The following is a 66,060-nucleotide window of genomic DNA, read 5'->3' as shown; positions in this document are numbered from 1 at the left end:
ATAGATAGATAGATAGATAGATAGATAGATAGATAGATAGATAGATAGATAGATAGATAGAACATTTATTAAGAGCTTACTATGTGCCAGGCACTGTGCTATCTTAAAATAGAATCTCATGGGAGAGGACAAGGCTTAACTCCAAAGGAATTAATCAGGGATGATGGAACTTAGAATGTCAGTAGGGAATATGGGGAAAGGTTCCCCTCAATTCATGCCAAGTATATCTAGGTAGGCTGAGCAATGGCATATAGTGGAAGAAGATTTTACTGCCTCTCTCTCTCTCTTTCTCTCTCTCTCTCTTTCTCTGTCTCTCTGTCTCTCTGTCTCTCCCTCCCTCTCTCTCTCTCTCTCTCTCTCTCTCTCTCTCACACACACACACACACACACTTCTTCCAGACATCTGCCAATGTTTGTTCACATCCACCACACCCAACTACATTATACAAGTATGAATATATAAATGCCATCCTCCCTCCTTTATCTAACATGGTCATTACCCCCTTTTCAAAGCCCCTGTTCTGCCCTACATTTCTGTCCCATCTCAGACTCTTCCAGCCCCCAGAGGAACTCCTGGGGCATGGGTATGAAATCAAGGCAGAGTTAGTAGTTGGTAGCCTCATCCTCCCACATCCCATTCCTACTATAATAAATCACCAAAACACCATGTACACAGACTGAGGTGCTCATCTGTTATTTAGAAAAAGCACACTCACAAAAATACCATGTGCATGCACTGAGGTGCTCTGACAGGTGGAAAAACACACTCACCACAGGACGAAAAGCTATGCACACACATATATACTCAAGTATGCTTTGGCTGGAGGAATTCTGAGATATATCTGGCTCTGGCTGGAGGCAGCTTCTGATTTTATTTATACACAGCTTAGGGATAACTAGCAACAAGAAAAGGGGGGGGAGGGAGTGTAAATGCTTCCTTCATGGGACTAGGGGCTGGAAATTGGTGGTGGAGGAGGGGAGAAGGTTGAGCAGGTGAGGTGATGTAAGGTTAGGGACTATGAATCAAGGCGCTGGGGTTGGAGGTGCTGAGTTTGGGTCAGAGACCAAGTTCTAGAAAGTATTGGCAGGCCTCTTGGACAACCTTATACATTAGGTTAAGGTATTGCTTGGTTTTCTGGAAGTATGAGGAATCCATTAAGATACTAGCCCATACCATTTACCATAATTTGAGGCACAGGTATCTCTGACACTAATTCCTATGAAAGGTGTGACCTTAGGAAGGAGCCTGCCTACACAGTTCCTCCTAAAGCATGAGCCTTAGTTTAGAACTTGAAATCAGGTCTTCTTAACTTCAAGACCAGCATTCTATCTACTGTGCTATCACAGTGGCCTACTTGGGATGTAAAGGATGGGAGGGTGTTCAACAAATGGAGAGCAGGGGTGAAGACATTCAGGTTGGGAACAGTGTGAGCAAAGGCGGAAGTGGGAAATGTGGGTGTGCATATATGTACACATACACGCATATATGTATGTGCATGCATGTGTTTTATATATATATGTATATATTAAACCATTAATCTATCACTAAACATTTATTAAGCACCTACTGTGTGCCAAGTACTATGCTAAACACTAGGGATACAAAAAGAGGCAAAAGACATTTTCTGCCCTCAATCTACAATCTACAATCTAATGGGGAAAATAATGTGCGACAAATATATACAAAGCAAGTTATATGCCAGATAAATAGGAAATAATTAACAGAAGAAGGCAATGGAATTAAAAGAGATTAGGGGAAGGCTTCCTGTAGAAGGTGGGATTTTGGTTGGGACTTAAAGGAAGCCAGGGAGGTCAGTAGTTGGAGCAGAGGAGGAAGAACACTCTAGGCATGGTGGAATGGCCAGAGAAAATACCTGGAGCCAAAAGATGGAGTGTTTTGTTCATCTTGTTCAGGGAACAACCTGCAGGCCAATGTCACCAGATCAAAGCATACTATTGGGGAATAAGGTGTAAGAAGACGGGAAATGTAGGAGGGGGCTAGGTTATAAAGGACTTTAAATGCCAAAGAGAGCATTTTGTATTGAATTCTGGAGGCAATAGGAAACCATTGGAGTTTACTGACTAGGGGGTGGTGGTGACATATTGGACCTTCATTTTAGGAAAAACACTTTAGTGGCTGAGTGGACAATAGATTGGAGTGGGGAGAAACTTGAGGCGGGCAGATTCCCAAGGAGGCTATTGCAATAATCCAGGTCTAAGGGGATGAGGTCCTGCACTAGAGTGGTGGCCAAATCAGAGGAGAGGAGATGTATTGAAGACATGTTGCATAGGTGAAATCTGCAGGCACTAGCAACAACTTGGATATGGAGTGTGAGATATAGTGAGAAATCTAGGATGATTCATAGGTTTCAAGTCTAGGGGACTGGGAAGATGGTGTTGCCCTCTACAGTAATAAGCAAGGTAGGAGTAGAAGAGGGTTTAGGGGAAAATACATAGAGTTTAAAATGTCTACTGGACATCTAGTTCAAGATCTCTGAAAGAACATTGGAGATGTGAGATTGGAGGTCAGTAGAAAGATTAGGGCAGAAAAGGTAGATTTGAGAATCATCAGCATAGAGATGGTAATTAAATCCATTGGAACTGAAGAGATCACCAAGTGAAGTAGTATAGAGAGAAAAGAGAAAAGGGCCTAAGACAGAGCCCTGGAGAAGGACCTAGCAAAGGAGACAGAGAAGGACTGGTCAGATAAGTAGGAGAAAAACTAGGAGAGAGTGGTGTCCTGGACACCTAGAGAGAAGAGAGTATCAAGGAGGAAAGAGTGATCAAGTGTCAAAGGCTGCAGAGAGGTCAAAGGAGAATGAAGATTGAGAAAAGGCCATTGGATCTGGCAATTTAGAGATCAATCTGTTGTAAAAGATGGGATTGAATGGGATTACTTTAACAAGTAAAAAGGTTAGCCTTGGTAAGGAGTAAGGCCACTTCATCATGTGAGACAGGGGTGAAGGAGGAGATAGTGGTAGTAGCCATCTGAGTGACAGGAGAATGAGGAAGAGGGGAAGAAGGGGATCCATGGTGAATGGCCTCAATTTTTTCTGTAAAATAGGAGGCAAAGTTCTCAGCCAAGAGGATGGGGAGCCATGGGAGGTGTGAGGAGGGATGAAAAAGGTTTGGAAGAGATGCTGTGAGGAGTGGGATAGTGAATAAATAAGGCAGGTATAGTGGGATTACCTAGCAGCAATGAGTGTCTAGTTGAGGTTGTATGACACAAATTTGTAGTGGACCCAGATGGAATTGGTTGTGTGATTTTCTCCACCTTCGTTCAGCAGCCTGTGTATAGGCACAAAGGTGACAAATGGTAGGAATGATCCAAGGCTGAGGCTTAGCTGGGTGTAACTGGGTATAATTGGATAAGGGAGCGAGGGATTTAAGAGAGGAAGACAGTGTAGAGTTGAATTGGTTCATCAAGAAGTCAGGGTGGTGGTGGGTGGGGAAGAGGAGAGAATGACTAGTGCAAGGGAGATAGCCTGGCAGAGAATTGAGGGGTCAAAGATTTGGAGGGCACTGTGAGGATGAAGAGTGGGGTATATAAGGGAAGGAAGAGAGAGAGGTGAATTGGCTTTTATGGTCAATATATAGTCAGATAAAGGAATTTCAGAATTCCTGAACATGGAGGTGGTACATTTGTGGCAAGATGGCAACATCTTTGTGTGTAGCTGAGGTGGGTTGGAGGAGTAGCTCATGGGAGGGTGAGTAGGTTGAAGAACTGAGTGGTTAGGGCATTTGAGGGAGAATCAATATGTATTCTGAAGTCCCCTAGTATGAGAGCAGGAGTTGGGGAGGAGAGAAAAATTGTAAGCCAAGTATTGAACTCATTGAGGAAGGAAGGGGAGTGATGAAGGGTAGGTGGTTTTCTGTAGACAATAGCTACCAGGATTTTGATTGGGTGGTAGATATGAATCACATGAATCTCAAAGGAAGAGAGGTGATAGAGGAAGGGAGAGAACCTGGAAGTGGCAATGGGAAGCAAGGGATATTTCAACTTTTCCAACTCAACCAGTGAGCCCAAGAGAATGAATGAAGGTCCAGCCAGTACTAGTATATAGAATTCAGACCTAACCTCAGGGTTGGAGGAACTCAAACAACTTCTTGACGACTAAATTTGAATAGAGTATAAGGAGGAAAAAAGAGCAGAATGATGAGGCAGACATTCACAGATCATAGGATTGCAGATTTAAAGCTGAGAAAGAACTTGGAAATCATTTAGTTCAAACACTTTGTTTCATAAATGAGAAAACCAAACAAAGGTCACGTATAGGCAGAGCCTGAATTCATACCCAGGTCCTCTGATTTCCAAAGCCCTCCTCTTGTCTTCAAACCAGGAAGAGTAAAAGGGAGACCAGCCTGAGGGAGAGCCTTGGGGGCAGGCACCGAAGTTGTCAACCTTAATACTTTATGGGAGGAGGCATAGGACCTGGGATTCCACAGATCTACCTAGAATAGAAAGGTGATTGGTCTTGGAGTCAAAAGACCTTGAGCAACTTATATTAGTCTCTAAGATTCTTCCCAGCTTTTGTGATAATGTTGAGTCAAACCACCACACCTACTACCTCAGTCTAGGATGGAGACAGTCTGAGACCTTGAGCTCAAGAGTCCTGGGAATAAGAACATCCTGCTTCTCCTAGACTAGTGACCCCACTGCCAAGGCTTGGGAGCAGCCATGAGGAGCTGAAACCTAGCAATTGCTTCTTCTGGCACCTTAGTTCCACCTCTCTGCCAAACACACACACACACACACACACACACACACACACGCCATAGCCGTATTCCTTGGCAGTCAGAGATACTGAAAAGCCGTAGAAGAAAATTCTTGCCACTGAAGTCTTTGGCTTTGGGGTTGTTCGATATCAGAAATAGATTGGTTTTTTTTTTTTTTGTATTAGTGGAAATTACCTTAAAGAAAATTTGCTTTGATAAGGACCATTGGCTCCATCTGACTCATTAAAACCACCTGTATTTGTTGTCTCTCCCTTTAGAATTCTAGTTCCTTAAGAACAAGGACTGTCTTTTCTTTTTGTATCCCCAATGCTTAGCTCAGTACCTAATAAAATGCATTTGTTCATTCATTCATTTATTCTTGAACATACCAGCAATCTAGATTCCGGTCTTAAATCTCCCACTTAATGTGTGTCTATATGAACAAGTCACTTTTTCTGAACCTCAGTTTTCCTTATCTGAAAAAATGGATTTAATAATCCCTGCTTAAGTGCAAAAGTGTTTCGAAAATGGCAAACCTTTCCACTGTAAAGGTTTTGTTTTGATAATTTCATCCCCATAGGGTACTCCTAGGAAGAGTTGCCTGGGGCACTAAGAAGTTAAGTGGCCTACCTAAGGTAACTTGCTGTTGTTCATTTTTTTTTTTTGAAGAGGACCAATGACATCACAGGATGATGTCTTGACTTGATCATGAATTGGATTTAAGTGAAGAAGAGTTGCACAAAATCCTCAGCCTCACTCTCTCTCGATGACTGGCAATGGCCTGGGATGCAGTGGATGACCTTGGAGTCTTTGATATCTGACCAAGATCTAAGTGCTCCACAGCACCTGCTCCAGCCACTTTCATGGCCGTTGGGACAAATAGCTCTTATCCATCCATTCTGCTGGGGACAGTCTTCACATGCTTGGGGTGGACATCCTCCTAACTCACTGATGGGTTTGAGACCTGTCTGATAACTTTCAATCTGGTTTAGCCCATCTGCTATGTGACCACTGTACATGCCACATAGCTTCTTGGAGCCATGGGTGAGTGTTGAGTGCTAGGTGGACATCAAAGGTGAATGAACAGCCCTGAAAAAGTCTCAGCGAGCCCTCACCTCAGAGGTGCTAGTCCTCCTTGAACACCCCATATACCACAAAGTCACATAGCTAGATGATATAAGAAACCAGGACTTGGCCAGGTCTTCCCGACTTTGAGGCCAGGTCTCCACCCACAAGCCCCAGTGTCTCTCACTATTGCTATTGCTATTATTTTATTTATATATATTTATACTTGTGCATTCATATACATTAATACCAAGGCTTTCAAACAGAAACATTTACATACAAAATTAATCACATACACAGAACCAATAGAATTTTATTGTTATTTGTAAATATGCTTCTTTTAAACAGATATAAAGTCCTCTACAAAGAAGAAATGGAGTAGCTTGGAATTAGAGAGGAGGTTCAAGATCAGGACAGCTTATTAGGAAGGGTATGGGAATGTTGATCAGAGGCTGCATTTGGGGATTCCTTATCCCTGCCCTCCCTCATTCCTCAATCCCTTCCCTTAGCTTTCTCAACCCCCAACTCTTGACATCTTTCCCCCTTTTGACCCTCCTCAGATTCTCCTTTCTGCAGTTTTCCTGTTTCAGTCTATCTTCTTTCCCATGGATTGAAGCCCAAATTGGGAAGAGAGCTGTGGCTCTGAACTGGAATTGTCCATCCATAGACGATAGGCCAATGAAGTGGTCAGTGTGAGCCAGGCCAGGTAGGGCAGCAGGAGCAGGACAGCTAGGCCACTGATGGATTGCCAGCTCAATGCCATGCCCAGCACCAGTCCATAGAGCAGGAACAGGTGGCATAGAGCCTAGAGAAAAAGGGATAGACAGTGATATGAGAAACAGGGGTGGGGTGGAGACATGATCAGGCCAGGGGAATGTCGGGGATAACCCTGGCATCAGGAATAGTTTCGTTTCCACAGTATTTCTTCTACCCTGGGTACTCCTCCCCTTTCCCCCTTTCTCCCCCTACCTTACTTTACAGACTATATTCTGGGACTTCCTCAATAAATACTCACTGAATGAATGAATGAATGAATGAACGGTCTGCTTTGGGGATCTTAAGGTACTGCTTCTTTCCCCTTCCCTTTCTCAAGAATACCCGCACCCCATCCATGCACACACCTAAGCACGTTCCTGAATATCTCCACCTTACCAGACCAAGGTTGTGGGCTCCGAAGAAGAGGAGCAGTATGATCCAGTTGAGGATAAGCTGGGTAGCATAGAGACCAAGGGGCAGGACCAGAGGACGAGCAAAGCCCCCACCCAGCTCCTTCCACACCAGGTAGGAGGCATAGCTTTGGGGAGAAAGTGAAGAATGTACTTCAGTGGGAAAGTCTGGAGGGAATTGATATTGGATGGGAAGAAGAGAGAGCAGGAATAGAGAAGGAGTCATTGCAGGGCTGGGCGTAGGACAACCAGGGTAGAAAGTTCAGCCCAAGAGGAAATCTAAGGGCCTATGTGAAGCAGGAGGGTATTGGTGTCAGAGTACAGGCCTGACAGAAGACTCCTAGGAGAAGAGACTGGGGACCTGATAATAAGGAACATTTCTTTTTCTTTTTTTAAGTAGTTGGTAGAATATATTTACACACTCTCTTTAAAAAAGGGAAGGAAAGGGGCAGCTATGTGGCACAGCGGATAGAGGACTGGCCCTGAAGTCAGGATAGACCTGAATTCAAATCTGGCCTCAGACCAAACACATGACACTTACTAGCTGTGTGACCCTGGGCAAGTCACTTAACCCCAATTGCTTTAAAAAAGAAAAAGGGAAGGAAACAATAACAACAACAACAAAACAGATGAATCTATAGAATGTAAACAAGGCAAAGAAACAGGGACCTCCAATGCTTTGAGCATTGGACACCCCCTTAACCCATAATCTGATTTGTTGAATTTTAAGAGACTTTTATATTTCCTTTGAGTTTTATCACATTAAAAAATGACTGAATGATTTTTTAAAAGCATACAGTGTGATTACTAAGGTGATCTTTTTTATCAGGCCTAGACTTTTTTTTAAAATAGTTTTCAACATTCACTTTTATAAGATTTTAAGATGAACATTTGTAATAGAACTTTAAGGTTGACAAAATGCTTTCCTTTACAACAATTTTTTGAGGCAGATAGTTCAAGTATTATGTCCATTTTACATATGTGGACATAGACTTAGTTGAAGTAACTTGCTCATGTCCATACAACTCTTAAGTGTGGGATCTAGGTGGAATTTGAACCCAGGTCTTCTGACATTAGGTCCAGTGCACTTTATATGATGCTGCCTTTGAGAGACAGAGGGTTTCCTGAGGTAGGGTGAAAAGGTACTGCAGAGAAGTAACAAAGTTGTTGTTTAATTGATTAGTTCTGTTGGCCTTTTCATGGACTCTTTTCTTGGCAAAGATACTGGAGTGGTTTGCCATTTCTTCTGCAGCTCATTTTATAGATAAGGAAACTGAGGCAATTGGGGTTAAGTGACTTGCCCAAGGTCACACAGCTTTTAAGTGTCTGAGGCTGTATTTGAACTCAGGAAGGATAGTCTTCCTGACTTCTGGGCCAGCACTCTATCCACTGTGCCACCTAGTTAAGAGCTGGAAAGAATTTAGAATGGAGGGGCTGTGGGCTAGTATCAGCCCTAGTGGAACAGACAAGGGTCTCTGGAACGTTGCAGAGACTTTATTGAAATGATGGGCCTTTCTTTGGTAAAAGAAAAAATAGGGATGGAACCAGGTAACTGGTGGCACAGTGGATAGAGAGTGCCTGGAATCAGGAAGACCTGAGTTCAAATTTGACCTCAGATACTTACTAGATATATGATCCTGGGCAAGTCTCTTAACCTCAGTTTCCTCAGCTGTAAAATAGGAATAATAATAGTATCTACCTCACAAGATTGTTGGAAGAAGTAAATGAAATAAAATTTGAAAAATCACTAAACACAGTGCCAGGCACATAGCAGTCACTATATAAATACTTATTCCATTTTTCTCTTCCCTCTTTCCACCCTCCATATCTCTAGAGTAGGGCTTGTTACAGAAATTATGGGCCCAGGGATGCTTTTTTCCTATTTTAGCCCCAGAAAACAGAGACTGGGGCCTGGGAGCAGGGGATTGCACTTAGGGCCTTACCCCATGGTAGAGTAGATGGCAGTCCATACAATTAAGAAGAGCTTGTTGGATGGCCACCAGGGTGGCTTTTTCAGGGTCGCATACCAGGTGGGCATGTGCTGTTGAGCAAACAACCAGCCCATAATGGGCCCCACGTGGGGCAAGGCCATGAAGAAGGTGCTTTGAGGCCACATTGTCCAATGGGGTTGAGCCTGAGGAAGAAGAGATGCCAGTGATTAGGGTGGTCCTGAGTTCTACCCATTGTCCCACCTCTTTGCTCCCTTCCCAAAACTGTATCCCTTTCAGTTTTCACTTCCTTTCCCATCACTGTCCTTCTGTAGAACCATAGACTAATCACAGACTGATTCTGTGACAGTATCTAGAACCAGTTTCTAGAGTGACTTGTATTCAAATCCTGTTTCATATACTTACTAGTCATGTGACTTTGGGCTAGGCATTGGGAGCAACCTCAGTTTCCTTATCTGTAAAACAAGGATAATAACGGCACCTATACTGTAGAGTTGTTGTAAGAATCAAATGAGATGACATCTAAAATTCTTTGACAATCTTAAATCATCTGGTTCATCTTTCTGTTTTTCTAAACCCTATGAAAAAACTTGAGGGTCCAACTCAAGTCCCACATCCTCCCTGAAACTTCTGGTACTGTTCTTGGCCCATAGAGTAAACTCTGCCTTCTCACCCCCTCCTGCCATCATTTACTGTCCCTACCTTTGAGCACTTGGTGTATGTAAACTGCCTTGATTGTTTAATGTATGCTGTTCTTTTCTCCCCAACAATATCCCTCAAAACACTCGGTAGAGGGCTGGACACCTGAGGACTCTCATTGAATTGAAACACACAAAGCACAACTGAACCCAATCAGAGGCAACAAACAAACAAACAAACCTGAGTTTGAATCCTGCTCTGCTACTGGGTAACCTAGGTGGGGAGGAGGGAGATAAGCATTATAGAATGCCTACTATGCTCCAGGAACTGTGTGAAGCCCTTTACAAATATTATCTCATTTAATCCTCACAATAACCCTGGGAGGTAGATGCTACTACTCCCTTTTTCCAGCCAAGGAAACTGAGGCAGACAGCCCTTGAATGACTTACCCAGAATCATACAGCTAGAAAGTATCTAAGGTCACATCTGAATTCAGGTCTTCCTGACTCCAGGTCTAGTACTCTAGCCACTAAGCCGCATAGCTACCATCTTGGACAAATTACTTCTCTAAGACCTTCTTCGGGTTTCAATTCTTCCTCGGTAAAATGATGTGGTTGGACTATGATATGTAAGATTCCCTTCCAGTAAGAAATCTTGCATCTGTCCTTAGACTACATTTTAATCTCTTGTTTAAGTATCTAGTCACCTCCAGGAATCATCAGGCTTCTTTTTAGCAAATATCTGACTTTCCCCTCTCTGCTTCAGGAGTTATCTACCTTCCGCAGGCATTCTGCCCCATGGATGCCAGCCTGGCAGCCATGAGCTAGCCCAACTCAGCCTGGAGGTGCCAGTTCCTTCCCGCCCAAATTCAAACTCAGCTGCTTGGCAGTCTGTTTACTTCCTTCTCTAAGGAGAGGTTTAGCTCCAGCTAGCCTCAGGGGCTGAGACCTCAGGGGCTGGAGATCCTCCCTAAACTTCCCCACCTCAGGTTATCGGAAACTCCTCAGTGAAAAAAAAGAAAAAAAGTCCAAACCCAAGGTCACATGGCTAGTAAGTGTATGACGCAGGATTCAAACACAGGTCTTCTGGACTGTAGGTCCACACTAATATTTGTGCTAATCTGCATGAAATACGCATGTTCAAGATCATTTAGAATCCCCTAGCCCAGCCCCTCAGTCTCACCCTACCCTCACTTATGTTCTTGCCCCTGATGATTGAAATTAAACTGACTCAACAAACTCACACACAGTTCTCCTTAACTACATCCTAACTTAATTGGTTTCAAGGATCCCCTGGTCAGGCTGGACTATTCTTTTTAGTGTGTCCCTTTCTGCTTATTTTTGTCTATTTACTAGTTTCCTCATCTGTAAATTGGAGATAATAACAGCCTCTACTTTACAGAGTTTTTTTTTTTTTGAGGACCAAATGAGATAATATATGTAAAGTGCTTTGCAAACCTTAAAGCCACAGTCAACAAGAGTTTATTCAGCACCTACCCTGTGCCAGGCACTGTGCTAAGCACTAGAGACACAAAGAAAGGCAAAAGACAGTCCCCTCGCTCAAAAAGCTCACACACAATCTAATAGGATTAAAGTGCTATGTAAATGTGAGTTACTGCTATTATTACCTTTCTGGATGCCTGACACTAATAGTCTTGCAGTCTGCACCTTTTTCTTTATGTCTATCCTAAAAGAGTACTCTGTGGCCACATCTTTTTCTCTCTGTCTCATTCTCATTCTCCCTGCCCCTGTCCCCACCTCCATACAGAATATGCCCCCCTCTTCTTACCTCAGTCAGTTGACTTCACTCTATACTTGATGAGCTGTGTATAGGGAAAGCAGAGAAGATGGGGTGTGAGGAGGTAGGGTGGGGCTCACTACCTTCTTTTCCCAGATGTCTAGGGTGGTGACAAGTAGTCATAGAAGGTACCACTGAGGAGGTACCTGAATTGTTAGCCATTTTCATTCTTTGAGCTAACCTTTTCAATCTCCCCTCACTCAGATTTCCTTGAACCTTCTTGACTCTTCTCTGCTGTCCATTCCATCCTCTTTAGGGAGCCATCTTATGGAAAGACAGGAGAGCCTTCTAGAAGCTCTCAGTTGCTGCCCATTTCTGGCTCCACTGCTCCTGAGTTTAGTGTCCTCAGGCAAGGCTCTGTCACTCTCTAATCACAGTCAGCCCCAATAGCATTCTTGTAGGTGGAAATGATATCAGAGTGACAAGGTATAAAAATTAAGAAAGTCCCAAGATTGGGACTGCTTTGTAGTACATGAAACAAATAGAGAGATAAGCAGTTATTTTTGACTCTACTTTTTAACTGGACCAACCCATCCAGGTAGACAGGTCCTACATCACTTGTTAGTGTGATGAGTTTTTACCTAATGACAAGGAATTCAGTGAGAGAGGAAGGAAGCCCACCTGGTGACTGACTGAAGTAGAGAGCTCTATAGCCCCAAGGGTTAACATCTTCCTCCATCCTAGCCCCAAGTCACCTTGTTCTCTGATTCTCTGACCCTCAGCCAACTCTCTAAGGTTTGCCCTCACTAACACCTTTGCCTCATCCTTCAGGGTTTCCTCTGTATTTGGGGGTGGGGAGTATATTATGACCTTCTGCTCTTACTCTGGGTTGGGTTTGGGGGAGGGCAGCAGGGGAGAAGAGGGGAGTGAGACAGGCTGGCAGGTGTGTCAGAAGGTAAGAGAATTATTAACTGAGACTAGAAGAGGAAGAGTAATTTCCTTCCTAAGGGGGAATGACAGCTGGGTGACTGAGAAGGTTCACAGGGGCCCCTCAATTAGAATCCAGCCAGAAGGTGAGGACCAATGGTGCAGTGAAAAGAGCAATGGATTTAGAATCAGAAGATGTGGGCCCAAATCCTAGCTTGAACACAGACACATCTATGGGGATTTAAGCAAGTGGATTGATCTCTCTGGGTCTGAGGCAGCATGGTGGCACAATGAAGACAGCACTAGGCCTGGAGTCAAGAAGACTTGAATTCAAATTTGGCCTCATACTAGTAACCATGTGACCTTGGGCAAGTCATGGAACCTCTGTTTGCTTCAGTTTCCTCAACTATGAAAGGGGGATAATAGTAACACCAAAACTTCTCAGGGTTATTGTGAGGATAAAATCAGACATTATTTATAAAGAGCTTAGAACAGTGTCTGACACATAGTAAGTACTTCATAAAAGCTTGTTTCCTTCCTTAGTTTTTTCATCTGTAAAAAGAGGAAATTATACTGAATGATCTCAAAGGACGTCTTCTAACTCTGAGATTCTATTACCTCTACAAGCTGAGCCCACCCCTAGGAGATCAAGGTATCTGAACATCCCAGTTGTTCTGTACCCTCCCAACCTCAAAAGCTGTAAAAGGATGTAAACTTCTCCTCTGGCATCTGGATTGTCAGTAAGCAGGGAAATCCATGCAAGGCTATTATTCAATCATGGACCACTAGAGGGGGTAGAAGGGCAAGGTTTTTAGTTGATTCACCTGAGCAGATTTCTCCTTCCTCTTCCCCCTCCCTCCCGCAACCACCTGACGCCTCCAAGATTATGTGGACAGGCAAGATCCTGGGTTTCTGGCATGCCTGGCTATCCCCAGAATCTCCCTGCTTGAATGTTCACTGAACTAAGACTGTCCTTTTCCCTAAACAAACAAACAAACAAACAAAAAAACACCCCAAGACTTGCTTCCACTTTCCTTTTTAAAGGGTATGGAGGAGTATCCTGGACTGACTATGCCGGGAAGCCTCAGGCCACACCCTCTGTCTAGATTCCACTTCCCTCCCTCATTCCATTCTTACTTTTCTCATAGCTACTGCTTTGCTTTGACTCCTTGGAGACCCAGGTGAACACAGGTCTTCAGAATAATTAGGTAAGTGTGGGCTTGGGGTATATGTGGCTGATCATTATATGAGATGAGCTCAACGAGGCAGCAGGTGACTAGAAGGACCAATATTGGTCTGACCCAGAAAGGTGGAGAGGAGAGGAGAGGGACAAAGACTGAAAGGGGTTGGGTTGGGACTGGGGAGGTAGGCAGAGTCTAGCCACACGTCTGTATGTTTTGACCACAAATTTCTATTCTGCAAAGTATTCACTGACAATATGCAGGCTACCAGGTATTGTTTTGACATCTTACAGAACTGGCACTTTTTCTAAGGCAGGGCTACAACCCTGGGTTAGGGGTTCTGAGGGTGTCTACTCAGCAGGAGCTCCTAATTGAGGAAGGATGATGGGGAAGGCCTGAAGAGACTTCCAAGGTCAAGTTGCTGTGGGAGGTGAGAAAGGGATGCGGACTGGATCTGGGATTTCCTTGATTATATCAGACTTCTAAGTGAGGAAGCTCCTTCTGTGATGTAGGCTAGACCCTGGGCTACTAATAATCTTAGAGAATTGCCTAGAGCACTGGGAGGTTCATACATCCAGAGTGTGTCAGATTCAGGACTTGAACTCAGGTCTTTCTGGCTTTGAGACTGACTCTCTGTTTACTAGGCCACTGAGGCTGGGGAGGAGAGCCTGGGTAAAAAGTGGTAGGGAAAATTCAAATCTATCCTCAGCTTGGGGGGTGAGGATGGGTAGAATTTGCAACTCAGATTGAGTTGTAGGGTTTGGACCTCTGAGTCTGAGTGAGAACAGGAAAGGATACAAAATGGGTTTTGATTATTTGGGCATTCTCAGATCAGAGGTTTTTCTCCAGATCTAAAGACTCCACATTTAATTGGAGCTAAGTAAATTCTCAAAGATTGAAATGAGGAGGGAGTGAGGGAAAGAGCTTTTGTAGATGGTGTTGGTCAGGGGATGTCTCCATCCTTAAAATGTCTGGACTAGGATGAAGAGGAGAATAGATGGGATGACTCCCGTTCCCCTTTCATACAGGGGCTTTAAGGAAGAGAGAAGGAGATTCTCAGTAGAGAATCACAGGGTCATTGCTTTAGAAACCAACCCTGAAAGTAGTCCAACCCTGTCATTTTATATATGAAGAAAATGAGAATTAGAAGGGGAAATGATTTGCCCAATATCTCACAGGTCTAAGTAGCAGGGATCAAGATTCAAACTCCAATTTCCTGACTCAAAACTTATATCATCACTCTGACAAAGACCTTATTTATCTAGGGGCTTATAGATATGAAAGGGGACACTCCCTTGCATAATGCCTACATATCCCTTTGGCAGTCTCACGGTATAAAGGGGATTTGGACTTTGGTCTTGTGAAGCCCCAGGAAGTTTGCTGCAGCAGAAAAAGAACAGACCACATGTGCTTTCCTTCTTCAAACTAAATCCTAACCTACTATATGTCACTGGCCCTTTGCTGATAATGGGAAAGAGATGGGGGTGCCTGAATCATACAGCTAAGGAGTCCTTCCTCTTTGCTTTTGTTAATTAATTCCATTTAATATTTATGGTTTTTAAAAATACACACACATACATGTATTTCTATTTATGTTTCTAAAGTATTTGTTTTTCTTAGAGAGGAGAGAGGCTCAGGATGAGGAAGAGAACTCTTGGAGAGCCACTAACAGCCGTACCACCCACTCTTTCTTTGGCCTAGAAGCCCTTTCCTCATTTATTTCTCTATTTCTCAATTCAATGGACATATGTTAAATTTCTACTATCTATAATATACTTTAATTGATAGGGATGCAAAGATAAAAATGACACATGCTGCCTTCAAGGAGTACATGTTATCCTTAAGGAGGGAAAGTAGTTTAGACAGATAATTAAATAAAAAGTAATTTCAAGAGGGAGAGAATTCTTACTTTTTTTACTTAGTTACTTACTAACCATTGTGGGAATCAGAAAAGTTTCAAGTAGGAAGTGGTACCTAAACTGTTCCAAAGCAGTGCTTCTTAAACTGTGGGGACTGAATGTGGGGGTTATGAAAAATTTGGCAACAATAAAAGGTTTCTGAACATTCAACGACCAAAAATTGATTCAATCAAATGCAAAATGAATTGGAGGTGTTTCTGGCAGTGCTTGCCTGTGTTGCATCGCACAACTTCACTGCAGTCTCAATTCTGAACACACAACATGCACACTTTGCACTGCACATGCCATCACACCATGCAACGCCAACAAATGCTGCCAGAAACACCTCGGCTCAGATTTGAGACTATTGTATGTTATGAATTGCAGTGTTTTTACTGTACATACAAAATTGTTAAATGAATATTGGCTTGGGATTAGGACAGAATTTGCAACAATTTCTGAAATGGCCCTAAACATATTTCTGCCATTTTGTACTACATATTCATGTAAAGTGGCATTCTCAGCATTGATGATTATAAGATCAAAATATTGATCAACTCTGAAAAACATTGAAGATGCTGTATGTCCTGCAGTAATATTCCGCCAGAATTTAATTCTTTATGTAAAAATAAACAAGCACATCCATCTCATTAGTAAGCAAATTTGCTTTAGTCTTTAATAAATGGTAAAATTATATGTATACCAAAGAATTATTTTTTAAAAAATTTTTTTATAATTTATTATCATTAAATTTGTATACCTATTTCATATACCTATATACCCGGGTTTGCATAAAAATTTCTCCGGTGAAAAGGGATTGTGAGTGGAAAAAGTTTAAGAAGCCCTGCTCTGAAGGAAGCTATATATTAGTGACAATAGAGAGCCATTGATGATTTGTGAGTTGGTGAGGAAGTGACATAGTCAGATCTATGTTGCTGAAATATCAATTTGGAAGAGGATAGATTGAAAAGGGAGGAGAGATTGAGAGCAAAGAAACCAATTAGGAAGTGAATGAAGTCCAGATGAAAGGTGATGAGAATCTGAATTAAGGTAGTGTCTGTATGTGTGGAGAAAAGGGAATCCCTGTAAGAAATGTTGCAGAGGTAGAATCTATGAGACTTATTGACTGACTGGGTATGGAGAAAGAGGGAGAGAGAAGAGCTAGGGATGTAAGTTTGTGAACCTAAGTGACTAGAATAAAGGTGTTTCCCACCTTTCCTGTTTCTTCCCCACCACCACCCCCTGAATTTGGAGGATGGATGGCTTAGGGGCAAAAATGAGTTTTATTTTGTTAAGTTTCATATATGTATGTAAGATTGAGACTGGATATGTAGGTGTGGGGTCATTGACATAGAGTTAATTGTTGAATCCATAGGAGCCAATGAGATTACCAAGGAGGAGAGTGTAGGAATCAATGAATAAGGAGTCCAAGACAGAGCCTTGAGATATCGACATATTTAGTGTTTGGGAAAAGGATGCTGCTCCAGCAAAGGAAGCTGAGATGGAATGGCCAGGTAGGTTGGGAGGAGAACCAAGAAAGAGCTGTGTTCCATGGGAGGAAGGAGTATCCAGGAGATCGGGGGTTGCTGGAAGCTTTAAAGGTTGCAGTCTATAATGAAAGCCGAGACATAGCTATTGGATTTGGCTGTTAAAAAATGATTTGTAACCTTGGTGAGAACACTTTCAGCTGAGATATGGGGTTGGAAGTGAAACTGTAGAAGAGTGACAGGTAAGTCAATAAGTACTTAAGTACCTACTATGTGGCAGGCACTGTGCTAAACACTGGGGACAATGTCCAAAGGCTGTCTTTGCTATTTAAGAGTTCAGTCTAACGGGGAAGACAACATGCAAACAATTATGTACAGACAAACTATGTCCTGGATAAATTGGAATTACTCAAGAGAAGGAATATACTAGAATTAAGAGGACCAGAAAAGGCTTCCTATAGAAGGTGAGATTTTAGCTGGTACCTTTGAAGGAAGCCAGGGAAGCAAAGAGGTAGTGATAAAGAAGGAGGGCATTCCAGGCATGGGGGAAAAGTTTGGATGTGAAAAGAAAAAGTTTTATAGGACAATAACCTCAGGGTATGTCAAGGTCAAGGGAAAGTTTTTTTTTTTTAAGGATGTGGGAGTCCTGGGATTCTTTGTGGGTGACAGAGAAGAAACCAGTGGAAAAAGAGAGCTTGAATGTAAAAGAATGACTAAGGGGAATAGCTATTGGAAGAGCATAGGTAAAGGAGTTAATCTTGTCAAGGAAAAGGTCCGCTTCTTCAGCAGAAACTGGAACAAAGGAGAAAAGAAAGGGTGTGAGGAGGTGATGATGAAGAGGGATTTTGATGTGTGGCATAGGAGGAAAACGAGAGCTCATGAAAGATGACCTTTCTTCTCCCAGTAAGATTGGAGGCAAGGTCCATAACTTGAAGCAGGTTGATTGGTGAGTGGTTGGGTAAATAGTGGTGCACATTGAGGAAAATGTTTGAAATAAGTAGAGAAAGTGTGATGGAGAGTCAATGGGGAAGAATAAAACAAATGCGTGCAGAAGTGAGGGCTTAGTTGAGATTAGATAGCAAACACTTGTACTGGCTCCAGTAGCATTTGAATAGAAGGAGAGAAGATGGATGGTGGCAAGTTGAGGTTAGTTAAGGTATAATTGGTGATAGAACAGGAGATAAATGGAATCGAAAGTAATTAAGTTGATAATGTGACAGAACTGGTTGACCATAGGGCCAAGATTGGGAAGGGAGGGAACAGAGGCCACACCAAGAGTGATGGACTTGTAGGATGTGGAAGGATGAAGGACTTGAGGTTACAGTGAGGATGAAAGATAGATTTGGGAAAAAGGAGTCAGAGGAAGAGCTAAAAGATACAAGCTCTTCCTAAATATATGGAATGCCATTTATCCCATCATGTAGTGAGGCTGTAATACAGATAGAGGCAGAAGTCTGAGAGACAAATTTCAAATATTAAAATTATGAAAGTAGAAAAGTTATAGGCAATGGTCAGAGGCAGCTAGATGGCCCAAGTGGGTAGAATGCAACCTGGAATCAGGAAGACTAGGATTCAAATCTAGCCTTAGGCACTTATAAACTGAATGACCCTGGGCAAGTCTGCCTCAGTTTCCTCTTATGTAAAATGGGGAGACTAATAGCATTTCCTTCCCAGAGTTGTCATGAGGATCCAATGAGATACTATTTACAAAGTGCTTTACAAAACTTTAATGTGCTACTATTTATTATTATTATCTATATGTATGACTGAGGCCAAGCAAAGGAATTCATGAGAACTTAGAAAATTAATTGAACTGGAAGACCAGGGTGATTGAGGACACATCAACATGTATATTAAAGTCCTGAGAATGAAGGCAAAGAAGACCAAGAGCAAGCTACTGAATTCCCTGAGAAAGAAGGGAAGATGGATCTAGAGAGGATGGTAGATGACTATGAAAAGGAGTTGGACTGAATGATAAAGATGGATGGAGTGAATTTCCAAAGGAGAGATTGCTAAGTGAGAGCAGCAAAGTGACACAAACAAAAAGTCAGCCTACTGCTCTTCCCTGCTCAGTGATTCAAGGGCCATGAAAAAAACCAGCACTCAGTACCATGGAGAGTGGTCTGGAGTGCAAGAAGTTGGAAAGAGTGGGAAGAAGGTTCAGAATTAGAGCCCCTCCAAGTAGAGGTGCCATTTATTCAGGACTAATAAATAGGAAAAAGAATTAACAAGCATGTGAATTAACAATATTTGAATTAACAATTATTTGTTTATTGTACCTACTATGAGCTCTATACAGTCAGTTAAAACAAGACCTGGAGCCAACTGTAGCTCACATCATGAGCTTCTTATTAGAAAATTCAGACTTAAATTGAAGAAAGCAGGGAAAACCATCAGGTCATATAGGTATGACCTAAATAGTATCCCTTATCAATATGAAGTAGAAGTGATGAATAGATTTAAAGGATTAGATCTGATAGATAGAGTACCTGAAGAACTATAGACAGAGGTTCGCAATATTGTACAGGAAGCCATAGCAGCAGTAGCAGCAACAACAACAGCAAAACATTCCAAAGAAAAAGAAGATCAAGAAAGCAAAATGGCTGTCTGATGAAGCTTCACAAAGGAAAGCTTTACTGAGGAAAGAAGGAAAGGAAAAGGTAAAAGAGAAAAAGGAAAGATATACTCAACTGAATGCAGAATTGTCTAGAAAGGAAAAATAAGAAGGTTTTCTTAAATGAGCAAAGAAATGAAAGAAAACACTAGATTGGAAAAGATAAGAGATCTTTTCAAGAAAATTGGAAATATCAAGGGAGTTTTTAATGCAAAAAATGGACATGAAAAAGACAAAAATAGTAGGGACTTAACAGAAATAGTATTGATTAAGAAGAGGTAGCAAAAATATACAGAAGAACTATACAAGAAAGATCTTAACATCATTGATAATCATGATGGTGTGGTACTGATCAAGAGCCAGACATCCTGGAGAATGAAGTTAAATGGGCCTTAAGAAGCACTGCTAACAATTAGGCTAGTGGAAGTGATAGAATTCCAGCTGAGCTATTTAAAACCATAAACTATAAACTGTTACAGTGCCACACTAAATATGACAGCAAATTTGGAAAACTCAACAGTGGCCACAGGACTAGAAAAGATCAGTTTACATCCCAATCCTAAAGAAAGGCAATGACAAAGAATGTTCAGATTACTGAAAATTGCTCTTGTTTCGTGTGCCAGCAAGGTTATGCTTAAGATTCTGCAAGCTAGGCTTCAACATTATGTGAACTGAGAATTATCAGAAGAGCTGGATGGTTTTCAAAGAGGCAGAGAATTGCCAACATTGCCAGCATTCACTGGATTATGGAGAAAGCGAGGGAGTTTCAGAAAAAACGAACATCTATTTTTGCTTCAATTACTACACTAAAACTTTTGACTGTGTGGATCACAACCAAATGTGGCAAGTCCTCAAAGAGATGGGAGTACCAGATCATCTTACTTGTCTCCTGAGGAACCTGTATGAGGGCCAAGAAGTAACAGAACCAAACATGGAACAACTGATTGGTTTAAGATTGGGAAAGGAGTATGACAAAGGTGTATATCGTTGCCTTATTTATTCAACTTATATGCAGAATACATCTTGCAAAATGCCAGGCTGGATGAATCACAGGTTAGAATTAAGGTTGCCGGGAGAAATAGCAACCATCTCAGATATGCAGAAAGTGAAGAATTAAGATGTCTCTTGATAAGGGTGAAAGAGGAGAATATAAAAGCTGGCTTGAAGCTTAGCACCAAAAACAAAACAAGATAAAAAACAAAACAAAACAAAACAAAACAAAACAAAACAAAACATAACAACTAAGATCTTGGCAACTAGTCTGATCACTTCCTGGCAAATAGAAGCAGAAGAAATGGAAGCACTGTTGGATTTTATATTCTTGGACTCGGTGATCACTGTTAACTGTAGTCATGAAATTAAGAGATGTTTGCTCCTTGGAAGGAAAGTTATGACAAATCTGGACAGCATACTAAAAAGCAGAGACATCACCTTGCTGACAAGGGTCCATATAGTCAAAGTTATGTTTTTTCCAGTAGCAATGTATGGCTGTGAGAGTTGGACTATAAGGAAAGTTGAGTGACACAGAATCGGTGTTTTTGAGTTGTGGTGCTGGAGAAGTCAAAGGTCATGCACAGTTTTATAGCCCTTTGGGCCTAGTTCCAAATTGTTTTCCAGAATGGTTAGACCAGCTTACTACTCTACTGATAATTCATTAGTGTACCTATTTTTCCCTCAACCTGTCTAGCATTTCTCATTTCTGTGAAGTCGTACCTCTCAGTTGTTTTAATTTGCCTTTGTCTAATCAATAGTGATTTAGAGCATTTAAAAAATATGACTATAGATAGCTTTGATTTCTTCTTCTGAGAACTTCCTGTTTATATCCTTTTTTAAGTCTGTTATGATTTCTCATTCATGTTTACCCTTTTATGCTTCCCTTTATTGTTGTGTTGGAATGCCAATTTTCTAGTCATCTCTGTTCTTCTTATCAGGAATTTTGAAAGTCCTCCATTTTATGAAATGTTCATTTTTTCTACCCTGTAGGATTAGAGTCAGTTTTGCTGGATAGTTTATTTTGGGTTGTAATCCTAAATCCTTTGCCTTATATGTAGAATATCATATTATAAGCCCTCTGCTTCTTTATAGTGGTAGCTGCTAAATTTTGTGTGATTCTGACTGAGGGTTCCATGATATTTGAATGTATATTTCTGGCTACTTATAGTATTTTCTTCTTGACCTGGAAACTTTGGATTTGGGTTATAATATTCCTGTAAATTTTAATTTTGGGATCTTTTTCAGGAGACAACTGATAGATTCTTTCAATTTCTACTTTGCGTTCTATTTCTAAGCTATCTGGGCAATTTTTCTTTATAATTTTTTGAAATATATTTGATATGGCTTTTTTGGATGTGGTCTTTTTTTTTTTTGATCGTGGCTTTCAGGATAGTCTAATAATTCTTAAATTATCTCTCTTAGGGGCAGCTAGTTGGTGTAGTGGAAAGAGCATTGGTCCTGGAGTCGGGAGTACCAGAGTTCAAATCAGTCTCAGACACTTACTATCTATGTGACACTGGGAAAGTCACTTAACCTTGATTACCTCCAAAAAAACCCACAAATGAAGACAAACAAAAATTATCTCTCATAAATCTATTTTCTAAGTCAATTATTTTTCTTTGAGATAGTTCATATATTCCATTTTTTTAGTCTTTTGATGGTTTTATTGTTTTTTGTTGTCTCATGGAAGAATTAGCTTCCATTTGGTTTGATGGTTTTATTGTTTTTTGTTGTCTCATGGAAGAATTAGCTTCCATTTGGTTCTAATTTTTAATAAATTATTTTCTTCATTGAAGTTTTATACCTCTTTTTACCATTTGGCCAATTTTTATTTTTAAGGAGTTTTCTTTAGTGTTTTTTGGTACCTCTTTTACCAGCTGTTGAATCTTACAATTTTTTTGGGTGTAGCTTACATTTCTTTTCCCAACTTATCTTTTATTGCTCCTATTTGATTTTTAAATCCTTTTTTTTTTTTTGCTCTTAAAAAATTTCTTTAATTCTTCTAGGAATCTGTATTTTTCTTTAAGACTTTTTTGGTAGATGCTTTCAAGTCATTATTTTCTGAGTTGTGTCTAGCTCCCCCAACACAGTATTAGTTTTTTATGGTTAAGTTCTTTTTTTTTGTTGTTTGTTCATTTTTTCCAATCTATTTCTTGCTTCAGACTTTATGTTAGAGTTGGGCTCTGCTCACCCCTTTGGGGAATGTCTGGCCTGAACTTCTATCTTTTATGTTCTGCTTCTGCTTTCACAGCTAAGTCTGGGGGCCTGTAACTTTTCAGTGTTTCCAAAGTGGTCTGATCCAGGGAGAGATCTGTTCACTGCCCTTCGGAGGTCTGTGCTCTGCAAATTCCTGACCCAGTTTGGGTCTGTTGGCTTTTGTGTGGTTGAGTTTCCATAGTCTACTGCTAAACTCAGTCATAGTTAGCCTGCCAAGAGGTTTTCTAGGTTGAGCTCGATTGAAATGCTGGTTCCCCCTTGGTTTTGGTCTCCTGCCATGGTTTATCCCTCTCCAGGTTTATGTTCAGGGATAAAGGTTAGAACTGAGTCCCCACTCTGTTCTTGGGCTCAAAGCCATATAGCTATGGTTCTGGAACTTCTTCCTTGTTCCTGACACAGATAAAGGCCTTGTGATCGGGCCTGCTCCTCCTCACCCTGGAACTATGGCTTGTGATGAGACAAGGGGAACAGAGTTTCCAAACGTGTCCAGCGCTAGTACAGGGGAACCCTGGGATCTCTTTCTGCTCATGTATTTAGTCTCCTTCTGTACCTGGGCACTGGGCTGCTCCTCACCACTGCTGTTGCCACAGCCGTTGCCACTTCCTCTGCAGCTGTGGTCTATTGCCACTATTGCCCCCCACTCTGGCCAAAACCAACCCTGGCCAGCCCCCACCCCAGTGTCCGAATGCTTCCCTCAACATCTTCTTAAGCTGCACTGGGCTGGGAAAATGACTCATTGTGGCTTTTTCTTGCTTTCCCCAAACAGAATTTGATTTTGTGCATCTAGGTTGTTGGGAATAGGGGTGGGAGAGAAAATGGTGTTGGGAAAAAGAGGCAAAAATGCTGGCTCTAGTTCTGCCATCTTGACTGCATCCCGCCTGCCCAAGCTTACATTCTAATGGAGGAAACAAGTAAATACAAAAATGTACATTGTGTAAATATAAAGTTAACAAATACATACCAAGTGGATGGCCCAAAAATCTCAGTGCAACTTTAAGCTTAAAATTGCCCCAAGATTTTTGACACACCTGGTAAAAAGTAGTTTGGAAGGGAGGCAATCAACATTTGTCAATGAGAAAGAGAGAGAATCAGAAAAGGCTTCCTGTAGAAGATGGGATTTTAGTTGGGACTTAAAGGAAGCCAGGGAGGTCAGTAGTACATCTTAATGTGGGAGAGGGCTCTGTGAAACAAGAGGTCTATTTACTTTGCAGACCTTAAAGAATTAACTATGTAAATGCTAGCTATTCTTATTATTTTCTTAGTTTTACTCTTATTCTTACTCTAGACCTTCCATCTCTCCTCTCCATGCCTTTATACTGCCCATCTCCCCATGACTGGAATGAACTCCTCCCTTACCCTTTGACACAAGGGGATTTGAGTTGGGAAGAGAGGTACAGAAAGGGAGGTGATGCAGCTGCCCCTTGAAATCATACCCATCCTTCAAGGTTCATCTCAAATATCACTTTGTTCATGTAGTCTTTCTTTTTTTTTTGTTTTTTTGGTGAGGCAATTGGGGTTAAGTGACTTGCCCAAGGTCACACAGCTAGTACGTGTCAAGTGTTTGGTCTGAGGCTGGATTTGAACTCAGGTCCTCCTGACTTCAGGGCCAGTGTTCTATCCACTGTGCCACCTAGCTGCCCCTCATGTAGTCTTTCCTGATCCATGCCCCTCACATCCCTCTTCCCCCCAGTTAAAACTGAGTTCTTCCTCCATCTTCTGAGAGCCCATTGTTTGTATCCCTTAAAAGGATCTTAGATTTAAAGCTGAAAGGAACTTTAGAGATTGTCTAGTCCAATCTCCTCAGTTTTTGAATGAGGAAACTGAGGCCTGGAGAAGTTAAATGACTCATACAGGTAAGTAACTGGATTATAATCTGGTATAAACTGGATTATCATACAAGTAGTAACTGGATATGCAAGATTAGATCCCAGGTCCTCTGTCTTCAAATCCAGAGCTGTTTCCATTGTACCTTCCTGACTCCTGGGAGGATCAAATGAGATAATATTTTAAAGCACTTAACTCAGTGCCTGGCATATAATAGGTGCTTAATAAACTCTTGTTCCCCTCCCCCTTTTGCTTCCCTCACTCTTTCTTCCTATCTGAATCACCAGTGACCAGTGGGGTGGGGGTGGGGGAATTAGGGATAGGTGGGACACTACTACTGGGGATGCATTAAAGTCTCCCCAGAGAGAACTGAAGAGAAGTCCTCTAGAGGTGTTTAGCATTTCTCTTTTAGACATACAAAGATTCTGCCCCTCTGCTGTCAGGGTTAGATACAAGATTTTTCAAAAGGGCTAAGGGTCTGGGTAGTGGATTACAAGATATGATGGACCATGGGGAGAGGGGACTGGAGGAAGTTAGGTTGTTGTGGTAGAAGACCTAGGAACCTGTATCTGGGTGGGGCCAGAGATAGGGCCTGCTGGAAGGGGTGAGAAGGTGTGGTTTGGGGTGGTGGGGGAAGGGCAGAGCCCAGAGCTCTCTGCTGATAAAGAGAGATAGGGTGGGAGGGTTAGAGCTGTGGGAGGCTGCTTCCTGGTAGACTCCATCAGATTCTTGGTCTTGAGTTCTCAAGCTATTGTATCAATGACTGTGCCATGCCAGAAAGCAAAGAGGGAGAGACATCTCTGTTTCTCCGCCCTGTACAAGGAGGGTGGGTATCCTGAGAGGGATAGGCTTCCCTCAGCGTCTCTACATTTCTCTGTACACTGCCAATCAATTAGCCATCAATCGAGTGTCTAGTATAGAGTACTAGTGTGTACTCCCATACCATGGGAGATGGAAAAGAAATTAAGAGGCACAAAAAGCTAGCAATCTAGCTAGGGAGACAAGGTGAACAAACATAGAAGGCGCATATAGAACAAAATACTAAGTGGTGCATAATGTGAATTTGTAGAAGGAAAAAATCACTGGAGATTGAAGTAATCCTGGAAAGCTTCATGGAGAAATTGAGATTTGAACTGGGCTTTTAAAGATTGGGAGTCTGGAGGATTAGGGTAGAAAGGGATTAGAAAGTGTGTAGAAAGTGTGCCTGAGTGGGAGGAAGGAAGGAAACAAGTATTTTTAAGTGTCTACTATGTGCCAGTCACTGAGCTAAGCCCTATACAAATACCTCATTTCAATCTTTACAAAAACCCTAGGTAGTAGGTGCTGTTATTATCCCCATTTTACAGTTGAAAAAACTGAGGCAGACAGAGGTGAAGTGACTTGCCCAGGGTCCCTCCGCGAGTAAGCATTTGAGGTCAAATTTGAACTCAAGTCTTTCTGACTCCAGGCCCAGTGCTGTATCCACTTTGCCACCAGCTGCCTCAGCACCAGCTAAAGCAGAGAAACAGCATATAAAGCACTGAGCATGTGGAGAACTGGGGAGGGACTTGTAAGGGGCCTGTTCTGGCCAGAGCAGAGTGTGCATATTGGGGTGAAGCAGGAGGTAAGACTGGTTAGCTGGGGTAGAAAGCCACATACACAAGTTTAGACTTAATTGGTGGCCTATTGAGCAGGGAAGTAATCATCATTCAACAAATTTTTTTTTGTCCAATTCTTTATTTTTTCAATTTTTTTTTTTTGCTAGGCAATGGCCTTAAGTGACTTGCCCAGGGTCACACAGCTAGTAAGTGCTATGTGTCTCAGGCCAGATTTGAACTCAGGTCTTCCTGACTCCAAGGCTGGAGCTCTATCCACTGTACCACCTAGCTGTCCCCTATTTTGTCAATTCTTAAAAAATTAAAATAATTTAAAAAAATGAGCAAAAGCCCATTTACTTCTCCCTTCTATACCCTCCCCCAATTGGAAAGAAACAAAATTTTTGTAACAAATATGCATAGTTCAGCAAAACAAATTCCTGCACTGACCACATCTAAAAATATATCTCACTTTGCATTCTGAGTCAATCACTTCTCTATTAAGAGGTGGGGAGCATGTGTCATCACGGGTTTTTTGCAGTCATGGTTGGTCATTGTATTGATTCAAGTTATTAAGTCTTTCCAAATTGTTTGTCTCTACAATATTGCTGTGATAGGAAAAATTGTTTCCCCGGCCTTGCTTACTTTACTCTGTATCTCTTCAAGTGAGTCTTCCCATTCTTCTCAGAAACGATCCCTTTCACCATTACTTACAGCACAGCAGGATTCCATCATAATCATATAGCATACTCTGTTCAGCCTTTCCCCCATAGAATGCTAAGTTCTTGCAAAACATTGTACTGGGACCTAATAGAAGCAATATTTTAAGTGAATTCATCAAGAAGTCATATACATTACATGTGTGACCCTGGAAAAGTCAGTTTAACTTGGGCTTAAGTTTTCTTATCCGCAGTAAGAGGGTGTTGGTGTAGATCACCTGTCGGGCCCCTCTAGGTCTAAATCTGTGATCCTGTGAATTGATCCTTACTCCATTGGCACAAAGCCCAAAGCCTGAGGGAAAATGCTGCTGCTTGGAGTCTAGGACTGACCCCTCGTCTCCCCCAACAGGTCCTTGGCCCCTGCCAACCTCCTTGCCCGTCCAGGAGTGCAGAAGAGTCAGCAGCCCCTGATCGACTGTGCTGATGCATTTGCTTGGGAGTTTCATCCAGCAAAGCTTGCCCCTCCAGCTCCTGCTGCTGGTGGGGGTACCTGTGGCCACTGTGCTCCTGCTGGTACAGTGCCTTCGTTGGGGCTGCCCCCGAAGCAGGCACCAAGAGGAGTCAGAGGCCCCACAGGACGTGGAGGAGCCAGTCCCTGAGGCCTTCTCCTTGCCAGACGATGATGCCCCAAGGCAGTATCTACCAGCCACCCTGACGGAGATGGCCAACTTCTACCAGGAGCTGCTCACACCCACTGAGGGCCGAACTGTCATCCGACAAGTGATGAACAAGCTCTTGGTGTTTGCATGGCGCGAGGTGGATCACCAAGGGGGCTGTCTACTGCTCAAGGACGTGGGCATCTCTCTGTTCATCCCACCAGGTAAGGGACTCATGACTACCTGGGCACGCTGGCTCTGCCTCTTTCTTTCCCCCGACTCCTTTCTCTACCCTCTCCTGGTTTCCCTTCTTGGCTTTCACCTTACCTCCTACCTACCTTGGGGGTGGATTCCACTCCTTGCTGTCTTTTTACCCTATTCCCCTCTATGCACCTTCCAACACTAACTACTACCCGTGGCTAGGTTGTCCTTTTACTTCTCACCAGGTGTGTGACTTTGAGCATGTCATTTGGCTATTTTTAAAGCCTCTGTTTCCCCCTCTGTACAATGAAGGGTTGAAATGGAGAATTGATAATAATGATAATAATGATAATAATAATAATAATAATATCAACTGGCATCTATATAGTACTTCAGTTTGCAGAGCACTGTCCAGACATGATCCCATTAGAGCCTCAAAATGACCCCATGAGGTTTTACTATCCCATTTTACAGATGGGAAACCTGAGGCAAGCAGAGGTTAAGTGACCTGCAAGAGGCCCCAGAGCTAAGAACTCCCTGAGATGGGATTTGAATTCATATCTTCCTGACTCTAATTCTATCACTTTGTCCACTAGGCCACACTACTTCTACAGATGACCTCTAAGGTCTCTTTCAGATTAAGCATCTTGCCTCCTTGCAAGAAGAGATCAGTGTCACTGGATCAAAGAGTACATGGGGGAGTGACAGGTATAAGAAGATTGGAAAGGTAGGGAGGGGTAGATCTGAAGGGCTTTGAATGCCAAACAGAGGATATTATATTTGATTCTGGAGGTGATAGGGAGCCACTGGAATTTATCATGTAGGAGGGAGACCTGGTCAAATCACTTTGACAGATGAGTGGAGGACAGACTGTTGTGGGGAGAGGCTTGTAGCTGGAAGACTGACCAGCAGGCTCTTGAAATAGTTAAGATGTGAGGTGATGAAGGCCTACGATAAAGTCATAGAAGTATCAGAGGAGAGAAGGGGGCTCAGCAACAACCCTTAACAACAGATTGGATAAGGTGGGGTGAGAGAGAGTGAGGGGTTCAGGGCAACATCTAGGTAGTGAGCCTGGTTGACTGGGAGGATAGTAGTGCCTTTGATGGTAATAGGGAAATTTGGAGGGGGGGAAGGTTTAGGGAGAGAGCCACTAAGTTCAGTTTTGGATATTTTGAGTTTAAGTTTATGGGACATCTGGCTTGACATGTCTAATAGGCAGTTGGAGATGTGAGACTGGAGAGAGGTTAAAGCTGAATAAGTAGATTTAAGAATCATCAGCATGGAAATGACAACTGAATGAATTGGGTGGATGGAAGTGGATGAGAAATGCTTACTAGCTATGTGACCTTGGGTAAATCACTTAACCTCTCTGTGCCTCAGTTTCCTTGTTTGTAAAATGGAGATAATAATAGCATCTACTTCCCAGGGTTTTCCTGAATTTAAATCTAGCCTCAGACACTTGCTACCTGTGTGACGTTGGGCAAGTCACTTAACCTTTGTTTACCTCAGTTTCCTCGTCTCTAAAATGAAGATAATAATAACACTTGCCTCTCAGGTTTGTTGTAAAGATAAAATGAGATTTGTAAATGAGAAATTTGTAAAGAGTGTTGCAAATTTTAAAGCTCTCTATAAATGCTAGTTATTTATTATTATTGTTATTATTATTATTATTATTATTATCATTATCATTATCATCATTATTACCTCTCCTCCTCTAGTGTGTGAGCACACACACAGGAACCCAGGCTTTCCTACTGTTGCCACCTGACCTCTTAATGTTGGGTCTCCTTTCTGCTACCTCTGTTTTTTCTTTTTTCCCTCCTACCTTTACAAGACTTTAGCCCCTGTTTCTGCTCCCTCCTTCAATGTGTTAAACCTCCCTCTTCTCCATCCCTCAGACAGTGTGACCCCTGACACCTCAGTACCTTACTCCTGGTGTAACTGAGCCCTACCTCGATTTCACCTAGCTTTAGCTTTGCCCTCCTCTTCTGCCCTTGCTGACTCTTCTACTTTGTGCTTTCCTTTTCCTAGGGGCAGTAGCTCTGGGACGCCGAGAGCAAGTGTCCCTGGTCCTGGTGTGGGACCTGTCCGATGCCCCAACACTTTTGAGTACCCAGGCCTTGGTGAGCCCTGTAGTGGCATGCAGCCCTCACGGAGCCTCCTTCCTGAAGCCCTGCACTCTTACTTTCAAACACTGTGCTCAGAACTCCAGCTATGCCTGTATCTATTCCAGCAACACTGCCCTACTCGATGACAAGATCTGGAAGCCCCTGGGACAGCCTGGGGCTCACACTTCTAGAGATGAGTGTCGAATCCCCCTCTCCCACTTCAGGTAGGGGTGGTCATCTGCTGTATCTGTTCTTTGCACTCCCTCCCCCCGTCAAATCAACTATCTCCCTAACAATTTGGACAGTGTTACTCGATACAGATTATCCCACAAGTCTTAGTGTTATTTTTAGCTATTAAGGCTTAACACTGCAGAAAGACTTTTGAGACACTTGGTATATCAGTCTGGAGAAGGGAGAGATTAGGACAAACTATTGAAAGATTCAGAATTTGAATTTATAAAGATCTATTCACTAATAGGGGTTAACCAACCAGTCAATAAACATTTGTTAAGAGTCTACTATGTACCAGGCACTGCATTAAGCACTGGGAATCCAAAAAGAGGCAAAAGACAGTTCTTGCCCTCAAGGAGCTTGCAATCTAACAGAGGAGACAGCAAGCAAACAAATATTCACAAACAAGCTAGCTATAGGATAATTAGGAAATAATTAAGAGAAGGAAGGCACTAGAATTAAGAGGGGATAGGAAAGGCTTTCTGTAGGAATTGGGATTGTAGCTGACACTTAAAGGAAGCCAGAAAAGCTAGTAGGTGGAAATGAGGATGGAGAGAAATCCAGGCATGTGGGACAGCCAGAGAGAATGCCTGGAGCTGAGAGATGGAGGGTCTTGTCTGTGAAAGAGCCTGGAGGCCAATGTCACTGGATCAAAGAGTACATGTCAGGGAGTAAAAAGCTTCATCAGTCCTAACATGTACCCATAGGCACACCCAGGCACACAAAGACATTCATTCATTCATCCATTAAGTCAGAAGCATGCATTCTGCATTTTGTATATATAAATAGTTTCTCATTCTTAGCAGTAACCTCAGAGAGAAGTGGTAGATTTTCTCTCTGTGTGTGTTAAGGGAGTAGGAAATGGTAGTGTGATAATGTGTTCACTCTGGATGAGATTAATAATTATTGTTTGTTAATTTTCCAGTTTCTTTCTTTTCTGACACCTTGGTAAATCAGTTATTTTTTTCAGAAAACTTTCATATACATGTTAACAAGACATTCTCACACAGCCTCTACACACTCTCTCTCTCTCTCTCTCTCTCTATATATAAAATACTGAGATAAATCATCTGTATTATATGTAATGTATCTGAATCATTTATAATATGCAAATATATGAGAATCTATGTATATATCATGTACATAGATTCTCATATAGCTCTTTTATTGATAGATATATATGCATATTATATGATGTATTATATACAATGGGGTAAGGATTGCCAAGCCCTTTTTAGGGCTGCTTTCTACCTTTGGTGCCTAACTGATTCACTGAACTGTCACCCGTGACTCCAAGAAGCTGTAGCAAGTACATTAATCACACATCGGAAAACTTGGTAGATGAGCTAAATCAAGTCGAGGGTAACTGACAGGCCTCAAACCTGATGGTGTATTAGGGGGATGTCTACCGTAAGTATGTGAAGACTTTTTTTTTTTTTTTTTTTGGTGAGGCAATTGGGGTTAAGTGACTTGCCTGGAGTCACACAGCTAGTTAGTGTTATGTGTTTGAGGCTGGATTTGAACTCAGGTCCTCCTGACTCCAAGGCCAGAACTGTATCCACTGCACCACCTAGCTGCCCCCATGTGACGACTTCTCCCAGAGGAATGGGCAGATGAGAATAATTTTTTCCAATAGCCACGAAGGTGGTGGAAGCGGGCACTGTGGAATGCTTAGAGCTTGGTTAGATATCAAAGACACCAAGGTCATCCACTTCATTCCCAGCCATTGCCAATTGTCTGTCTTGCCGTTGGATTCCATGACTCTGGAAGAGAGAGTGAGGCAGATGACTCTCTGCCTCATTTAAATGCAATTTATGCAGAAGTCAAAAGATGTCACCCGCACCATTTTGCCATTTTTATCTACCTCAAAGTCCCGTGGTGACAGGCAAGTGACAAAGTAGCAGGTACGTATACACTGGGAGCTGTAGTCACAACCCTGCACACAGGTAGTCCAGGCCATAGGGTTATCTTCTCACTGGACTGAAGCAGCAGTGGGATTCAACAGCTCTCTGGGTGTCTGAGCAGCTTTTTTTTTTTTTTTTAAAGATTGTGCTGCTCACCTCTTGGCATAAGAAAAGGGCTAGAAAAGATGCCCTAAAAATTGTCTGCTTTATCCAACCCTGCTTTATCCAATCCCACCCTGTAGTTGAAACACACAAAAAAATGTACAAAAACTTTTATGAAGATGATTCTACTCACTCTTGGTACATGGAATGTACACACACATATGGACAACATGAAATCCAGTTAACCTGAAAGATGAACAGCTTTTGTTGCAAGAAACCTCAGCAGATGTCACATCTAAACAGCAGCCCTGAGTGAAACAAGGTTAGCAAATGAAGGCCAGCTTACTGAAGTTGGAGATGGATACGTGTTTTTCTGGAGTGGTTGCAGTGAAGGGGAGTGCTGTGAAGCTGGTATATGTTTTGCAATCAAAACTAATCTAGTCAACAAGCATGTATGCCACCCAAAAGGAGTGAATAACAGGCTCATGACAATGTGATTGTACCTTGTAGGAAAGTGCCATGCCACCATCATCACTGAATATGTTCTCACCGTAACGAACCCTGATGAGGTCAAAGAAAAATTTTATAAAGACCTGGAGACCCACATCAGCAATGTGCCAAAAGCTTATAATTCTGGGTGACTTTAATGCCAGAGTAGGCACAGACTATCAGACATGGCAGGGAATCCTTGGGAAGAATGGAGTCAGAAACAGCAACAGCAAAGGGCACTTACTGCTGAAGTCTTGTGCATCTCATGATGTTCTCATCACTAACACTGTCTTCCATTTACCTAAACATAATAAAACTTCCTGGATTCACCCTTGCAATGAACATTGGCATTTAATAGATTACATTATTGTAAGAATAAGAGGCAGACAAGATGTGAGAGTGATGAAGGCAATGTGTGGCACTGAGTGATGGATTGATCATAGATTTATCCTCTCTAAGCTAAATATTCACATTCAACAAAAGCAGTAGCCCCAAGGCGAGATGGCTACCAGAAGACTTAATGTCAACAGATTAGAGCTCTTCTCTGAGTATGAACAGTTTGTTGCTAACTTGGAGGGAAGGCTCAGTCAACGCACAGTTGGCAACAGTGGAGTAGAAAAGGAGTGGGCAGCTTTCAGATATTTGATGCACAGAACTGCATTTATTCATCTGGGTTAGAATACTTGCAAACATCAAGATTGATTTGATGAAAATGATGGGGAAATTCAGAAGCTGCTAAATGAAAAACAAGAACTCCACAGGATTTACCAGCAGGATAGTTCATCTATCCCTAAGAAGGCAGCATTCAATTCCATCAAAAGTGAAGTGCAAGAGAAGCTTAGAGAGATGCAAAATTCTTAGCTTAGTAAGAAGGCAGATGAAATTCAGTTTTACACTGATAGTAACAATCCAAAGCCTTTTATGATACCCTGAAGGCTATTTTGGGGCCAAAGATCTGTGGTGCATCTCAAGTACTCAATGCTGATGGAGCCACATTGATTAGTGATAAGGACATGGTTCTGCAGAGGTAGGTAGAACACTTCCATAGTGTTCTCAGCAGACTGTCATCAATCAATGTTGAGGCCACTGACTGTATACCTCAAGTTGGAGTCCATTCCTCTCTAGTCAAATTTCCAACTGAAGAAGAGGTTTTGAATGCCATTAGGCTCCTTTTGTGTGGCAAACCACCTGGTGCTGATTCTATTCCAGCTGAGATTTACAAGGCAGGGGATCCACTGCTCATACAAAAGCTGACTGAAATTTTCCAGGTTGTATGGTGAGGGGAGGTTATTCCCCAGGAGTTCAAGGATGCCTCCATCATCCATCTCTATAAAGGAAAGTGAAATAGGTTGCCCTTTGACAATCATAGGTGGAGTCTCTCAGTCATTGCTGGCAAGATTCTTGTGGAGTACTTTTTAATAGGATGAGCCTCCACTTGGAAGATGGTTGTGTATCTGAGAACCAATGTGGCTTCAGAAAGGGCCAAGTAATGATTGATATGGTGTTTGCTGCCGGACAACTCCAGCAGGAATTCCAGGAGCAGAACAGAGGCCTGTACACAACATTCATCAGTCTGCCCGAGGTCTTTGATACTGTCAGTTGTGAGGGCTTATGGAAAACTATGGTAAAATTTGGTTGCTTGGAGAGGTTCATCAGTATTGTACATTAGTTTCATGATGGCATACTTGCCTGGGTTCTGGATAATGGATTATGCTCTTGTGCTTTCCCAATGGAGTGAAGCAGGGCTGTGTGCTTTCCCCTATGCTTTTTAGCATGATATTTTCTTTGATGTTGTTGGACACCTTCAACAAGCAGAGAGCACAACTCTGATGGGCTGACCATGTTGTTTGAATGCCAAAAGTACGTTTGCCTAAAACATTATTTTATGGAGAGCTCACATGAGGCAAACACACACGGAGATCAGAAGAAGCAATACAATGACTCTCTCAAGGTCCCTCTGAAGAGCTTTGGAATCAATTGTGAGACATGGGAGGCACTGACACAGGACTGCCTAGCGTGGTATGCCTGCATCAAAGAAGATGCTGTACTCTATAAGCAAAGCAGCATTGCAGTAGCTCAAACAAAACATGAGATGTGCAAATTCAAAGGTATCTCCACTCCAAATGTTCATGTGGACTATTTGTGTCTGACTTGTGGTAGAGCCTTTTGAGCTTGTATTGGTCTAATCAGCCGCAGTCGAACATACTGTACCTTGACCCCAACACAGTGATGTCATTTTGGTCCTCTTTGAGAATGAAGGACAACAACCAGAATATATAATTTATGCATCTATATAATATATAAATCTATATAATATACGTGCATCTATTATATAATATGTAATGGAGTGTGTATATGTGCTTGTGGTTATTAACAAATATAACTGGCATTTATATTGTGCTCTAAGGTTTTGCAAAGCCCTTTAAAACGCCCATTATCACATATGGTTCTCAAATGGCCCTGTGAGGTGAATACTATAGATATCATCCCCATTTTACAGATGGGGAAGCTGAAGCTCAGAGAGGTTGAACAAGTTGTCTGTAGTTACACAGTTAAGTATCAGAGTTAGGATCAGGACCCCAGTTTCTCCTGACTCTAAACTCATTGCTGCTATATCTCACCAACTCTCTCGTGACTTCTTGTTGTGTTAACATACTGAACTATTGCAGTTAGACAAAATAACTCGTAATTCAGTGTTGACTCCTTAAAGCAATGCTGATTTTTCAGTTGACTATAATTATCAAATAGATTAATGTATTCAGCTCTTGCCTATTTATGTCCACGATCACTCCCTGTGTGCTCCCCCATCCCCCATCTCTCATCCTTTCTGTCTATTTTCCTAGAACTGACTTTCCTCTGTTTCTAATCTTTCTGTCTTTCTGTCCAGAAGTATCTACCTCCTCACCCCTTTCTGCTGCCTTATTCTTTCTCTGGTTCCTACTTCTCTTCTTCTTTCCTCAGTGACATAGTGGTGGTGTTCTCCACCTCTCTGGAGGAACTAGCTGAGCATGCGTGCCCCTCCCTGCCCCATATGGATGAACTGACTTCCAGCTTTTCATGAGTCATTCCTTTCCAGCACCGTCCTTCCTGACACTCCCTTCTCCTTGGTCTCCTCAGGGCCTGACTTCCTCCTTCCTATTCTGTCTCAACCTTCACAGCCACTGCAGGTAGCACTCCATTATTCTAGCATACAATGTTAGAGCTGGAAATGACCTTGGAGGTAGTAGATCATTTAGTCTAGCCCCATCCTTTTACAGAAGAGGAAACAGGATGAATTTCTTTCCAAGATCACATAGTCAATTTAGTGGACAATATGGAGCCTCAAACCCATGTTCCTGGACTCCAAATCCAGAGACACTTCCATCAATCTCCTGGTCTCTTTCACCAGTTGGAGCTGGGTCTGAAATATGTCACCTCCTGCCTGTGTTCTTTTGCCAGTCTCCATTGTTATAGATACCCTCTTCCTCGCCTGCTCCCAACATTCCTCTTCATTTCCCCTCCTGTGACCATTGCTATCCAAACAACACAGATATGCCCATATTTCCCCTTACCTCTTTAGTCTCTACACCTGCGTGCTGGAGGCTCCCAATGAATATGATGCCCGAAAGTGGTTGCAGCTAGCCGTATTCTGCTCAGCCCTGGTACCAGGACAGTCACACCTACAGCTGCGTGTCTACTTCCTCAACAACACGCCGTGTGCCCTGCAGTGGGCAATGACCAATGAGGAGCCCTATGGCGGGCGCCTCCGTGGGCCCTGCCAACTCTTTGATTTCATGGGGACTCGAGGGGACCAGTATCTGAAACTCAAGTACATCTCTGAAGGTAAAATGGGACAGAAAGAAGAGGGCAGTGATATGAAACCGGGCAGCACAGACACAAAGAAACAGTAATGGAGGCAGTCCTAGTATAGTATAAAGTGTTCTGGATTTAGAATCAAGGGTCCAAGGTTCTAATACTGACTCTGCTACTTAATATCACTGTGACCTTGAGGAAGTCAGTTTACATTTCTCAGGTTCCCTCTATAAAATGAAGGGACTAGATTAGATTGTCACTAAGATTATCATATTATATTACTATAGAACCTCTCAGTTCTGTGATCCTTTGAGGGTATTGTGAATACTAAGTGTGGGGTAGTAGTAGGGAGACTTATTCATGGTGGGACCATAGAGATAAAGGAGTAAACACTGGAGGAGAGCTGGAGAGTCCAGGAGACAGATGAGCATATGTTGCCTTCTGGTATAAAAAGCTTTGTTATAAGGAAATCTAATCTTGGGGCATTAAAACCGCCCAATGGGAAACCCCATGTTCTTCATTTTCAGGATATATTTCTGATTCTTAGAAAGTAGCAGCTTCAAGAAGGGCCAACCAATCTTTCTTCTTATTTGCCGCTTAATTTTGCCTGTTTCTTCCTGATACTGTTCACCTTCATTATCTCTTCTGAATTTGGTGAAAAAAAACTTGGAAGGACCAGCCTGAAAAGAAGGATATAGGGATTAACTGACTCTGTATGTGTATGTATTTCTCTCTCTCTCTTTCTGTGTGTGTGTGTGTGTGTGTGTGTATGTGTGTGTGAGAGAGAGAGAGAGAGAGATACAGACAGACAGACAGACAGACACTTACTATGCTTTTCCAAACCAAGGGTTGAGTTGGTGTTAGGACCTAGGAATCCCTGGTCTTTTTCACTCTTCTCATGAATGGATTGAAGGAGCTATAGATAGTAGCTGAGGGATGTGTATGTGTGTGTGTGTGTGTGTGTGCGTGCGCTCATGCATACAGGTACACATGCCCTCCTCCCCATCTCAACCCTTCCCCACAGAGTGACCTGCTCTCCTCTGCATCCCCCAAACCCAGGCTGGGAAAATGTGGATGACAGCAGTTGCCAGATGGTACCCTACCTCCACATTTGGCATGGAAAGTGCCCCTTTCGCTCCTTTTGCTTCAAGAAAAAAGCAGGTAACTCAAAAGCCCATCCCTTTCCCTTCTTCATCATTTCCAGCAGCTATGAAAGGGTCCCGAAGCCCCTGAGCCCCAGTTGTACCAGCAGAGAAATACAGGACCTTTGTAAGTCAGAAAAATAGACAGGCCCACAGATTTTCTAGTTCCCAGGTCCCTAGAGGAAACCTTTCAGAGCCTGAGTCCTCCTAGGAGCTGAAAAGCAGAACTAGAGGAGGGTAGGGAGGATCTTCTTCTATCCTCCTTCTCATTCATCCACTTTGGCCCCCATCCATTTCTTCACCTGTTGCTTCGTGTATTCTCTTAGGAACCAATGAGGATGAAGATAATGCGGCACTGACAAATGAAATTATTGTCACTATGCACACCTTCCAGAATGTGAGTACCAAAGAAATAGTGTTGTCAGGGAAAAGGAAATGGGAAACCTATGGGACTAAGGGATTTGGGGAAATAGAGAACAGAATGAATACGGTTTTGTTAACATAATTAAGCGAATGGAGATAGAGTCCTTTAATGATTTCTTGTCCACAAGCCTTGAAGACCAGCAAGAGAATTTATAAAACATTTAATTACCCCTACCAAGTCGTAGGGTGGGATTACACTTCTTTTCCAGGTTGACTTTTTACTTCAAAGAGAAGATATCACTCATCTTCAGAATAAAGAGTATGAAGAGATTGGGGAGACACACTGGTAGTAGGTATTAGAAACACTGAGTGGGGTTTCAACAGAAGACATGAGGTGAATGGGAGCAGGTCAGATTTTAGGCCAAGCTAAACAAGCTGTAGTTTAGGGCCTCATGTTTTGAGGGGCCTCTCTGTCCATCAGGTATGATGGTATGAGTCTCTATGTTTTAAAGTACCTTAAGACCTCAGCTAGGAGTTTAATCTGGATCTGAGTGGGAAATGAGAATTATCAGGGAAAAGGAGGCAAAGATGGAAGGGATTCCCCTGAGTTCAGCCTAGGACCTTGAGACAGGGAATTGAGTATGTGTGTGTGTGTATTTGATAAAGGAGTTTGAGTTCCCTTCCCTTCCCTCAAGTTGACATTCACTGGCTCCCACTTGATTCTTTCCTTGGCTTCTGGAAGTCTATGGATCAGTCTTTGCCTCTCACCTTCTATAGGGGCAATGAACAAACTTGAGGACCTGCTGTCTCTCAGAGAATCCTCCCCTACCCCACCTGCCAAATACCCCCTACTTTTCTAGGAAGAAGAGAGCACGGGGGAAGAGGTTTTGGGCTACTTGCCTCTTTTGGCATAGTGGCACCAGGACTGGGAAAGGGGAAGGATGAGCATGGGAATTCCATCAAGGTCCAGCTTCAGAAGGTTCTTATTCTTATGTTTTCTCTTCTTAATCTGTTCTCCAGATCAGTTGCTTTTCTTTTTATTTTTTCTTTTAAATAATTAATTAATTTATTTTTAGTATTCAAGGTACACTTCCATAAAATTTTGAGTTTTAAATTTTCTCCCCCTCCCTCTCCAAGACAGCATGCAATTGTGATATAGGCTCTACTTATACATTCATATTAAACATATTTTCACATTAGTCATGATGTAAAGAATTGGAACTGATGGAAGGAACCATGAGAAAGAAGAAACAAAACAAAACAACAAAAGAAAAGGAGAGCAAACAGTATGCTTTCGTCTGCATTCTGACTCCAAAATTCTTTCTCTGGATGTGGATAGCATTTTCTGTCGTGAGTCTTTTGGAGTTGTCTTAGATCCTTGCATTGCAGAGAAGAGCTAAGTCTATCTATCAAAGTCAGTCATGCCACATGTGTACTATGTTCTCCTGGTTCTTATCATTTCACTCAGCATCAGTTTGTTTAAGTCTCTCTAGGTTTTTATTTTTATTTATTTATTTATTTATTTATTTTTAGGCAGTTGGGGGTTAAGTGACTTGCCCAGGGTCACACAGTTGCTAAGTGTCAAGTGTTTGGTGTAAGGCCAGATTTGAACTCAGGTCTTCCTGACTACAAGGCCGGTGCTCTATCCACTGCACCACCTTGCTGCCCCCTCTCCAGGTTTTTAAACAACATATTGTAGGATTACGATTTTTAATCCACTCTGCTATCTGCTTCCGTTTTATGGAAGAGTTCATCCCATTCACATTCACAGTAATGATTACTATTTGTGTCTTTCTCTCCATCCTATTCCCCCTGCCCCCGCCATTTATGCCATTCTCTCTCTTTTCTCCTTTTCTCTTCTCACTAGAGTTTTGCTTCCCACCACTGCCTCCCTTAGTCTGCCCTCCCTTCTATCAGCCCCTTCCCTTTTCTTCCCCTTTACCCTTACTACTTCCCTCCCTTCTGTCCACCCCCTCACTTTTCTTTCCCCTTTCCCCTTTCCCTTCCTACTTCCTATACAGTAAGTTAGATTTCTGTACCTAACTGATTATGTTATTCCCTCTTTGATCCAAATCTGATGAGAGTAAGGTTCAAACAATGTTCATCTCCCTCCCTTCCTTCCATCTACCGTAATAGGTTTTTGTGTCTTTTCATGTGGTCTGCCTCCTCCTTTCCTCTTCTCCCAGAATAATCCCTTTTCATCACTTAATTAGATTTTTTATCGTCACATCAAAGTCAACTTATATCTATGCCCTCTGTCTATATATACCCCTTTTAAATGGCATAATAGCAATACAATTCTCAAGAGTTACAAGTGTCATCTTCCCTTGTAGGGATGTAAACACTTTGCCCTTATTAATGATATGTTGTTGTTTTTTTCTGTCCTGTTTACCTTTTTATGCCTCTCTTGAGTCTTGTATTTGAAGATCAAATTTTCTGTTGAGCTCTGGTCTTTTCATCAGGAAGATTTGCAAGTCCACTATTTTGTTGAACGGCCATCTCCTCCCCTGAAAGATTATGCTCAGTTTTGCTGGGTAGTTGATCCTTGGTTATAATTCAAGCTCCTTTGCCTTATGAAATATCATATTCCATGCCCTCTGATCTTTTAATGTAGAAGCTGCAAAGTCCTGAGTAATCCTGACTGTGGTTACATGATATTTAAATTGTTTCTTTCTGGCTGCTTGCAGTATTTTCTCTTTGACCTAGTAATTTTGGAATTTGGCTATTATATTCCTTGGCATTTTCAATTTGGGATCTCTTTCAGGACATGATTGGTGGATTCTTTTGATGATTATTTTATCTTCTGGTTTTAGGACCTCAGGGCAGTTTTACTTGATGATTTCCTAAAAGTTGCTGTCCAGGCTCTTTTTTCATCATGGTTTTCAGGTAGACCAATAACTTTTAAATTGTCTCTCCTGGATCTATTTTTTAAGTCAGTTGTTTTACCAATGAGGTGTTTTCCATTTTTTTCTATTTGTTCATTCTTTTGTTTCTGTTTGACTGATTCTTTTTTTTATGGTAATTTTTATTTATTTATTTTTTTGTTTTCAACATTTACTTCCACAAGATTTTGAGTTCCAAATTTTCACCCCATCTCACCCCTCCCCTCACCCCAAGATTCTGGATCTCGGGGCAGCTAGATGGCGCAGTGGGTAGAGCACTGGCCCTGAAGTCAGGAGGACCTGAGTTCAAATCCAGCCTCAGACACATAACATGCACTAACTGTGTGACCCTGGGCAAGTCACTTAACTCCATTGCCTAGCCCCCCCCCCAAAAAAAGATTCTGGATCTCCTTTTCCACTTGATTGACTTTCTTTTCATAAACCCTTGTTTTTCTTGGATTTTTCTTTTCTTTTTTTTAATTTTTCTGAATCTCTCTCATTTGATTTTTAAAAAGTCTTTTTAAAGTTCTTCTATGAATTCTTTTTGGGCAGGTGACCATTAATGTTATTTTTTTAGAGTAAGAGAAGCTTTTTTTACTTCAGTACCTTCCTCTGAAGACAAACCCCAGTTGTCTCTATTCCCATAGGTAACTTTCTATGGTTGGATTCTTTCTCCTTAGCTGCTCATTTTTTTTTTCCCATTTGTAGTAGCTTATTTTTTGTAATCACTTCTAATCCTGGAGTATGGGGGATGGTGCCTCTGGCCTCAAATCCTTCTTCAGTTCTCCTCTCTGGCTTAGAACCCAAACCAAGAATTCTTCCCTCCTATAAGTACCCCCAGCCAGCACACACCACTGCTTCTGCACTCACTGGGTGTGTGCTGGTTCCTTCTCGCTCAGGTCTGTTTCTCAGAAGCACAGCCAAGGCTAGCATTCCTACCCTCATTTCCTCAATCTTCCCTGGTTGAGATGCCCAACTCCCCACATTGTCCTGGAGGTTAAAGTTCCTTTGGCTGGAGCTGAGGCCACCTCCCAACCCAGCTATCCCCAGGGCTCACCACTTGTTTCAGTGGAACTAATCTGGAGATGTTTACTCTTCAGAGGGACCAAACCTCAATCCTGGGATTTTTCTTCAGATTTTTTGTGATCGTCTCAGGAGGACTACTGTTCTGCCCCAAATCTTGTTTATTTTTAGTGCTCCGTGTTTGCCCTGAGGTACTATTTTGTCTTGTTTGTGGGGGAAATCTGGAGAGCTTGGAATTTTCTGACCTAGTCTGCCATCTTTACAGAATCCTCTCCTCAGGAGATTCCTTGTCAGGATTTCTAAGCCTTGTTCTCTGTTTCCCCATGTTTTCTACCCCTCTCCTGACTCAGGGTTTGGAGACCAAGTACATGGAAATCCTAAGGTTCCAGGCATCAGAGGAGGAAACCTGGGCAGTGCCACCTCCAGTCTCCCGACCTGCCCCATGCAACAGGTGAGGCAAGAGATTGGTGGGAAATATCTAGGATGCCAATTTGGGGTTCCTATTTCAGCCCAGCACCTATAGCTTCCCCAGGAGTGATGGGGAGAGGTGCCATGCTAATTATGGAGGAGCCAACAACTTGATCTAGATCCCCCCCCCCAACTACTTACTGTCTTTTCCCTCAGGCTGCCTCCAGAGCTCTTTGAGCAGCTGCAGATGCTGTTGGAGCCAAACAGCATCACTGGCAATGACTGGCGCAAGCTGGCATCCCATCTAGGACTGTGTGGCATGAAGATCAGGTATAGTGAAGGCTGTGGCAGCAGCCTTATCTAGGAATGAGAATGAGGAGGTAGTTGGAACTGGAGGGTACACATTTTTGAGTCTAGGCATGTCACCTGGGGGCTTGATTGGTCGTGGGTATACCCTCTTTTCCACTATGTACCCCTTACCCCCGCCCCAAGGGCGAATCAATTAGCTAATCACAAAAGCTGTGCTAAGCATCTAACACATTCATCCTTGGGCCAGGCACCCTTGAGGCAATGTGCTCAGTGGAAGGAATGCTGGCTCTGGAACGCTGTATCTGGATTAAAAAGCACCTCTAACATATGCCTTTGGGCAAATCACTTAATCTCCTTGGGTCTCAATTTCCTCAACTATAAGATGAGAGGTTGGGGTTATTTCACCTCTGAGGTTCTTTTCAGCTCTAGATTAATGAGTCTTTGAAAATATAAATAGAAAATACAGGTCCCATCCTCTGGGAACTTACAGTCAATTTAGGGAGACACCTGAGTCCCAGGTCCAGATTGGGGGCACTTCTTTTCTAGAAATGAGCCAGTTTATGAGCAAGAAACCCCGTTTAAAGGATACATGGCCAGGGTTGCATGACACGGGCCCTGAAGTGTCTCTTCCAACTCTGATCTTTCATGTTTCTGTAACAAATACACAGAGAAGAGTCAAGTGCTGTTTGTAATCACACTGAGAGACCAAAGAGGCAAGAGAACATGTTAAACTCGAGTGCTCAGGGAGAGCTTCATGGAGAAGGATGGGTTTGAGTTGGAGTGAGGTCTTAAATGTGGGTAATAACATTTATATTGTCCTTGTGAAAGTTCTTTATAAGCCTTACGTTATCTCAAGACATCCTCACAGTAGCCCTGTAATGTAGGTGCTATAGGTATTATGTTGCCCATTTTACAGATGGGAAACTGAGGTTCTTAGAGATTAAGTGACTTGTATGTGGCAGCCAAGCTAGTAAGTGTCTGAGGTAGGAGAGACCTGGGTTCAAATCCTGACTCAAAGTCCATTGCTGCACTTACCACATCACATCAGATAAGCAGCACAAATGAAAGCATTGAAGTAGGAATGAGCCTGGCGTATGTAAGGACAATGATGAGACCAGTCTGACTAGAGGAACATGTTCATTCTGAGGAGTCCTAGAAAACCAAGAAAGCATTAAAGCACAATTGGGGATCACGGATGCTATTGAACTCTAGATGAAAGCCTTGATTTTTTAGTCAAATAGGGTGCCATTGAGAACTGTTGAGCGAGAGAGTGATACAATGAATTTTTTTTTAAGAAGTAGTAGTAGATGACTTTTAGTGGTCTATCTGATGGCTTTTTGAGAGGAATTGAGGGAGAGAAAACTTGAAGGCAGGGAAATCATTATAATAGTCCAGATATTATCTTTGTGACCTTGGAAAAGTTCCTCCCCCTCTTTGGCCCCCAGTTTCTTCATCTATAAAATGAAGTGATTGTTTTAGGTGAATTTTTATGGTTCCTTTCAGTTCTAAACCTGTGACCATCTGAGGTGATAGGGTCTGCACCAATGTTGTGGCAGTGGGGATGGAAAAAGGGGTAGATACAAGAGGCAGATAGGTGGGCAGTGACTAGAATTCTGCTAGAATTATATTCAGGAAGATCTGAATTCAGATCTAGCCTCAGACACTAGCTGCTTGATTCAAGTCACGTAACCTTGCCATGCCTCTGTTTCTGCATCTGTAAAATGGGAATGATAATAGCACCTACCTCCCAGGTTTGTTATGAGGAGCAAATAGATATTTGTAAAATGCTTTTCAAAGTGCTATATAAAGTTAGCTATTATTATTATTGTTATATTTGATATAATCATAGCATTTTAGAACTGGAGGGAGATTGAGAGGTATTCTAGGTAATAGCCTTCATTTTATAGATGAGGATACTGAGGGAAAATAAAGACTAGAGAAAGGATGTTACTTGTCTAAAGTCACACAGCTACGTGGCGGCAGACTCTGGTTTAGGTCATAGTTCTCCTGCTTGCCAGTCTGGAGTTCCTTCCAGTCTAAGACACTAGCTTAAAGAATGAAATGTCAGGATTGGGGCTTATGTGACAGATAATGATGACCTATAATGACAAATCTAAGTTCCTTGAAGCCAGAGACTATTTTATATACATACATGTATACATAAGTACATATATATACACACGCATATACATATGCACATATTATACACATATATTTATCTATATCTATATATCCATCTACATATCTCTATATATACATATATGTACATATATATATATAAAATCTTTGAAGCCTCAAACCTAGCACACACACACATTTTATGTACATGCACAGATAATGATAACCTGTAATGATGAGTCTAAGTTTCTTGAAGTCAGGGACTATTATCTATCTATCTATCTATCTATCTATCTATCTATCTATCTATCTATCTATCTATCTATCTGTCTACATAGATCTCTCTATATATACATATACACACATATATGTAGATATAATTTTGAATCCTCATACCTAGCACAGAACCTGGCAAACAGGTACTTAATTAATGCTTATTGAATGAGATGACAACAATAAAAAAATAGCCAACTCACCGGTATACATTCTTTTTAATTTTACAAAGCACTTTACATATGTTATTTCATTTAAGCCTCTGAACAATTTTGTGAGATGTTATTATTTCACAGAAGAAGAAATGGACTCACAGTGTAGGGTCACACACAGCCAGTAAGAGTCAAGGGTGTGACTCAAACCCAGCTCTTCTGGATTCCAAATCTAACCCTCTTTCCCGTCTTTGGCAGTTAGGCCATAGGCTTATTAACTGAGAGCCAGAAAGACCTTCAGAGGCCACTTAGGACAAATCCCTCATTTTATAGATGAGGAATCTGAGGCCTTGAGAGGTTAAATGACTTGTCCAGGGTCACACAGATAGTGTCAGAGGTAGGATTCCACTATAGCATCAGCTTAGAGGTAAAGCTGGGAGGCAGTCACTTCTCTGAGAGGGTATAGAGGAAGAACAAGGGACTGGGATTAAGACTTGAAACCTTTCCCAGCATCCTCTGACTCCTGTTCCCTCCGGGCAGGTTCCTGTCCTGCCAGCGAAGTCCAGCAGCTGCTGTCCTGGAGCTGTTTGAGGAGCAGAATGGGAGCCTCCAGGAGCTTCACTACCTCATGACATCCATGGAGAGACTGGACTGCGCCTCGGCCATCCAGGTCTACCTTAACAGCAAGCAGGGCCAACCTTCAACACCATCAGGCACTCCAGTCATTGCCCACAAGATTGAGTTCGGTGAAAACTTGGAGCTGGACGTGAAACTTTGAGCCGAGGCAATAGCTGCACTACCTTCCCTAGGCTAGCAGGGCTGGGCAAAGCTTGGGAAGGGGCTCTGCTTCCGGTCTCCCTTTCTCAGGGGGCTTTAGGTTGGACACCTGGGCAGTTTTTCCTTTGGGCGTCAGGGAGTGAGACATCTACCACCAACAGGTGGTCCTGGGACTAGCACCAGTACACCCTTGTCAGGAGATACCAGCCCTTTCTTAGTCACTCACTCACTGCTCTCTGAACTAAGCAGGGGACTGCAAAGTGGGGCAGGGAAAGCTACCCTCCTTGCATCCCACCTCTCACTTTATATTTCCACTAACCACCAAAATCAGGGAAGGTTTGAAGAGAAGCAAAACAGCTGGGGCATGAAGATCTTTCAGGCTTGGCCAAATTCTCTGCAGACCTTATCTCCTCAGCAGCAGCAAAGTGCAGCCCCTGGACTATTAGGGGTGAAAGGTACCTTAGATATCACTTCACTCTACTCCTGCATTTTACACATGAGGAAACTGAGATCTGGAGAGTTTATGGAGCTTGTTCAGGTGATGGCCTATCAAGAGGACTGAAATCAATAGCATTTTTTTCAGTATTTAATATTTATCCAGCAATATGCCAGGCACTGTGGGGGAACATGATAAAAATAGAAAATCAAGTCTCTGCCCTTCTGGAACTCATGATTCTGGTTGAGAAGGTGAGGCCAACAGGATTGAAACTACAGCAAACACCACAGGTGCGGACAATTAACACTCTGAGTTCAGAGGACTAGTTGTTGTGGGGATGAAGTGGTCCATGAAGGCTTCTTGGAGGAGGTGGAATTTGAGCCACACTTTGAAAAGGGGTGGGGTAGGATTAGAACACGGGAAGAGAAGAGCAGAGGAAATTCTAGGCAAGTCAGAAGAACATGGCCAAAGTGTGGGGGCAAGATTGAGTGTGACATGTCTGGGTTGGTGTGAGAGGACCACCCTGATGGTGAAAGTGAAGGGAGGGAAAGACAGAAGGAGATCCAGAGCCCTGACCTCACCTGCCTGCCCAGCTATTTCTGTTCTGTCTTTCCATAGCTTTCAATCTCTGTACCTCTTGATCAGAATGTTAGAAATGGAAGGGAAGTTTAAGGTCATGGTATCTAATCCACTGATCACTGCATTATAGATTTAGAGCTGTTCCCCTCTGTGTTTCTCCTTTCTCATCTGCACCTATATCTCTGTCTCAATTTTTCTGTCTCCCTGAAATTCCCAGCAGACAGTGTTTGTGTGTCAAGGTTCCCCAAAGATTATTTAAAAAAAATTGAGAAATGGGTAGATATTTTAATCATACCTCTAAACTGGCTTAGAAGGGGTTAAGAAAAAAAGGTTAGGATAAAAAGATATGTCTCTGGCTACGGAATGAATCTAATCTAGTACTGGTAATTCTTATGCCTAATGGGTGCTGAGTTGGCCAAAGAGAAGCAAAGCATCTATTTGGCAACAAATAGTTTGGCTTTCCTTTGTACTTGAACAAAATAAAATGATGTTTTCTTGCAAATGTTTGTATTATTATTATTATTATTATTTGCTTTTTTTTTTTGGTAAGGCAATTGGGGTTAAGTGACTTGCCCAGGGCCACACAGTTATGCTTGTATTATTTTCATAACAAATGTGGGACTGTGTAAAATAGGATCAAACAGTCCATGTGTAACATGAATATGTAGATTGAAGTGGAATGCCCTACCCCTAAGTCTTGGGAAGATTATCATTCCACCTTTGTGGGGACCAGAAGCTCATCTGTGCCTAGAAATCACATCCAGCCATTACCTACTAGATTTTTGAAATCTAGAGGTAAGATTCGTTTTTTGACAGGGTGAGGGAAGGTCAGAATAAAAGCTATTTTCTCTCATTGTTCCAGGGGGGAATTAGTTGCACCCCGACCTGAAAGGTAACAGTTAAGGTAATCTCAGCAGGCTTAACTTCCCCTCCCCACCTAACTTATATTCCACAAATACAGAGTAAACATATTTATCAGAGTAAAGAGTAAAACAGGAAAGGGAAGTCATGTAGATTAGTTTAGGTGATAGAATATACAAAAATATCGGGGTTCAGGAACCCAGGAGTGAAAAAGAAATCTCAGCTCAATGGACCAAAGACAATCACACCAGAATAGTTAGCTCTTAGCAGTCGCTGGGGATTTAGGGACCGGCAATCAAGGGATGTTTGGGGATGCAGTCTCCTTCTCACAGGTTTATGGCTCTGGGATTCTCTTAGTCATCATTCAAAGTCTGCCCCTTTTCTCCCCCTTCCCTTCTCTCTCAGAAGTCTCTCAGCCAATCAGAAGTCATATCACAGCGCTATCCTGCAGGGGACTTTCAAACCCACTTAGGTGTTCAGTTTTATTTTGTTGGATGGATCAATTTGGGTGTGAGTATTTTTACCTTAGGTGGAGCAAAACTGGAAGTATAAAAATTCCTTGCTACTCTGCTGATGTCCTCCAAGAAAAATCAATATCTCTTTCTTTCCGTTCTATCTGTATGGAGAACTCACTGAGAAGTGAGGAGCTGCTTCCTTACCACTCCTGGAGTCTGTTTGGGTCATTGTTGGGTACATAGAGGTTTATAAACTCTATCAGCTGCTCACCTTTCTACCCTTTTCTTTGCCACCTACCAGAATCAGCTATTACTCAGTGTTTGTTCCTCCACCATCTCAATGACTGATTATTGTCATAGAGGATGGCTGATTAAATCTCCGGAGAGGAAGGTAGGGAAGAGATAATGGTGACTGGGAAAAAAAAATCACAAACCACTTTCTAGGGAGAAGCTAGGCAAGATGCCCAAAGACACCAAGCATCTCTTTCCTTGGCTACCAGCCCCTCAATTCTCCAAGTCAGTCAAAGAATTTCCAGCAGTGTATTTCCAATTTTCTGAATCAAATTTTCTTTCCATGATCTTGCTGAGGTCACTGAGTGGATCCTCTGGGAATGTTTGAGAGAGGATTGAGATCTTCCTGACCTTAACCCGAAGCCCCAAAGCAGGTTTCCAAGTGCCCTGGAAGAGAGGCATGGGAGTATGGAGAGTCACTGTATGGTAAGCTAGGCCTGGGAGGCTTAGCCCTAGACCAGACCTATATAACTAGGCAGTAGGTAGGGGCCAAAATTAAAATAGGCTAAATTTCTTCAGGCCACAGTAGGTTTTTAGCAGCTCACTTTCCAAGTAAAGGTATAATTAATGATTAAACTTGTTTACAAATAAACCATATTAAGAAAAGGGAAATTTCAATTAATATCAATTAATTACACTTATTACTTAAGATTTTTATTCATCATGAAATTGCTTCTCTCAGACTGGAGACAGACTGATGATGGTTGGTTGTCATGGGTCACTTCACAAATAGGACAGAGTACATGGTGGTAACCCACCCACCAAGTTACATGATGGGAACAATAGTGACTAGTGGAAGGCGGGTTAAGAGGGACACAGACAAAGCACTCGTTACATGTTTACTTCTTTTACATCCTCTACATTTTTCACGGGATGCACAAGTGGCCCACAGGCCATATGTTGTGCAGGTCTGCCCTAGACAATCCATTCTTACACAGCTAGATAGTGGGGAAGAGAGAAAGTAGGATGTGGTGGAGGACATGATTTATGTCTTGCCTCTGACACTAACAAGCTGTGTAACCCTGGGCAAGTCACTTAATCTCTTAGTTTCTTCATCTGCTAATGGGGATAATAGCACCAACCTCATAGGGTTTTTTGGGAGGATTAAATTAGATAATATATGTAGAATGCTTTGCAAATTTTAAAATGCTATATAAATACTAGCTATTATTTGTCTTCATTATTAAAAACAACAGTAATAGATCTGTGATTCTACCACTGTATTTTTTTAGTTGCTATGGCCAAAAGAACTGAAAGGAATTTATTATCTATATGGCTTTGAGCAAGTCACATTCTTTCTCTGGCCTTAGATTCCTCTGTTTTCTAATCTGTAACGTGAATCAGTGATGAAGTCTTTTTTAAGGTCTTACTCTGTACAAAGTGCTGGAGCTATACATACAAAACCAAAGACAACCCCTGCTTTCAAGAACCTTAAATTCTAATGGAATTAGAACTGAAGACAATTCTTTCTTAAACTGAAGACAACACACACAGAAGAGTGGCGAACGGTGATAGGCACTTGAGTCTGGAAAGTTATAGGGATGGTGAGCGGTGTACAGGGGAGTAGATTGACATGCCCTGTCCAGGAGTAAATTGTAGTTCATTTGATTGTGTTTCATGCTTACAGACCTTGGGGTGGAGGAGGAGGAGGAAGGGTGAGTAAGGACACACATTTGGCAACAAGACAATTAGAGAGCTGAGGAGGAGATGGACAAAGCGTAGGGAGTTGAGTGAAACATGGTGGTGGGGGCTCTCCTGAAGTAGCGGTACAGTAGAGGAAATCACCAATTTGGATTTGTGGTCCCCAAGGCAGAAATTACCATAGAGGAAAACCATGGTCTTCCAGGGTTTGCTCTCTGGTGTGAGCAAGGAGGTAATAGACAGAAGGAGTCTGCAGAGTAGGGAGGTGGATTAGCTCTCTAAGCTTCCTACTGATTCTCAAATGTTATGATTATGTGAAATAGCTCTTATATCCACCCCTTATACCCCATACTTCATTAGCTGCCATAGCCAAAAGAAGATTGCCAACCTGGTGATGTACTTATTTGAGTAGATTCTTTGGGGGCAGTTGGTGGTATAGTGGATAGACTCAACTTCCTTAGCTCAAATCTGACCTTAGACAACAGTTTTGTGACCCTGGGTAAGTCACTTAACCCTGTTTGCCTCAGTTTCCTCATCTGAAGAAGGAAATGCAAACCTCTCCAGTATCTTTGCCAAGAAAACCCTAAATGGGATCATAAAGAGTCAGACATGACTGAAACAACTAAACAACACCAAAAGTAGGGCTTTGGATAAAAGACATATAGCCCTCTCTGGGCTGGTTTTATGCCATGAAGAGGCATCAGGGTAGGAATTAGCAGAGTGAGAGCATTCCTTATGAAATACAATTTAAAAAAATCAATAACAATCATATGTCAGCACTTAGCCATTAGTAGGGAGTACAACAAGGTATGGTGTAGTAACATAATAAAATGACATATTTGAGAGGTATGATAAAATAGATAGATAGCAGGTTTCCTAGTCAGAGAAACCTGGGTTCAAATCCCATCTCTGATAGATACTGACTGATCCTGGGCAAGTCACCTTATTTGTCAGGGCTCTGGATAATTCTCTAAAACTGTAGGTTGTGGAGAAGGTGCCAACTAGCATGGGTAGGGGGAGTTTTCTTATTTGGCATTTCTCTATACCAAGGAAATATCTAGTCCATATTCTAACAGATACTGATAGAATGCTTCAACATTTTCCATAGCTTATCCCATAATTGCAGTGGATAGGGCTCTGAAGTGGGAGTCAGGAGACAGAAAGTTCTAATTTGGATTCTCTCATTGACTAGCCATGTGATTTTGGACAAATTGTTTCATTTCCCTGGGCCTCAGTAACCTCAGTTGCCTCATCTACAAAATGACAGGATTGAATTAGATCACCTCTACGGTCCCTACCGGTCTCTAGGTTGCAAAGTTCTGTGTGTCCCTTGCACAAAGTGCAGCTAGATGGCACAGGGAATATAGTGATGGGCCTGGAGTCAGGAAGACATGAGTTCAAATCCAGACTCAGATACTTGCTAGCTGAGTGCCCCTGGACAAATTTTCTCAACTGTAAAATGGTGATCATAATAGCACCTACTTCGAGGTCATTATGATGATCAAGAGAGACAATATTTGTATAGCACTTAGCACTATGCCTGGCACACAGTAGGTGCTTGTTTCCTTCTTCTTCCCTTCCTTATCTAAACTGGGCCCTGGAATACAAATATCATATATACTCAGTGTTTTCTATCTGGCTGGCTTGAGGCAGTCAGGCAATGTGAGGAGGACTACTTGAAGGGTTAGGGACTTTAGAGACAAGGAATCATGTAGTTACCAAATTTCCCAGCTTTCTCTCCATCCCCTTCAGTTATCTGACAACCACAGCAATTTCCAGAAACCCAACCAGCTGGGCAAAGTTTATATCATCAGAACCAGACAGGAGGAGGAGACTAAGCAGCTTGCCCCTCCTGAGGTCCCCATCAATGTGCTGAGACTGTGAATTTAGAATTGCCTCTCCCTGATCTATGCTGCGAGTTTCCATAAAAAGTGACAGAGTAAGATACTCCCTTCTAAATACCAGTAACCTTTATGAATGCCTATGATCTATTACTTACCTATGTTGTTTTTTCCAGCTAAATGGCAGCATAGACTCCCCCCATATGTATATCCCTCAGAATGGCTGCCAAAAGCTCTTTTTTCTGGGTCTTCTATTTATTTTTCCATTCATCCTCATTCATCATCAACACTGCTTTATTCATTTATTTATTTATTATTTATTCATTTACTCATTTATTCAACTGAGCACCTATTATATGCATTTGTTTATTCATCCAATAGACATTTTTTTCAGGGTATTGAATGGCATATTGTCCTCTTAAAAATTTCTGATCCTTGCAATCTTTTCTTCCCATTTCTCTTTAGTCTCCTAATTTCTTTTTTCCCTTACAATTGTGTTGCATCATTTTCAAAAAGAGGTTAATATCAGCATTAGCTGGAAAGTCTAAGTATTGCTGAATAGGCTAATTTGCCAAGCTAATCAAGAAATCTAAGCTAGATTCATGCATCAAATACATTCATACATCAAATCAATTTAGCCACATCGGTTAATGCTGAACATTAGCCCAACACTGAACATTAGTTCTTTATTCATTCAAACTAATAATACTATAGATTTTGCCATTCCTAAGAAAAACTATCAGGGCATGTTTCTTGATCTTGTCACCTTGCATCTCAATTCTTTATACCTTTTCAATATCATTACATACTTTCTCCTCTTGTTCTTATAAAAACTTCACTTAGACCCTTCCCTCTGACTTCCTCTATCACTGGGCCCATATTTGATGATACTTCCCTATTTCCCCTCCTCTCATACTTGATCGATCAGTTGGTATTTATGAAGCATCCACTATGTGTAAAGCAATATGTAAGATCTATACTATACAGTCCCTCCTCTCAAGGAGTCTGCAGCCTGGTCAAGTGGACAAGACACAAAGAGCAGAAGACAGCAAGCATACATGATGGTGTACTAAGTTCCCAGGAAGTGGTATACCCAATCAATGCTATGGAAAGGATCCCTAGGGGTTGGGCAGATTTCACAGGACAAGTAAGATGAGATGATATTTGAAGGTGGCTGGAAATAACAGATAGGGGAGGAATAGGCAGTTTAGGGTCCTGAGTGGAGTACAACTGAAAGGGAGGAGACTAGGCATTCCAGATGAGGGCAACAAAATGAGCGGATGAATAGAAGTAGGAACTTTCATGCCATGTTGGAGACTGGTGAATAAACCACTTGGTTGGAGGCATAGATGTGCATAAGGTTTAAAGTTAGATTGGGGTCAGAAGGTGAAGGACTTTGAAACTTCAGCTTCGTTAATTTATTCGAAGTTTAATTAACCACCTACTGTGTGCAGATCATTGTGATGGGCAGTGGGGAAGATATAAAGTTTAGAATTATATGACCCTCTCTATCCTCATTGAGTTTACAGTCAAGGAGGGGCAGAAGATATACAGACATGTTATTACCTGACATTATATGATAAGAAGATCATTCCCCCTCCTTCCCCCCAAAAAAGGATCTGTGATTTTTTTTTAGCATGGGTGCTCTTTCTAACCACGTACATCACAACAGTGGTAGATGGTCTTTGAGAGTTGCTGTGCCTCCTCCAACCCTAATTCATTACCCTGCAGCCAACCTATCAGGGAGCCTTTATGAACTTAAGTTGTTCCTTGAATGAGACACTGGGTTTCATCCTAGAAACTTTTCTATCTTGGTAAGATTTTCCAAGACTCAAAACTCTGTTAGCGTAGTCTTCGATCTCCGCCGACCCCAGAGCCAAGTATACCATAGAAAGGAACTGAATAAATCCAAGCACATTTCAAAGTTTCAAAACGGTGCAGTGTGAGGCTCAAGGGGAAAACTTACTGCAAACAAAGGGGATCAGGGAAATCCTTTCAGAGAGCTGGGCACTAAAGGATAGGGAGGAATGCAATAGGCAAAAGTGGGGGGAGGGAGAGTATATTGCATATATTGCACATAGAGAACAGGCTGAGCAAAAAGTGTGTGTAGGGTGTGTGTGTGGGGTTGGGGAGCGTGCTGCATGTTTAGGGAGTAGAAAGTAGTTCAGTCTTGTTGGTGTTACAGGGATAATGATGACAACAATAATAACAACAATAGCAACTAACATTTGTAAAGTGCTTTAAGGTTTACAAAGAATTTTACAAATATGATCTCATGTGATGATATGCAATAAGTCTAGAATTAGGCTCATGCAGGGTTGCAGAAGGCACTGAATGCCAGGCAGAAGGAGCTAGGGTATTAGAGGGAGGAATGAGATCCTCCTGAGGTCAGTAGACATTAGGGAATGGTGAAGAATTTTGATCAGATGAGTGACATGGCCAGATCAATGCACAGGAAAGATTATTCTGGTAGTGATATGAAGAGGAGACTAATCAGATGAGAGAAAGAAGGCAGGATAGCCTATATAGAGGTGAATGAAATTGTACAACTTGGTAATACTGAGGATCTGCACTGGACTGGTATTAATGGGGACAGAGAGGAGGGGACAAATGTAAGAGAGCATACAGGGCTAGAATTGGCAGGCTTTGGTATTTAATTGGATATGAGAGGTAAGAGTCAAAATTAATCTCAAGATTACAAAGATAGGAGACAGAGTGAATGGTGCCAAGGGCATAAATAGTAAAGTCAGAAGGAAAAGCAAATTTAGGGGAAAAGATAATGAGCTCAATTTTGGATATGTAAAGTTTGAGGAGGCAGCATTAGGATATCCAGGGGGAAATATCATATAGGTAGTTGAAGATGCTGGTCTGAAGATCAGAAGAGAGGTCAGGAAGAAAGGAAACAAACATTTATTAAGCACCTATTATATACCAGGTACTGTGCTAAGGGCTTTACAAAGCTGAATGGGCACTGCCTCAGTCAAACTCAGACCTGTTAAAGACCTTTGCTTGAAAAGGCCATGGTCCCCCACTGCATTCTGGGCCATCTCCAGTTGAACTGATCCATATCTGGCCACTGGACCCAGATGGTTCCGGAGGAGAAAGTGAGGCTGGTGACTTTGCACAGCTCTCCCTCACTTAAATCCAATTCACTTGCATGTCATGGCATCACCTCCCTGATGTCACGGTCCTCTTCAAGAGCAAAGGACAAACAGCAAGCAGCAACAAAGATCTTATTTAATCCTCACAGTAACTCCATGAGCTGTTGTTGTCCCCATTTTATAGTTGAGGAAACTGAGGCAGACAGAGGCTAAGTGACTTGCCCAGGGTCACACAGTTAATGTTTGAGGCTAGATTTGACTTTAGGTCTTTGTGACTTCAGGTCCAGTGCTCTAGACACAGCCTCCTCTGATCAGTACTAGAGATAATAGATTTGTGAATCATCGGCATGGAAGTAGTAGTTGAAATTACGGTAGTGGAGATTGCAAAAGGAGAGAGCATATTAAGAATGAAGCAGGTCCAAACTCTAAGTGAACAGCCAAGTTAAGGGAAGAGAATGAGGAGCCAGGGAAGGAGAATGACAAAGAACAAATAGGAGAGCAGAAGGAGAGCCAGGAGAATTAGACACCGAAGGAAGCCTCATAGAAAAGAGTGGCCAACAGGTCAAAAGTTGAAGAAGATGAGAATGATGAGGCTTGAAAAACAGGTCTTGGCAATTGTGGAGTGATTTTAGATATAGTAATTTCAGTAAGGCATAGTGTCCTTCCTGAGCTCTCTATCCCAGCTTGTACAAACACTGGAGGAGGTTGGTTGCCTATGTCTACCCTCAGAGAGTAACTTTGGAGGGTTAGAGGTACTTTTCTAGTGCTATCACTCACAAGCTTCCATCAGCGTGCTTCACAATGTCAGTTACCCGTTAACATCTCTCCACTATTGATTAACCAATAATCAACTAATTTTTAAAAAGGAATATTTATATTGAGAAGGTATACAAGAACCAAAGTAAAACAACATTTCCCCAAACTGGTAAGTACATACAGAGTCCAGGGGAGAGTGGGCTGAAGCTTAGAGAGCACATTATCAAAAGGGCAACTCACAATTCCTTGTTGGATGACAATTCATTTCTCTTGTGGAGTCCTCATAAAATTTTCTCTAGTTGTACATAATTTCTTGCTGGGACCTTCTAGAATCTTGAAGTTGCATGTTACTCTGTTTCTAATCTGTCCTATCTCAACTCTTGGCTGGATGCATTGTTTGTTATTGGTCCAGTCTTCAAAGATATATTCAATGTGTAGGAGGGGAGGGGAGTATAATATAGCCTCTGGGCTTGTTTCCTTCTCTTTCCTTACTGCTCTCAGGTAGAACCTCAAGGAGGTCTGCCTTCTTAAAGCACTTCCAAAGCAATTGTTGGAATTGTCAATGCAGGAATCTCCTTTTATATACCTAGGCCCAGGACTGTATAGGTAATTCTTTCAACCAACACTTCTTTCAATATTTTGTCATGTAATTTCATCTAATGACTCAAAGCGTATCACTTCTTGCTAACTTGATGAACTAGGTTGATTTATTCAGTGAAGGTTCATACCTCTTTTTATACTTATGGTCTAGTTATTGATTGTATCATGCAATCGAATTGATGTTCTCACCGCAAAAAGGTATCAGGACATAGAGCGTCTTGGGGTTGAGGGTGTGGGAAACAGCCCTTTTATAATTGCATTGAATAGAGAATATCTGTTAAGGAAGTGGAAACATTGGTATAGAGAATTTGGTTGAGAAGAAGAGCAATGAAGGAGAGGAAAAAGATGGGATGGTAGCAGGCTTTATCTTTCTTTTTTTAAGAATTGTAAATCTTTAAATTTTTTGTGGTCAGAGATGATTTCATTTTTGTTTGAATGCTCTAAGTATTTGTTTAATTGAATTAAATTAATTAGGGGAGAGGTAGACATCTTGATGGGAAAAAGAGAAGGAACCACTGACAAAGGAAATAATAATAACCGAAATTTATATAGTGCTTACTATGTGCCAGAGACTCTGCTGAGAACTTTACAAATATTACCTCATTTTATCCTCACAACAACCTTGAGAAAAAACCCCCTTTTTACAGGGGGGAAAACTGAAGCAAATAGATGTTAAGTGACTTGCCTAGGATCACACAGCTAAGTGTCTAAGTGTCTGAGGTAAAATTTGAACACAAATCTTCCTGACTCCAGGCCCAGCTCTCTTTCCAGCTGGCCATCTAGCTGCCTTTTAAAAGCAAGATCAAAGATACTCAAGAAAGAGGGTATACCTGCTGGAGCAAGGTCTTGGAGGAGATGATAGGGAATAGGAGCAAGGGCTCAGGTAGAGCGATTTACTTTTGTGGGGAGAGAGAGAACAGGAGAAAGTGAGTAATGAGGCTGAAAATGTTTGAGGAATGGTGCTAGATATCCTCAGTCTTCTTGATGATATTGGAAACCAAGTCTTCTGCTATAGGCATGGAAGGTATGGTTGAGGTTGAGGGAGCTGTAAATTAAGCTTCAACTCTAGCAATTATTAAGTTCCTACTGTGGCCAGACTCCTTTGCTATGTACGGGGAAGGATGAACAGTTTCCTCAGAGAGTTTATAAATTTTTAGGGATTAGGACACATACAATAGAAATTATAATATAAAATTATACATAAAAGCCTACAGGTACAAACCAAGTACTCTGGGAGACCCAGAGAGGGAAAGATTATCATGGATTATAAAGATAGATGAAGCTTTATAGAGGACCATTCAATATGGTATTTACTGAACTGAGTTTAAATAGGCTTTCTCTTTATTTATTGCTTTCCTCAGTCTGCATTCTGTTGATTCATCCCAACCCAATGGAGTTCAATGCCCTCTTATCACAGCGAAGATCCTAATGGGTGTAGAATATAGATGGGTTCAAAACTGAGAAGGAATAAATCCTAAGTTCAAAGGTAAGCATAATATCTATTGATTTGTAGTCCATGTTACTTGAAGTATTAGAGAGACTGAGGAGATTCATGGGCCCAACAGAAGGAGAAAAATCACTGCCTGAAATATTTACATATAAATCATAGGATAATGATAGAACCATACAACACTAGGATGGGAAAAAGACCTGCTCTGCTGGGAACTCCCATAAATTGTGATGAAGGAACCTAGTGATGACAGATGACTTCAAGATTTACCAGTGGATCTCATCCTACTGAATAAGGGACCTCCTGTTCTAGCTCTTATTCTAACTAGGTCTATTTTGATTTATTGTTGACTTAATGCTAAGGTAAATCTGGGTCTATGTCATTTCTGTGATTGAGAAACTTTACCACTAGGTGACAGTGTTTGATCACTTATTCTTAAAATTTACCTCTTCAATGTCTGAAAGGAAAATGGTGAGCTGTGACCTGAACCCAAGGAAAACCTCTATTTTTTTGCAAGTCTTTGTCTGATTCTACCTTCTCCTCTCTCTGCGTCTATCATTTGCTCTATGTACCCACTCTTTTATTTCTCATCTCTACTCTTTTATGTTTCTTTTTTTTTTCATCTTTGTTTTTCATGTTTCTCTTTTCAGTCTATGTTCAGAGGAGGCAGCATAGTATAGGGGAAGGAGCTGGATTTGCAACCAGAGGATTCTTTTTCCTATTTCAGGTTTGCTATTCATTACTGGTGTGACCTTGAGTAAGTCACTTTTCAAAGTCTCATTTTCCTCATCTGTAAAATGGACTAGCCTCTTGTGGTGCTATAATTCTCTTCTCTCCATCTATATTGACCTTCTCTCTTCTGTGCATTTACCTTCCCCTGTTCATCTTTATATACCCCGACCTTTTAATCTCCAACTGTCTTCTCCTCTAGTAGCTATATTGTCTCTCCTTCTCGAGTCTATCCTCCATTCTCTGTCTTTATTTTCTCTCTTCTCTCTGTGTCTACCCTTTCCTGTCTCTGGATCTACCACCCTCCCTCTCTGTGTCTTCTATCCCCACTGTCTGATCTGCCTTTCCCTTATTTTCTATGTCTACCTGAAAAGGGTTGAGCATATAATTGCTGGGGAAACAGGTACAGGTAGCCAATGATGACTTCCTTTGCTGGTGGATCCTTTATCTCTTAGAAATTCAGAGACCTAAATTAGATTTAACTCCAGTGGGTATTGCTGTGGAAGGTAGAGTTGGATGATTCCCTCCTCCTTGCTGGAAAGGCAGGGCTAAACCCTTCTCAGGACCTTCCTACCTTCTCTCTGGAGGTGGTTTGTGATGTTCTTTTCTTCACTCACTACCTCCTCTTCCTTGTCTTCCCATCTGGAGATTTAATCAGCCATATACTGTGACAACAATCACTTCACTTTTAACCTAGGAAGAATGTCATGAACCTCCGGTTGATGTGGTCCACCTTTATACTATTTTGTGGAGTTTATATCAAACAAAAAGTTAATACAATAATAGATCAGAGATTCTGGTTAGGAAAATGCCTAACATTTGCACAGAGGTTTGGCTCTCTGCCGTAATTTAAATTATTTATATTTCCAGTGAATGTTAGCTTCCTCCATTCCCTCTTTTCTCAGCATGTACTAAATATATAAGACAAATCTTCATGACCAACCACAGATCTCTTTATATATGAAGCAAAATCAGGATACAGGGTACAGATACATGGTACAAAGGATAGAGTGCTGGCTCTAAAGTCAGGAAGACTTGAATTCATATCCTGCTTCACATGCTTACTAGCTGTGTAACTCTTGGCCAGTCACCCTCTTTTAGTTTCAGTTTTCGTATCTGTAAAATGAGGATAATAATAGCACATATCTCATAAGGTTGTTTTGAAGATCTATAAATAAAGTGCTTTGCAAACCTTAAGGCTCTATATTAAATGCTAGCTATTGTTGTTATACAGGAAAAACTTAGATAAAAGAAGTGAGAAAAATATATCACACGGTCTATTATTGCACAGGAGTGAGGAAGGAAAGAATAAAGGTTTTAGAACTTTTCTCAGCTTTTGATGAGATGGTGACAACCAGCAGCTTGTCAGGAATAGAGGTAGTTTCCTACCTCTACTAATAGAGTATGAATTTGAACCCAGGTCCTTATTTAACCTCTATTTGCTTCAGACAGCTCCCTAGGACTTACCTATTCAATGTCTATGGATGAGTTGTGGTCTCTGGTGATAGAGAGAGAGTTCCCAAACTGAGTATTTATCTCCCCTTTGTGTTATGTATGGTCCTCCCTATATTAGGTACTACAGTTATAAAGACAACAATGAAATAAATTTTACTCTCAAAGTACTTATATTCTAGTAAGGGAAGGAAACAGCTGTACATACACACATATGTAAATGTAAGATAGTTTTTTTGGAGGGAGAGAACACTAAAAGTAGAATTATGAAGGAAAGTTGAAAAGGAAGCTAGGGATCTATGAAGTAGATATGAGGATGAGAGGCAACCTCTATGAAGGTTTAGAGGCAGATGACGAACTGTTAGGTTCAGTGAATCAATAATCCAATCTGATAATGGCATAGAATATTTGAAAAAGAATAATAGGAAATATGTTTAAATGATAAGTAGGAGTAAAAAGTGGAGAACTTTAAATGCCAGAGGAAGGAGTTTGTATCTTATCCTAGAATCACTGGTAATGTTTGATCATGGGACTTGTACTGGAACTCTACCCCCCATCCTACTTTCAGGAGCTACTGAGTCAGTTGCATCCTCGATTCTGATCTTTTGGCCTTGTTCTTAGTAACTTTGAACCCTATAAAATCAGTCTCTGATTTTGTTCTTGAGCAAGTTTCTTAACTTAGGGTCCATAAATTGCTCTCTCCCCTCCTCCAGGGGTCCATAGATAGATTTCAGGAGTCTGTGAACTTGAATGGGAAAAAAAAATCACACCTTCATTTTCACTATCCTCAAGCTGAAATTTAGTATTCTTTGAATTATTCAAAAACATTTTTCCAAAAAAGCATCCAATAGACTTCACCAGACTGCCAAAAGGGTCTGTGACACAAAAAATGTTAAGAAACCCTGTCCTAAAAAGAGAGTTATTTAATGAGGACCATCAGAATATAGACTATAAGGCAATTCTTAGCTCAGTAATGACTGTACCAATAGAGTATAAGCTGAATCATCAAGTACACAGACTCTCAGAGGAATCATCAGCTCAACAATATACGAATCCATCAATAATAACTTTTATATAATAAAAATATAGTCCTTTACAATATTCCTAGAAATATATCACATAATTATTCTTATAAAGAAGATTATAATAGATTTACAATCGATACCTGTCCTAAGCCCAATAGGTCTTGCCTATATCTGGGAGAGACTTTTTAATGAGAGGGAGAGGGTGAAGGAGAAGCAGAGGGAAAAAAAGAGGGAGAGTGAGAGGAAGGGCCTCTACTATTAGGTTCTAGTTCAGAGCAGATCCAACAGAAAGAATAAGACAGCCTAGGAGGAATGGAAGTCCAGGTAGTCTCCTGGACTACTTGGCTAAAGGGAGGAGCAGAGCTGCCAGACTTATGTTCCATTGATAATAAGAAAGACAGAGAGAGAGAGAGACAGAGAGAGAGAGAGAGAGAGAGAGAGAGAGAGAGAGAGAGAGAGAGACCCAGAGAGACAGAGATGCACAGAGACAGAGACAGAGGCAGAGGCAGAGACAGAGACAGACAGAGAGCAGAGAAAGAGAGACAGAGAGACAGACAGAGAGACAAAGATGGAGAAAGAGACAGATAGATGGATAGAGAGAGAGAGAGCGAGAGAGTGAAACAGAAAGACAGACACAGAGAGACAGAGAGGGGCAGAGACAGAGACACAGAGAAACACAGAGAGACAGAGACAGAGACAGAGATAGAGGCAGACAGAGACAGAGAGCAGAGAAAGAGACACAGAGAGACAGACAGAGATACAGAGATGGAGAAAGAGACAGACAAATGGACAGAGAGAGAGAGAGAGAGAGAGAGGAGAAAGAGAGAGGGGAGAGAGAGAGAGAGAGAGAGAGAGAGAGAGAGAGAGAGAGAAGAAACAAAGTCAAGGTCCAAACTCTAGAAGTCCTATCTCCTACTTCTATTCAGACTAGATCACCTGCTACCAATCACTTTGTCTTCTTAGTCCAACCTCCTTGGAAGTGATACAATGTCTATCCATACTGGAAACTTGTGAGTGATACTGTACTTGTCCACACTGGAAGTTCTTCCAGGAAGAAGCCACTTTGGAAGAGAGTCTGACCTCTACTAAGTAAGATGAGATCCGTTTCTGTCCTCAGGGTCCACAAAATGAACCAAGAGGGTCCAGTCTCATGTCTGTGCTAGAAAGGTGCCCCTTCAGTCCATGGTTCTTTTGGGGATCATATTCACTTGGCAGGAACGGGATGGGGTAGTGATGATGCTGGTGTAATGGATGGGCTCTTTTCCCACTTTTCTCCCCCATTCAAATAGCCTAAAGGTATAAGCTGTCAACTCTGACACTACAAAGGCCAGTGGAGCTGTGGACATCTTGTAACACTACCCTGGTTGATGGATCTATGATATCCACCAAGAACTGAAGACACAGCTATAAAGTAGCACGGATTAATAATGGTATTACCAAGGAAAGTGGGGAGCGAGGGAAACCACATAACCTATTTGGCAGCTGTGCGGAGGATGAATTGGAGGAGATGGGAGAGAGTGGGAGTACAGAGACTAATTAGGAGGGCTATTATAGTAGTCCAGGCCTGTGCTAGGGTCGAGGCCCTTTGAGTGAAGAAAAGGCAAAAAATGAGAGAGACACTGTGAAGGGGGAACAAGGTTTGGCCACTGATTGGATGGCTGCTTATGTAATTCTCACACTTCCTCCCTACCCCCATTTAAATTTTCTTAGTTGGTGTCTATCTTAGTGTGCCTGAATACATTTGTGTAGGTTCTTTCCTGCTCTCTTCACCCTCTCCTCCTCCCCCTCACATGGCTAAAGGAAAAAAAAAAAACCTTTTCGAATTCTCTCTGAAGACAGAGGAGCTGGGTGGGTTGAGCCTAGCAGTTCAGGGCCTTCATTTGAGAATACAGTACTAAAAATAGTTATGAAGCGGACAGCAAGGGAAAGACTCCTCCTCTATCTCTTCTTCAAAGTCTCTGGACAAACTGTCAATCAGCATGAGCTCAGCTTTACAATCATTCTTATTCATCCTTAGGCCATTGAGGTCCATCTTGGTGTTGTTTGGGAGTTTAGTCCAGTGACAAAGTAAGAACGCTCAGGAGGACCTTGGACCCTTCTCTTGATTGATTGAATACAAGAAGGTTCCAGGCAGCTGTCAGGCTGGGGGAACTTGCATGGTCCCCCAAGCTTTTTCACAGTGTAGGGCCCTTCAGTTTAAACATTCACAGAACTGATGTAGTAAAATCTAATATTATCATTTTTAATGCCTATTAAAAAACAAAATAAGGTTCATAAATATCAACAATACAACCTTGGGGGTACTTCAGCATTTTTTAGCATAGCTTGAGAGACACTGCCTTATAGCTTAGATGACCCAAGGAGAGGGAGGAAGTAAACAGGGGGACCACAGCTGTTACCCTGTTCTCCCCACACCCATCCCTGCCCACAACCCCAATGTGTTTATGACCCTGAGGGGTTCAGCTTCAGAGCTAAAGCTGAAACTGTCCTGATCTTTGAAAGGCTTATGTTTCTGAGGCCATGAAAAGACTCAAAAGAATGGTTTTCATTTAGCTAAGTTGTTAAAACTTATTATCATTTATAGGATATTTCTCAGAAACTGGTATTGGGGCAGCTAGGTGGTGTAGTAGATAGAGTTCCGGCCTTGGAGTCAGGAGGACCTGAGCTCAAATCTGGTCTCAGACACACGACACTTACTAACTGTGTGACCTTGGGCAAGTCACTGAACCCCGATTGCCTTACCAAAAAGGAAAAAAAAAACCAACTGGTATTAATTGAAGGAGCACACTCTAGACTTGAACTATAGATACTTGAATTTGAATCCTAGCTCTAACACTTAGTAATTTAGCCATGTGGTTATGGGGAACTCAACCTTTCTGAGACCCAGTTCCCTCATCTCTAAAATGAGCAGAGAAGTAACTCATACCAGCTAGCTCATAGAGGAGAAAAGCCCTTTCTGAACTATAAGGCATACATAAATGAGAGTTGTTCTTATCCTACAGGTAGGTGGTGAAGTGAATAGAGCATGAGGCCTTGAATTAGGAAGGTCTGAGTTCAATTGTGGTCTCAAACAGGTAATAATTATAATGCTGGGCAAGTCATTTAACCTCTCTTTACCTCAGTTTCCTCAAGTGTAAAATGAGCATGATAAGAGCATCTACCTCCCAGGGTTGTTGTGAGGATCAAATGAGATAATATTTGTAAAGTGCTTATCATAGTGCCTGAAACATATAATATGTCTCTATAAATACTTATTTCCTTCCTTCTTGCTTTATATTATTATTATAATTTTTGATTTATTAAAAGTAATCTATACATAGCCTCTCAATTCAAGTAATTTATACTCCAAGTGTCTGCTTTTGTTGGGGTTCATAGAACCTTGCTTTCAGTCTAGGTGTGAAGGGGCAGCTAGGTGGTGCTGTGGATAGAGCGCCAGCCCTGAAGTCAGGAGGACCCGAGTTCAAATCCAGCCTCAGACCAAACACTTGACGCTTACTAGCTGTGTGACCCTGGGCAAGTCACTTAACCCCAATTGCTTAAAAAAAATGAGTCTAGGTGTGAGTCTCTTGATCTTAGCTCTTTCATCCTCTGAATGAGGTGATTGGTACATTACACCATAAAGACTGTTGATTCCTAGAATCAGTCAGTCCAACTTCCTCATTTAATGGATGAGGAAACTAGGGTGGCACAGCTACGTAGAGCAATGGGCTTGGAGTCAGGAAGACCTGAGTTCAGATCCAGTCTTAGATACACATACTAGCTGCATGATGCTGGACAAATAATTTAATGTCTGTCTGCCTCAATTTTCTCAACTGCAAAATAGGAATAATAATAGCATTTAGCTCCCAAGGTTGTTGTGAGGATCAAATGAAATAATATTTGTAAAGTGTTTAGCATGGTGCTTGGCACATGGTAGGCAATTAGCAAACGCTTGTTGCCTTCCGAAGACTCAGAAAGGGGAAATGATTTCTTCAGATTCCTAAAGCCAGGCACTGGTAGTCAGGACTATAGCTCAGATTGTCTGACTCCTAGCCAAAAGCTCTTTCCACTATTCATGCACCATTAAAGTAATTCTGTTAAAATACTTGTGTGTCACCTGAGAAAGGGAACCCATTAATCTATTGAAATGTGTTAGTTCATTTATTCTTCCATGCAACATTCATTTATTTTATTTTCTAAAGTCTTATTTTTGTCCCTATGTTTCACACCACATTCATCTTTAGTAATAACAATAATAGCCACCATTTATACAGTGTTTATGGTTTGCAATGAAAGTTTACAAACAGTATCTCGTTTGATCCTCACAACAATCCTGGGAGGTAGGTGCTATTCCCCCCCCCCCCTTTATAGATTAGGAAACTGAGGCTGTGATAAGTTAAATGATTTGCCTAGGGTTGTAAAACTAAGTAAGCATCAGGCAGGATTTGAACTCAGGTCTTGATAAGTACACTCAGCTCCTTCTACACATCAAACTTTATCTAGTAACAAAGAAAAAAAAAGAAAGAAAAAGAATGGCAAAACTAACAAACACATCAGTTTGTGTCTGATTGCAGATATGTTAGTCCATGGTTATAGTCCCTCATCTCTGTGATGTGGGGTTAGGGGGAAGTGCATTTCAATAATGATAACCAGCATTTACATAACACCTTAAAGTTTACAAATATCTCATAACAACCCTGAAGGGTAGGTGCTATTATTATCCCCATTTTACAGATGAGGAAATTGAGCCATAAAGGAGTTAAATGACTTTTCCAGATTCATGCCAGCTAGTCAGCATCTGGGGCTGGATCTGAACTCAGATCTTCCTGACTCCGGGCCCAGTGCTCTATTTACTATGCCACCTACTTCTTCTCTTCCAGATCAATAATATCTAATAAGATCAATGACATCAATAAGAACTAATTAATCACCTACTTTGATGTCAGATAATGTAGTAGGTGCTAGGGACACAAAAGCAAAAAAAAGAAGAAGTAATTCTTGCCTTCATGGAGCTTATATTTTATTCAATTTATCATATTAATGTGTAGAGAGAAATTATCATATCATCTTATATTTGTTCATTTAACACGTTTATTGGGGTTTCTTATGTGTACAAATATAACCTATGACCTAAATATCCAGATTATAAACCTCAGGAACCAAAGGACCTTCCCATTTTTTGGTAGCCTGGGCATCTAGTGCAGTGCTGGGCACAGAACAGGCATTTAATATACGTGTTTGTTGAATTGAACTAAATTGAATTAAATGGTTAACAATGGAAGGTAGTT

At 41.7% G+C, this 66,060-nt stretch overlaps 2 protein-coding genes across 2 annotated transcripts; one reads left to right on the top strand and one right to left on the bottom strand.

Moving 5' to 3' along the window:
* Window positions 1-6,359: 6,359 nt before the first annotated feature.
* Window positions 6,360-9,063, bottom strand: LOC114053308 (translocator protein 2-like). Its single transcript, XM_027876249.1, has 3 exons — window positions 8,891-9,063; window positions 6,934-7,075; window positions 6,360-6,586 (listed from the first exon to the last, which is right to left on the bottom strand). The coding sequence occupies exons 1-3, from the start codon at window positions 9,061-9,063 to the stop codon at window positions 6,368-6,370; spliced, it is 534 nt and encodes a 177-aa protein (XP_027732050.1). The 3' UTR covers window positions 6,360-6,367.
* An 18,066-nt stretch (window positions 9,064-27,129) lies between these two features.
* Window positions 27,130-45,641, top strand: LOC114053266 (UNC5C-like protein). Its single transcript, XM_027876184.1, has 8 exons — window positions 27,130-27,526; window positions 29,535-29,835; window positions 35,897-36,159; window positions 37,189-37,290; window positions 37,598-37,668; window positions 41,890-41,990; window positions 42,164-42,277; window positions 45,340-45,641. Exons 1-8 carry the CDS (start codon window positions 27,130-27,132, stop codon window positions 45,575-45,577), a joined length of 1,587 nt encoding a protein of 528 aa, XP_027731985.1. The 3' UTR covers window positions 45,578-45,641.
* The last annotated feature ends 20,419 nt before the right edge of the window (window positions 45,642-66,060 follow it).

The sequence above is a fragment of the Vombatus ursinus genome, unplaced genomic scaffold (assembly GCF_900497805.2).
Source record: "Vombatus ursinus unplaced genomic scaffold, bare-nosed wombat genome assembly UNPS02014811.1, whole genome shotgun sequence".
In the NCBI taxonomy this organism is placed as follows: Eukaryota; Metazoa; Chordata; class Mammalia; order Diprotodontia; family Vombatidae; genus Vombatus; species Vombatus ursinus.
Note: the sequence above shows the minus strand (reverse complement) of the source record. Positions and strands in the feature narration are given on the sequence as shown.

Bases quoted from the DNA above. Each gene is read 5' to 3' on its own strand.
- LOC114053308 (XM_027876249.1), bottom strand. From the start codon at position 9,063: ATGTGGCCTCAAAGCACCTTCTTCATGGCCTTGCCCCACGTGGGGCCC. The intron at 7,076-8,890 runs GTAAGGCCCTAA...TTCTCCCCAAAG, and splicing joins GCCATCTACTCTACCATGGG to CTATGCCTCCTACCTGGTGT. The intron at 6,587-6,933 runs GTAAGGTGGAGA...CTTTTTCTCTAG, and splicing joins GAGCCCACAACCTTGGTCTG to GCTCTATGCCACCTGTTCCT.
- LOC114053266 (XM_027876184.1), top strand. From the start codon at position 27,130: ATGCATTTGCTTGGGAGTTTCATCCAGCAAAGCTTGCCCCTCCAGCTC. The intron at 29,836-35,896 runs GTAGGGGTGGTC...TTACCTCTTTAG, and splicing joins ATCCCCCTCTCCCACTTCAG to TCTCTACACCTGCGTGCTGG. The intron at 41,991-42,163 runs GTGAGGCAAGAG...CTTTTCCCTCAG, and splicing joins CGACCTGCCCCATGCAACAG to GCTGCCTCCAGAGCTCTTTG.